The following is a 72,089-nucleotide window of genomic DNA, read 5'->3' as shown; positions in this document are numbered from 1 at the left end:
TCAGCTTTGTAGCCAGGTTCACAAAATCTGATCTAACATCCTCACTTCACACTTGAACAATATTCTACACACACACACACACACACACACACACACACACACACTATCAATTGGTCACCCAACATTTATTTAAACTCTTCCAGTGAAAGGCAACTCACTAACTCTCAGGGTAGACCGTTTCATTTGTTGACAGCTCTAATTGTTAGGAATTTTTCCTTATCTCAAGACTAAATAGTCACAATGGAGAAAGTGCTAGACTTGAAGTCAGGGAGACCTAAGTTCAAATCCTGATTCAGATACTTATTATCTGGGTGACCTTAGGCAAGTCATTTGTTCTTTCTCAGCCTCCGTTTCCTTATCCCTACAATGAGGGAGTTAGACTCAGTAGTAACCAAGGTCCATTCTTGCTCTAAATCTATGATCTTATGATGTTGCCTCACTGCAACCTCTCTCTTGAACCAGCCCTCTAGAGTCAAGCAAAACAAGTTTAATCCCTTTCTTGTTTGACTGTCTAATAAACAACTGGACAGCTGGCATGTCCCTCCTAAGTATTCTCTTCCCCCAGGCAAAATTTCTCTAATTCTTTTCAATGGAACCTCACAGGACATGGTCTCCAGTCCCCACAACATCCTGATTGTCCCCCCTCTCAGCTGTGTCCATGTCTTCCCTGAATTTTGGCACCAAGAGCTGAATCCAATAGTTTAGATTTATCTGATCAGGACAGAACACACTGGGACTATTATCTACTAATGGGTAGCATTGATATGGCACTTTACAGTTTGCAAAACACTTTATAAATATTATCTCACTTGATCCTCAAAACAACCCTGGGAGGTAACTGCTGTTATTATCCCTGTTTTATAGAAGAAGAAACTGAGGCAGAGAGAGGCTAACTGACTTGCACTGAGTGACCCAGTCAGCAAGTGCCCAAGGCAGTCTTCTTGAGTCCAAGTTTAGCACTCTATCCACTGTACCACATAGCTGCCTCATCTCCCTTGTGCTAGATGCTTTGTCTCTTTTTGCAGCCTAATATCACATTAGATATTGTCTGAGGTTATATTCCATGGATGTAATTACTGTAACTAACTTCCCACTTCCCATCCAGAGCTCTACTTGATTTGAACTACATGGAACACAATGCCCCAGTGCCAGCTACCCCTTGGTCCTCCCCTTTCCAGCTTCCTTTTGTGTGTTGCCTTCTCCCATTAGATTGCAAGCTCCATGAGGGAGGTCAGGAACTGTCCTTTTTCTTATTTGTATCCCCCTAGTACTAAGCACAGTGCCTGGAACCTAGTAGGCACTTAAATATGTATTGAATTGAAATAGAATAATAACCTTCAGATCTCTTTCACACAAACTGTCTCATGATTCCAGAATTACAGGGCCTGCCTCAACGTCCTTTCTTTCTCTGGGAGCTCCTCATGATGTTTGCTGCATGGTGAAATGTTAGTGATGGACAAGTCTCTCAACTGCTTGGTTGGGCTGACTCCATTTAAAAAGCAAGATTTCAGTTAGATGGGCCAATCCACTTGTGAGCTGTGTCAAGCAAGTCACTCCTCAGGGTTCACTGGGTTTGGCAGACTTCCGTGGATCCTAATTGCTAGACTGCTGGCAGCTTTTTCAACCTTTCAAAACTCCTGAAGTTGTCATCTGGTCAGTTCCATCTCCAATGACTTGTTCACGAAAAGATCAAAAGACAATAAACACTGAAGAGACAGAAGAACAACAATATCTTTATGTGTTCACAGCCATATGGTCCACAGTGATGGAGAGGGGCTCCCTTGCCCAGAATCTCAAAATTTTTCTTCCTTCTACCTCAAAAACCCATCATGGAGAGACAGAATTTCTGTTTTTGTTGTGCAGTCATTTCAGTCATGTCTGACTCTTAGTGACCTCATTTGATGTTTTCTTGGCAAAAGTACTAGAATGGTCTGCTATTTCCTTCTCCAGCTCATTTTACAGATAAGGAACTGAAGTGAATAAGGCTAAATCATTTGCCCAGGGTAACACAGTGTTTAAGACTAGATTTGAACCAGCAAAGAGGAGCTAAAATCTTTTGTATGCTCACTCAATTCTAGCTCAGCAACCAATTAAAAAGACTTTTTCCATCCCCACACAGTAAGCTGGTAGAAAACAGTCAGAATACCTGCGATGTTCTAAATTGGCAGGGAGAAAAGGCACCAGCCCCTTGATCACTCATTTCTGGAAGCAGGCTCACCCAGCCTCCATGTGGATTGGCAGCACACAGAGGATATGGTGCATGCTCTAAGGACTAGGTTTCATTGACCAATCCCCCCAGTTATAATTGGAATCAGGTAGTGTTTCCTTTTCTCCATCTCTTGTTATCATCTCATCCACTACAAGTAACAGTCCTAACCCACCTCCGGTCCTCCTATTGCCCCCCAACATAGCTACAAGGGACTTTTGGGCTGTTAGCATTCATCACCAGCCTGAGCTCATTTTTAAGCCTTGGCATTCCTGATGCTTCCTTCTGAACACTACCATGCTCCCGTATGCGTCGTCTGTTACCTGCTTCCATCTTTTGTACGCGGTGGGGTTTTTCTTTTTCATCTAAGCTGATGAGTTCCCTGAGCATCCACATTAGTCTTTTCAGACAGCTTCCCCTTTTCTTCTTGATAAGAATCATTTGTTTTTGTCAATAGAATTTAGTTCTTGAGATCCTGGCCACTAACCTCCCCTCCATCTCTGAGACTCTGACTTCCTATGTAGGATTTTTGGACCCAGGGATGCTCCCTCTCCTTCTTCTGATTCCCTGGAAATCCAGTCCCCCAAATAGTGATTCTGGCTGCAGAGCCCAGCTCCTCTCACTCCTTCCCTACCATGAGAGAATCACTTCCTCCCAAAGTTCCCATCATTTCTATCTCAGCGACCAGTTCTTTGTTGGCCAAGTACAGAATGATTAGAAAATACATTTAAATAAGAGTTTACAGTTTGCAAAGCACTTTACATGTATTATCTCATTGGAATCTTTCAACAATTCAACGACATAGGCAGCACAGAAAGAGGCAGTGTGGCATAATGGACAGGACATTGGACTGGAAATGAAGAAAATAGGAGTTCAGATCTCACTGCAGGTACTAACTATAGGGCGATGGGTGAAATAATAACAAGAATAATAGCTAGCATGTATAGAAGGCTTTAAGGTTTACACAGTATTTCACATATGTAATCTCATTTGATCCTCACAACAAGCTTGGGAGGTAGATGCTATTCTTATCCCCATCTTACAGATGAGGAAACTGAGGTTAGTGGAAGTTATGTGAACTGCCCAGGGTCATGCACCTAGAAAAGCCACTTAACCTGTCTGTGCCTCAGCTTCCTCAGCTGTAAAATAAAAAGGTTGGACTTGATGGTCTCAATCTTCTTTCTAGCTCTAAACCTATGATCCTGAGATCTCTATTTTTCAGGTGAAGAAACTGAGACTCAGAGAGGTTCAGTGACTCACCCCAGAGTTATATCACCAGTAAATTCCAGGGGAGATGCAAATTCAGCTCATTCCTGACTCCAAGACTAGCCTTCCTTTCAACATATCTCCCCTCCTTCCATGTGCTTAATCTCCCATTGGTTCCCTGCTATTTCTAAAGCTGTCCTTCTATTCCTAAAACAAATTTTCTGACTCTAAAGCCTTCCCTCCCACGTTACCACTGGTTAGGGACCCTTGCTACTTCTCACAGTTCTGAAGTGTTATATTCATAGGCTGTCCAGCAAAAATGTCCTTTCCCTGACTTATAATGACTAGTCATTATGGACAAACAGAAGGCACCGACGGAACCCTGGAACACTGGGTCTCCAAGACCATAGCCTACCATCAGCACTGCTAAACTATTACTACTGCCAACTGTGGGATTTTAGTCTAATGGTTTGGTCTGTTTTTCTACCTTTTATATAAACTATGGCTCCTACTACCTGTGTACTATTTTTCTTGATTTTTTATTTTATTTTTAATTTATGAAGTAAAACAATCATTTCCATAACACAGTAGAATAAAAAAAATTGCACATGAAACAGCAAATCTATTATGTACAACTTGCTAGTTACATTTGCCATTACATTTACCTTAAGTTTACCCTGTATCCTATAGTGCCAAAGTCAATGATTCCCTGGGGAATTAGAGGAATTAGGGAATCAGAGGTTAAGGCTGACTTGAAGGACACCTTGTAAGAAGTCAAAGAGATGTATAAAAAGAGAGCCAATCATCATTACAGGCATTGAGGCAGTCCTGGAGTATTGGATACCATGTTTGGCTATGTTTTCAATAGACCTTCCTGGAAACTAGTGAAAAGGAGGGGGGAAGAAGAAGGAACGAGCACTTTATGGAGCACCTATTTGGGGCTAGACAGTATGCTAAATGTCTTTTATAGATGTCTGGTTTGATCCTCACAACAACCCTGTGAGATAGGTGCTATTATTGTCCCCAATTTATGGATAAGGACACTGAGACAAACATAGGGTAGGTGACTTGCCCAGAGTCACACAGCTATTAAGTACCTGAGGCCAGATCTCAGGGTTTCCTGACTCCAGGCCAACTATTCTATCCACTGCACCACTAGCTATCTCTAATAGTACATCCCCATCACTCATATATTCGATCCTATGACCTACTTCCTGACTTGAATTACCCTTCTCACTCCTCATACCCAACACATTCCTCTGGTCTTTGCAATGACAGCTCATCTCCACCCTGACCTACACTCTTCAAGTCCTAGACGAACAATACTAATGGCAGATAAACAGAAAGAAAATACTTTGGAATATCCTTGGCTCATGAAGGCGATAAGGCTTCCTCCAATGGCTAGAGGATTGGCAAAGTTATAAGATATAATAAGAAAATATTGGAGTTAACATATAACATGTATGCTCCAGAACCAGAAGAAGCCTTTCTTAAGTAGAATCCCGCTAACCAATAACCTCAAGGTCTGCATTCTAGGGTTGAAATATGGTACATAAGTACACGTTCTATTGAATATAGTTAAGTTAGGAAGGTATACAGCAAACCACACTATTACCATTCCTATCCATGGACATTGTCAGAAAGGAAATGTGAAACAGGTTGAGCAAGACAAATAATTAACTCCTTGATCTGGTAGTTTTCCAATGCATCTCAACCCTACCAATCTTAGTACTCTATAAGCATTCAGCCTTCAAGCTGTCCTAGCTTTACATTTAAATTTGCTCCCCTTTGAATTTGAATTTCATCTGCTCTGCCCCAGACAGGGATTAGCCGGCTCCCAACTGGAGGTGTGTACCTAATCACTCATACATATTGACCTGGCTCAGATGGGATATGAGATCTTTTTGGATATGATTGACATTCAGCATGTTAACGACATGCTCTGAGATTCATGTTATCAAAAAAGAAAATGATAAGCACGTTGTATTCTTTCATCTGAATCGCTAACAAAAAAAATGAATACAGCTTGGTGCAGTCAAAAGAATGCTGGATTTGAAGTGAGAGGACTGGGTTTTGAATCCCAGCTCTGCCACCTCCTACCTGTGTGACCTTGGGCAACTCATTTTACCTCTCTTGGTCTCAGTTTCCTCCTCTGAAAAATGAGGTGATTGAATTAATGTAGTTGACCATGAAGGTCTTTCCCAGTTCTAATTCTATGATTATTATGTTGAACTAAATAGGAGAAAGTCCAAGTGTCCAATAGTGACCTGCTGGACCTGTTTAATGACCTATATCAAAGAAAAATGGAAATTGAATCTCGGGCCTCATATAACTAGATCCCTTTTTCTATTAATCTAGAGACTCATAAAGAAAACAATTAGCCCCATTTTATACACTTACACCAATGTAATTCTTATTGACATCAGCAATCCTGGCACATCAATCATTTGCCTCCAAGAAGACAAATGGCACCAGCAACTATATGTACAAACCGTGAGAGTGATAGTATGTGTCATGGCCACATTCAAAAAACCATTCAGGGCCCTATTATGAACATCAAGTTTTACCTGGCTTGAGCTAAGAATAAAGAAAGTAATGAACCACTAGAAGAGTTTGTGAGATATTGACTCTTCCAATACTTTGGGAGATGCCTTTGAACAACAAAAAATTATAGTGGGCACAATGGAATTGGAGAAGACTCTTCCCATTTGTATGCAGTGGCCTCTTAGTGAGCATAAGCAAAGAGGGAGCTGCTTCCTTACAAAAGGTTCTGTGTGAGCCAAAGAGGGAGAACAGAACCATGAAGACTTGAAGACAGCAGGGAGAGAGATGGGATTTGGTCTAAGACAGAGACATTATGCTGCACACAATCCTGAAGGGAGGCTTACCTACACTGAGACCACCCCACTCATATTCATCCTTTATAACTGAAGGAAAGAAGTTGGTGCTCGGCAGACACATCCAGACCTGGAGAAAGTCCTTTGCTGAAGGCCCCATTGCCAAAGATACAGGAATGTATCCCAAAGAATGTATTCCCATGCAGGAATGTCCCAAAGATGCAGAAGTGAAATGATGGTATTCTAAGGAGTGAGAAAAATTGGTGGAAAAAAGTACTGGAGTAAGAATCAACTAGGGAGTAACAAGACAGAGAGCCACAATATTGAGTGGCAAACCTGGATGTTGTCCTTCACTAGTATTGTGAGTCATGTTGACTGTGCAGCTCTGGGGTTGGAGAGACCAATTCTCAGCACTCATGGGAGTACTGTAAGTTTGCATGACTGTTTAGGTTCCATTCATTTCCCTGTGAGAAAGGGAGAGAAGTTGCTTCAATTTCTTTTTTTTTAACCTGAACAAGAATTCAGTCATTATTTATTTATTTAATATTTTTAGTTTTCAGCATTTTCACAAGAGTTTGAATTACAAATTTTCTCCCCATTTCTACCCTCCCCCCCTCCAAGATGGCATATATTCTGATTGTCCTTTTCCCCAGTCAACCCTCCCTTCTGTCACCCCACTCCTCCCCCATCCCTTTTTCCCTTACTTTCTTGTAGGGCAAGATAGATTTTTATGCCCCATTGCCTGCCACCATAGTTACATGCATATCTTATTTCCTAGTTGCATACAAAAACTTTTTTTTGAACATCTGTTTTTAAAACTTTGAGTTCCAAATTCCCTCCCCTCTTCCCTTCCCACCCACCCTCCCTAAGAAGGCAAGCAATTCAACATAGGCCACATGTGTATCATTATGCAAAAATCTTCCACAACACTCGTGTTGTGAAAGACTAGCTATGTTTTGCTCCTTCCTATCCAATCCCCCTTTATCCAGTTTTCTTCCTAGACCCTGTCCCTTCTCAAAAGCGTTTGCTTTTGATTACCTCTTCCCCCTATCTGCCCTCCCTTCTATCGTCGCCCCTTTTTTATCTTCTTCCTCCTTCTTTCCTGTGGGGTAAGATACCCAATTGAGTGTGCATGTTATTCCCTCCTCAGGTCAAATCTGATGAGAGCAAGATTCACTCATTCACCCTTAGCTGCCCCCTCTTCCCTCCCAACAGAACTGCTTTTTCTTGCCACTTTTATGGGAGATAATTTACCCCATTCTATCTCTCCCTTTCTCCCTCTCCCAATACATTCTTCTCTCATCTCCTAATGTGATTTTATTTTTTTTAGATATCATCCCTTCACATTCAACTCACCCTATGCCCTCTGTCTATATATATATATATATATATATATATATATATATATATATATATATATATATATATACACACATATATACATATATACATATATATATACATATATACATATACATATGTATATTTCCTTCAGCTACCCTAATACTGAGGTCTCATGAATTATGCACATCATCTTTCCATGTAGGAATGTAAACAAAACAGTTCAACTTTAGTAAGTCCCTTATGATTTCTCTTTCTTGATTACCTTTTCATGCTTCTCTTGATTCTTGTGTTTGAAAGTCAAATTTTCTATTCAGCTCTGGTCTTTTCACTGATAAAGCTTGAAAGTCCTCTATTTTATTGAAAATCCATATTTTGCCTTTGAGACTCAGTTTTGCTGGGTAGGTGATTCTTGATTTCAATCCTAGCTCCATTGACCTCCAGAATATCATATTCTGAGCCCTTCAATCCTTTAATGAAGAAGATGCTAGATCTTGTATTATTCTGATTGTGTTTCCACAATACTCAAATTGTTTCTTTCTGGCTGCTTGCAATATTTTCTCCTTGATCTGGGAGCTCTGGAATTTGGCAACAATATTCCTAGGAGTTTTCTTTTTGGGATCTTTTTCAGGAGGCAATTGGTGGATTCTTTCAATTTCTATTTTACCATCTGGCTCTAGAATATCAGGGCAGTTCTCCTTGATCATTTCTTGAAAAATGATATCTAGGCTCTCGTTTTGATCATGGCTTTCAAGTAGTCCAATAATTTTTAACTTATCTCTCCTAGATCTATTTTCCAGGTCAGTAGTTTTTTCAATGAGATATTTCACATTGTCTTCCATTTTTTCATTCCTTTGGTTCTGTTTCATAATATCTTGATTTCTCATAAAGTCACTAGCTTCCACTTGCTCCAGTCTAATTTTTCAGGTAGTATTTTCTTCAGTGGACTTTTGGATCTCCTTTTCCATTTGGCTAATTCTGTCTTTCAAGGCATTCTTCTCCTAACTGGCTTTTTTGGAGCTCTTTTACCATTTGAGTTAGTCTATTTTTTAAGATGTTGCTTTCTTCAGTATTTTTTGGGTCTCCTTTATCAAGTCATTGGCTTGTTTTTCATGGTTCTCTCACATAACTCTCATTTCTCTTCCCAATTTTTCCTCTACTTCTCTAACTTGCTTTTCCAAATCCTTTTTTGAGCTCTTCCACGGCCTGGGACCAGTTCATGTTTTTCTTGGAGGCTTTTGATATAGGTTCTTTGACTTTGTTGACTTCTTCTGGCTGTATGTTTTGGTCTTCTTTATCACCAAAGAAAGACTCCAAAGTCTGAGTCTGAATCGGACTCCATTTTCACTGCCTGGCCATGTTCCCAGCCAACTACTTGACCCTTGAGTTTTTTGTCAGGGTATGACTGCTTGTAGAGTAGAGAGTACTTTGTCCCAAGCTGTTGTTTTGAGAGCTATTTCTACACAGCAAGCTATGCCACGCCAGTGCTCCTCCTCCCCCAAGAACTGCCAACCCGGACTGTGACTCAGATCTTAAGCAGGCTCTGCACTTCTGCTCTGATCCACCACTTAATTCCTCCCACCAGGTGGGCCTGGGGCTGGAAGCAACTGCAGCTGTAGTTCTGTCCTCAGAGCTGCACCACCTCTGCTACCCCCGGGGGCAGTGGCCAAACTGCGAACTCCTTTCACTCTGTCCCTGCAGCTTTTCCCACTAACCTTCTCTGTTGTCTTTGGTGTTTGCGGGTTGAGAAGTCTGGTAAGTGCCACAGCTCAATGATTCAGGGCTTTAGGGCCTGTTTCACCCTGCCCCCCCTCTGGTTGGTCCGAGCACAGTCCACACTGGGCTCTGCTCTGCTCCCTTCCCAACTCCATGGGATAGACCTTACCCAGCGACCATCCAGGCTGTCCTGGACCGGAACCCTGCTTCCCTCTGCTATTCCGTGGGTTCTGCAGCTCTAGAATTTGTTCAGAGCCATTTTCTATAGGTTTTTGGAGGGACCTGGGGGGGGGGGTGGAGCTCATGCAAGTCTCTGCTTTCCAGCCACCATCTTGGCTCCGCCTCCCTTCAATTTCTTATTCAGTAATTATGTGGTTTGTTGTTGTTGTATAAATACATCTTTGTCTAAGCTTAATATTCATATTAGCCTGAGTGCTTTCAAGGGAGCTGAAGACCCTTTTAAGAATCAAAAAGATCCCACTACTAAGGGTCCCAGGGCTTTCCCAAGATAAGTGGGGGAAGATAGAACAGAAAGATCTTATGAGAGAAAACCCTGAAATCATTCCCTAGTTTCCATTTCAGGAGGGATTCTCCCACCATAGTTACATCGTCATCATCAACATTATCATGCTTCTTATATGTCTGTATGTATATATGTATGTATACATATATATACACATATACATGCATATAGAGAAAGAATTTTACAGTTATAAAGCTGTAGACATATATAATCCCAGCCTAAATGCTCCTCCCACAGAGACTATTGTGCCCTTCATATGGAAAAGAATCTTAAGGAAAGTGGAAGTCTAACTTTCTTCTGGAATCTTTTAATTGAAAGTCTATGATGGTAAAAAGAGAAAGGACTAAGAAAACTTCTTTCCTGAGAGAATGAAAGACTGAAGGAATTACTGATCATCTTTGAGAAAGACTGAAAAACCATTTCTTGACAGGACTGAGTTGAAATCTTATGCTTCGAATTCCTAAAGAGAATTCTTGACTTTAACTGAATGGAAGGATTGTGTTTCCAGACTTGAGAATTCATCAGTTAATTTGATGGTTAGTGGTGAATTTGACTGTGATGTTTTTCAGAGCCAATGGCTGACATTTTAAAATATATCTTAATTGTTTGTTATGCTGTTAATAAACTGTATGGCTAGTAAACATTGGTGTTTATGTAAGATTGTAAAAGCGGATTTAATATTGAGTCTTGGAGATATGAATGAAAGTTTATGGGAAAAAAAAGTTTCTGAAGTTTATTTAATAAACTGGAGTTGGTACTCAGAACTAATTCAAGAAAAAATTATACATTTCTATTAACTTGTAAGGAAATATCAAAACATATACTTTGATTTCCTTAGGTCTATGGTAGAAAATTAATAATGAAATAAACCAGTGACAAGCAAAGATAAAAGTATTCATACAAACCAGGCTATACATAGTACAGGAGTATCATCCCTAAAGAGGACCATCTCCAGTCATCCTGATATATATCTGGCTACTGGACCCAGATGGCTCTGGAGGAGAAAGTGAGGCTGGTGGCTTTGCACAGCCCTCCTTCATTTAAATCCAATTCACTTGCAAGTCATGGCATCACCACCCTGATGTCATGGTCCTCTTCGAGAACAAGGGACAAACAACAACATCCCTAAGACCTGTTACCCATTTGATGCTCACAGGGAGCCTGGGACATAAGTAATGCAAGAATTCTGTACAAGAATGAGGAAGCTTAAGAAGGTGTCAGCAGAGAGACTCTAATCCCACTCTTTGCTTCCAAGTCCAGAGCATTTTTTCATTCTATGGAGAGGTTTATTCATTCCTCTTAGCTCACATCAAAGGCCACCTGGTATTTGCTTTACTCTTGGGTCATTCATTTCTGCATTTGTTTCCAAAAAGTCCTAAATCATTCTAGAAATCAAGATGGGCCCTGCCATTCCCAAAAAGGGATACCAGTTTGCAGGGATGGCTTCTGCCAGTAGTTAGCTTTCAGCACATTGATCAATTAACCACCTGGAGCTGGTAATCGAGGTAGAATTTCATCCTAATGAGTGCCATTAGGATGCCCAGTGCCACCTAATGAGCCTATTTTCCTGTCCTGGCCAAAGGCCCATGATAACACTCTTGGCTGATGTGGCTATAACAAATTCTATTAAATGAAAAATTCTCTGTAATCATCTCTATTAATTCTATGTCACATTAATATGAATACGCCATCTGAATCCCATGTAATAGTCTCTGGCCATTTATCGGCCCAACTATTAGATGGCAATGTGATCCTTAGGGCAGTCATTACACACCGTGACCTATTTGTACAGCTGTGTGAAAGGGACCAGCCTTAATTAACTTAACTAAGAGATAGTATGGCATAGTAGGGAGACCTTGGATTTAACTCAGGAAGGTCTCCTGCTCAGAACACATGCCCTATATCCACTCTCTGATACTTAAAATTCCTCTCACACATGGACCCTGAAAAAAAACATCCATTTTCTGAGTATCCCAGGCCCTGCCTGTTTGTTATCTTCTGGAGCACAATGTACGCTGAACATTTTCTTTATTCCAAAATAAACACACAATATGGTGCATCTACTTTCTACATGAGATCTGAGCTGGGACAAGGGGTAGGCTGGGTAGGCATCCACCTACAGCACACAGAGAAAGGAAGACGAGAGTCACTTCTTAATGTGACTTTTTATGAATACATATTATTAATACCAGAGTATCTGACTTTCTGGGGCATAGAGGGATTTAGTTTATGATCAATATAGTCCCTCATGTTACTGTGGAACTGCCAAGGCACCAATAGACACACCTTGAATTCAGTTTATGTTTACCTTTGTCCCAGTTCTGCTGAAGCTAAAGGCTCTTGTTTTAATAGGTTTCAGAAAAACAAGGGAGAGTGGGTCGTAGTAGATAGAGAACTGGCTTTGATACCAGAAGGACCTGGGTTCAAATCCTGCCTTTGACATATATTGGCTGTGTGACCTTAGTCAAGTTATTTAACCTCTCGTCATTCTAGATAACTAAGACTACAAATTTCAAGGAAGGTGCTGACCAGCACCTGATGAAACTCCAGGTTCAGTTCCTATCCTTTTGATTAAACAAGTGTTTAAAATCTTAACAAGCTCTCCGCCTTGTGAAAGCAAGTTTCTACCCATAGGATATTTGCATCCAGAAGAAAGGAGCTCACTACCTTGCTGTTAATTGACTTTCTTTCCCACTAACCAGTCAACACATGTATGTATGCCTGCCACTAATCCTTGCTAATTAGTTCAAGGTTTTAGTTTACTGCAGAAACAGAAGGGTATGGACAGCATGACTCTACCTCCCTCCCCCAGCCAGATCCACACCACACATCCTGGCATGGTTTTGGTTGTGTGGGGGGCAGTTTGTCCTTCCTTCTCAAAGAGGACCATAATATCAGGAAAGTAATGCCATGACTTGCAAGTAAATTGGATTTAAGTGAGGCAGGGCTGTACAGAGTCACCAACCTTACTTTCTTCTCCAGAGCCATCTGGATCCAGTGGTGAGATATAGAGCAGGATGACTGGAGATGGCCCTGGATGCAGTGAGAGACCTTGGTTAAAGTCTTTCCAAGTTGTCACACACACAGCTAGATGGCTCAGTGGCTCTAGTGCCCTTCATGGAACTGTGAAGACTTGTCCTTCTGAGTTCTAAATCTGGCCTCAGACACCTATTAGCTGTGTGACTGTTTCAGGAACAAATCTAAGAGACTTGTTTTCGAGGTGGAAAGGAGGATGAGGGAATAAGAAAGGAAGGGAGGTAAGGAGGGGAAATTCCATCATTAAGTCTCCAAAAACAAACAAAAAAACCCAAACCAATTGTTTTCTGACCAAGTGTTTTTCTTCCTGTAATCATGACCCAACCAGCTGGTATATGTGTGAGCCTCCTAATCCAAGAAGGAGAGGACTAGAAAATGACAATGGAATGCCAAGGGGAAAGTGGGGAAATATGTTAATATTAGAAATTGTCGCTGTGCTTGTGAAGAGAAGCCCTAAGGATAGAATTGAGGAAAATGGAGAAAAAAAGTTGGGGGTGAAGGAGGATAAGCCCTCACAGACAACTCCCTGGAGTGATAAAAGTTTCTCAGCTAAATGATTGTTTTTCCAACTCTGCTTTGCTGGTCTAATCTGCGCAACAGGCTCTATGGTCTCTGGCTGTGGGGCAGTTCTGTAACCATGAATATGATCAAATCAACTTTACCATTGTTCCTGGATGGGGTGTGTCAGTTAACTCCCTTACAATCCCAGTGAAAGAGGAGGATTTCACACACCTCCAAGTCCCAATTAATGTAACTAACAAGATGCTTCATGCCTTGATACCTAGAGTAGGTAAGAACATCTCTTTGATTGCATCATAGAATCATTCTCATGTGCGAACCAGGTGTAAACAATTCTGAAACCAAACAATTCTGAGAGATGCTATTGAAGCAATCAATTCAAGATATAAACTAGGTACAAAGAGTGAAAGTATTCCATCCATTAGATGAATCAGATAATGAAATGTATGAAAACTGTTTGAAAAAATTAGACACATCCCTGGGCCTAGGTGTAGCAGAAAGGGGAGTTAAGCTTTGAAACCTCTTTGAGAAGGAGGAGCCAGACCTTTGTGCCTGTAACCAAAGGGGCAGGGAGTGAGCCCAGAAAGGTGTCATTTTCCCTCCCATTCACATGCCCACTAATGACCATATCATTAAAGATACTAGACAAGTAATCAACAATGCATCCAACCAGGATCTGAGAAAAAACAAATGAGACACACTAAAGAGAGGAAGATTCAGGGAGCATGACCTCTTCGAAGGGGAAGAAGTGATGCTTTGGTATTCTACAAGGATCCTGACATTCAGAGCCCATCAGGGGGCCACTCATACCTAAGAGGAACTTAACAATCTTCCATCCAACTGTGAGCTATGGGTCATCCTTTTCCACATGTACTTTCAAAGCTTAAACTCACTCTCCCTTTTGCCCTACATGTATGTATGGTAGTGAGGTGAGTAGGTAGTGAGATGGAAAAAGCACTGGGCTTGGAATCAGGAAGACTCATCTTCATGAGTTCAAATCCAGCCTCAGACACTTACTAGCTGTGTGACCCAAGTCAATTAAGTCTGTTTGCCTCAGTTTCCTCATCTGTAAAATGAGCTGGAGAAGGAAATGGCAAACTACTCCAGTATCTTTGCCAAGAAAACCCCAAATGGGATCATAAAGAGATGGACATGACTAAAATGACTGAACAACTTGTGAGGACGTGTGTCCATTTGGGAGCATGTTTTTATACCAATTCCCCTTACCATATCATCTAAAGGAAAACTAATTAACCCTGTTGGGCTAACTGATAGTGAGGAGCACACCAAATGGATCCTCATGATCCATGTGCTGGAACCTTCTCCCCACTCCCTCTGGGTTATTCCTGTAATACTAGATACAGCCTGGTAGGTCTAATGTCCCAGGTGGCAAACTTCACAGCTGAATTGTCAGCTTGGGTCCACCTATGTGGGACTGAGGCAGACCAGCAAGATCTGCTTTGGTCAGAAGAAAATGTCTCCATCCCTTCATATGACTGACCAATTCTACTACTCTTGGGGCTGCCCCATCTTCTGGGAGACAAATCAACCAATATGCATTTATCCAGCACAACAGTGAGAGGCACTGGGGACATAAAGGGAAAAATAATAAAAAATAAAAGTCCCCGAATTCAAGGAACTTGCATTCCATGGAAGGAAGCAACATGTGCATACACACACACACAAAAGTATGTATATGTATGTGTGTATATATGTGTATATGTGTGTATATATACATATATACAAAAAGAATATAGTATGTGTATATGTATATGTGAATATGTATATATATATATACTGAATATACATCTACATTCAAAATATGAATCAAGTAAATACAAGATAATGGGGGTAGGAGAACAGCAGCAAGGAAGATCAGGAAAGGCCTCATGTAGGAAGAAGGTGACAATATCCTTCAGGCGCCATCTTCTACAGAGCAGGAACTGTCTTCCTTTTCTATCTGAATCCCCACAGCCCAGCACATAGTAAGCTCTTATACTTTTTTTCTTTAATTCATTCATCTGAGCTGAGCTTCGAATAAAGGTAGGGATATTTAAGAGGTGGGGGGGGGTGAGAAAATAGGGCATTCCAGGCATGTGGGAATAGCCTGTGGAAAGTCCTGGAGACAGGAGATGGAAGGTCATATGAGAGGAACAGCAGAAAGATCACTTTGGCTGTACCAAGAAGCACATGAATAAGGAGTAATACAGAATGAGGACAGAAAGGGGTGTTAGACCCCAGTTGTGTCAGTCACTTTCTACAAACCTCTTCAAACTCCCTATGTGCCCTCACCACCAAAATAAAAGAAAAGAAAATCCACAGTAACTAAATCCTCAAAGGAAAATAATAAAATTAACAGCAGAGGAATCTATGAATTAACGGCAGAGAAATCTAATACTTTTGGATGTCCATCCCTGTTAAACCTTCATTCACTCATGGCTGGATTATAAGCCAACTTGAAGTCCTATGCAGGGCTTAACCATAAAGTAGAGACCCCTGTGGCTACAGTGACCCTGCCCAAACATGCTCCTCTCCACCACCCCCTGAAACAGGTGGTGGATGCAGATTCGGCCCAGTTCATGGGGTAAAGGAGGAGAGCAAAGAAGGAATTAGGTAGATCCCTGGGATGTAGTCCATCCTGCATCCATGGCAGTTCATCCTACTAATTGTCACCTTTGTCCTCCCATAAATTCTCCACAGAGGCTCTTCTCAACTGAGCCAGAATTTTCCTTGAAGTCTTTTCTATGTGGGTGCCAGACCAGCACTGGGTCTATCTACCTGTAACCCCTTGTTCTGGCTACGTGACTAACCTTTTTTAATCAAACAAATCTAGAGGTCATCCCTTATGTCATATTTTTTACCAAGCATTTTACAGGCTTAAAAAATGCAGGGTATTCCAAAAATCTTAGTACAATTCTGAGTTATCAAAGCTTAAAACTTCCCTAAGACTTTTGGGACACTCCGTATATTCTTAACATCCATTGACCAATACAAATAATGAAATACACAAACGAGAAAAATGAATGTCCATGATTATACAAGAAACAAATATGTGAAATCCTGCTTATTTCCAAGTCAATATCTGAACATCCCCTCAGCCTGGTTCTGGTGCCACTATTATCTTCATTAACATAGTTACATAAGGTTTATAGCTCCTCTTTATGAGGTGAGTACTTCAGTTTTTATGCCCAATTTACAGATGAGGAAATTAAGGATCAGAGAAGGGAAGTGTCTTGTCCATCGTCACCAAGTCATTGAGTGTCAAAAACATGTTTCAAACCCAAGTCGCTCTTAACTCCAGAAACTACAGATTTCCACCAGACCATACCCCTTCTGCTGCTGTTTGTGACAAGTCATCACTGCTAACATCCTGGGACCTACTTACAAACACCCCAAGTCTCTCCATTACCCTTTGGCTCCCCAGCAAATGTTAATTCTTCAGAGGTTGTCAGGTTCCAAAATTTAAAGCCATCTCGCGTTGCTGGAAGGAAATTGGCATTAAGAAGGAAAGTTTTTGTGCCAGATTGCAGTTTGAGACCGTTAAAAGCACCACGTAATTTTCTAAATGTTTGCTCTCTTCTTCCAATTCAGGTAAAAATTTTAAAACACCAAATATGGTACAAAAATGCTTCATGGGGACTAAAACCTTCCAATTACACAGTAAATGCAACAGATTTAGTAAATGCAGCTCCTTAAATATAAGAATTTTAGGTGACTTGTCAGGTGAATTGACTTTAGATGAATTGACTGCTTCTAGTCTGTCACTCAATCTAATTAAGCAATATTAAGTGCTTTCCATGTGCATGTTGCTAAGTTAAGGACTAAGGACATAAAAGTCAGAGAATCTCACAGTTGAAAGGAACTCAGGGGCCATCTAGTCTAATCCATGCCCATAGAAGATGCCCCCACTACTGTGCAACACGTACCAAAACACATAACAAAAAAGTCATTGTTCTTGTGGAACCTCCATCTGTTGGGAGCCACCATAGCTGCCTCTCCCACCTGCCCATCAATGCGGCCCATTGGCAGGATGTAGCACCTGAATCCTTGTGTTCTCACAACTAAAGAACATTATCTTGTAGGCTCAGAGGCACTGGACAAGACCAAGCCCTACCATGGAGCTGTGGCCAGCTCAGCTACCTCCATGCCCAAATGCAATGACAAGCTTCAGTTCACTTTTATGATATGGTGAATGGGATTTTCCAATGGCAACAGATAAAGCCAGGCTTGCAGCTTTTTTTAGTCTTTAGCACAGGTGACAGTGTCTGAGTAAATGTGCCCGGATGTGAGGCCAATATTAAGATGGAAATGGACTGAAATTCACATTTCATGGCAGAGAGCCACTGCTATCTATCCTAGGAGATGTGCCCAGAGACCTCCATTACCAATAAAGGCAACTTCCCAGATCTAGAGCCTGTCAGACTCCTGAAGGAACCCTGAACCTAGAACCCAGGAGTCAGGAGACTGGTGGCTCAGAGGTGAAGACAGCAGGGTCTTTCATGATACCCAGAAAAGATCCAGTTCTTACAAGTAAGAAACATCTGAGGGATATAATTCCGACTCTGTCATTAATTTGCTGTGTGATGTTGGAGAATTATCTTCCCCCCTCTGAGTTTTAGATCTTTCCTCTATAAAATGAGGGGGCTAGCTGAAAGCAGAACTGTATTACACCAGGAAGATTCCTGACTGTGCCCTGAACTAGATTAAAATGTCATTGGGAAATATTTAACAAAATAAATAAAAATATAACCCAACAGAGATAATGTTAATACATGGTTTTCTAAGTCACCGTACAGTCCATAGGGATCCTTACATCCAGTTTAGTAACCTCATGTCTATGTGAGTTTGATAGCACTGATGTAGATTACCCCCAGCCCTAACATTAATGATTCCGGGTCAGCTTCATGTTTCTCTCCTCCTCCATCCCTCAGCTTCCCTGGGTGTAATGAATGATCTGTACATAAACACTTAAGGACACTTTACATAATAAGGGCCTGACTTTGCATCAGAAAAACATGGGTTCAAATCCTGTCTCTGACACACATTGGCTGTGTGATGCTGAGTCAATCACTTAAAATCTCAGTACTTGAGGCAACTCTGTAAGACCTAAGTCAGATGTTCACTCTGCATCAATGGAGAGTTTCCTCTGTGCCAGTGAAAGCACAGATCTAGTCCCAAAGGGGTGGGGGTGGGGAGAAAACCACCGAACTTTGGCAGCAATGCTTTCAACCTGCCTGGAGGAGAGCCCCCATTAACCAGGAACATAGTGCACAGGTGAGGACCGGAATGCAGAGGCATAAAATGGAGATCAGTGGGGACCTCGAGGATTCCAGGCTATGCTAGGGTTGGAAGCACTGCCCCCAGAGTGAGATGGAAAGGAGCTAGGCACCAAAGGAGGGAGGCTGGAGCTCACAGATGCTTTTTGCAGAAGCATTACAAGATAAGGGCTGAGTTCCCAGGTTTGCCTCCTTGGGAAATGGTTCCAAAACATCTACAGTAGCCAGGCAACCTTCAACGGCAGGGGGAGGGCTAATTAGCTTCCAATGCAAGTGCGGGGATGATTGTGATTGCGTTAATTAAACCACAAGCCAGAAAAGCCCAGGATAGGAGAATGGAGCCTGCAAATCCTCTCTCAACTCTGGCTCTGCCTCTGCTATATTAAGCTGGGATCTTTAGATCCATGACCTAAAAATCATAGAACCTCAGAGTCAGAAAGGCTTTTAAGAATTCTCTACCAAGGACTTTTAACTTGAGGTCTATGAATATACACATAGACAGATATACATATACATATGTATATGTTATGTATATTAAATATATAAAACATATAAAAACCCAACATAGCCCAAATATATAAATAATATATAAAATATAAATGTGTATAACATGTACATTAAATATATAAATATATTTTATATAGGTATATGAAACATATAATATATATAAATATATTTATGCATAAATAAAATGTACAAATATATTATTTTTAATGACTGCATTTCGCCATAATTGGTTTCCTTTGTAATCCTATGTATTTTACTTAATTCATTGAAAAATACAGTTCTGAAAAGACTTCAGCAGACATGCCAAAGAGATCCATGATGCAGGTTAAGAAGGCCTGATCTAGTCCAAATTCCCCACCAGGGCAAGGATCCTCTTTATGACCTCCCTCACAGATCATCCAATCTTAGTTCAAAATTTTAGTGATGAGCAACTCACCAACTGGAGGCAATGAATTCCATGTTTGGAGAGCTTTTCCTTATGCAAAATTTGAAATTTGCTTCTCTCTGTAACTCTCGGCCCTCCCTAGAAGTCTAAGTTCTGCTTGTCGGGATGGGACCAAGTCAAAAAAAAAAGCTAACAGCTCTCCCACAAGACCCCTTCTTCAGGAATTTTGTCAGAAACGCAGGCAGCAGCTACAGGGCCATATTGGAAGGGATGAGTTACCCAGACTTCCCCAACATAGAAAAGAAACTCTTGCCAGAGACAATGCCTCTCTGTTCCCTCTCCCCTTTGCCTGCTCCTTCCAGGAGTTCAGTTTTGACACATAAGCCCATTTCATCTCTGCCGTTTTTCCAAACCTACCTCCTCTTAGCTGCTCGTTGGAAAAACCTTGGGAGAGTGGATCCCAATTTGTCTCTGATCCTCTCAGCCCCCGGCTCCAGTTCATTGATGTTTCATGAGATTTCCCACCCAACTTTCATCAAGCTTCAGATAAACGGAAACTAACCAATCAATCAGTCATTGGCCAATCTCTCCACTTCATTCCGCTCATCCCAGTGGCAGTTGCATGAGGTGAGGACTTTCCTGCCAGCTTGCTTGCCTGATCTCCATTTCACAGTCAGGAGAACCATGATATCTGAAGACAGCTATCATGCCCCATCCTCATAAGCCTTTTATTTACCAGGTAAAACATCATTACATCCTAAAATCATTGATTTAAAGCTGGAAGGAACCTCGGAGGCCATCTCATCTAACCCTCTCATTTTGCCGATGAGAAAAATTGAGGACTACAGAAATTAATCTCTTTTCCTTGTATATTCTCTCTGTGATCTCATCAGCTCCCATGAATTCAATTGTCTCCTCTAGGCAAAGGTCTCTTAGATCTATATAATCCAGCCCTCGTCTCTTTTTTGAGCTCTAGTCTCATGTCACCAACTACCTACTGGACTTTTGAAACTGGATATTCTACGTAGATCTCAAACTCAACATGTCTAAAACAGAACTCACTATCTTTCCCCACAAACCCAATCCTCTTCCCCTCTTTCAAATTTCCCTATTCCTGTAGTGCCAGCACCCTTCCGGTTGCTCAGGTTAGTAAACTCTATGTCATCCTCAATGCCCTACCTCTTCCTCCCCCACATACCTAATTAGTTACCTGTGTACCATCTTTTGCAACCACTCCTTTCTCTGCCCTCATATAGTCACCACCCTAGTTCAGGTCTTCAATGTCTTTCTCCTGGATTCTTATAATATTTACCCTAATTAGTCTCAACAGCATAACACAATGAATAGAGGACTGACACTGTGTTCAAATCGCACCTGACTTCCTGCCTCTGTGACTGACCTAGTTTCCTAGTCTCAAGTCTCTTGCCTCTTGAACCCATCCTTTGAAAAATTGCCAGATGACTTCCCTCAAGGACAGGTCTGACCATGTCACTTTTGTGTCCAAGAAGGAAAGAAGGCAGGGAGGATGGAAGGAAGGAAGGAAGGAAGAAAGAAAGGAAGGGAAGGAGGAAGGAAGGAAGGAAAGAAGGAAGGAAGGAAGGGAGGGAGGGAGGGAGGGAAATGGAAAGAATGAAGGAAGAAGAAAGGAAGGAAGGAAGGAAGGAAGGAAGGAAGGAAGGAAGGAAGGAAGGAAGGGAGGGAGGGAAGGAGGGAGGGAGGAAGGAAGGAAGGAAGAAAGGAAGGAAGGAAGGAAGGAAGGAAGGAAGGAAGGAAGGAAGGAAGGAAGGAAGGAAGGAAGAGAGGGAGGGAGGGAGGGAAGGAGGAAGGAGAGAGAAATAGTATGCTTCATTGAGTATTCAGACAACAATGGTTCTTTCTCTGGAGGCAGATAGCAGTTTTCATCATGAGTCCTTTGGGATTGTCTTGGATCCTTGTATTGCTGAAAATAGCTAAGTCATTCACAGTAGAACATCATACAGTATTGTTTCTGTGTACAGTGTTCTCCTGGTTCTGCTCACTTCATTTTGTATCAGTTCGTGTAGGTCTTTCCATGTTTTTTCTGAAATTATCCTGCTTGTCATTTCTTATAGCACAATCATATTCCGTCACAATCGTATCCCACAGCTTATTCAGCCATTCCCCCATTGATGGGCATCCCCTCAGTTTCCAATTCTCTGCCACCACTGAAAGAGCTCTCCACTTTTAAAGCCCATCACTACCCAGCTTTAGCCTGCTTCTCCAGCCTTATTGCTTCTTTTCCATCAAACATCAATCAGCAAGTATTTATTCAGAGAGTGCAGCTCTGATAGGTCGTTCACACAGCCCAAATGCCAAATGCACATCTACCTGAAAGACTATTTTACAGAGACCTCACACAAGGTGAGTGCTCCCACTGAGGTCAGAAGAAGCAGCATGAGGACACTCTCAAGGTCTCTCTGAAGCACTTTGTGATTGTGACACATGGGACTTCCCAGCATGGCATGCTCAGATCAAAGAAGATGCTGTGCTCTATGAACAAAGCAGAATCTCAGTGGCACAAAGGAAACATGAGATATGCAAATCTAGAGAAATCTCCAGCCCAGATATTCAAATGGACTATTTGCACCTGCCCTGTGATAGAGCCATCTGAGTGCATATTGGACTGATCAACCACAATTGAGCACGCCCCAACATCATGATGTCGTTCGTCCTCTTCCTGTGCAAAAGACAAAGAACGACAACTGCAACAGCCATTTATGCATTTTAAATGTAGTTCTGAGAAGGCTTCAGCAGACATGCCAAAGCCATCCATGACACCATCCCATGCATCCTTCCCACACTCTGCAGCCTAGCCAAGCCTGCCTTCTTCTCTTCCTCCCACACTAAATTCCAGCCTTTGCCAGGGTGTCCCAAAAGCCTGCTATGCTCTCCCTCCTCCCTTCTCCTTCTTAGAACCCCTAGACTTCTTCAAAACTCAGCTCAAGTACCTAGGGTTGCCCACATAAGACCTTTCCTGATTCTCCCTTTCCCACATACTAGTGTGTCCAGGAAACCAGAATTACCTTATGTGTATTGTGTATGTATCTCCCCTCATAAGCTGTAAGCTCTGGGAGGGCAGGGCTGTTTCACTTTTGTCTTCATATCCTCAGTGCCCTGCACAGTGCCTGGCACCTAGCGGGTGGTTAATAAATGCATGTTGAATATTTTATGCAGTGACTTACCCAAGGTCACACAGGTAGTAAACACCATTATCAAGATTCAAACCCAAATTCTTTGACTCCAAATCAGCTATCTTTCCCACTCTATCATGATGTTTCTCAGCTGTTCCTCATATGACAGTTTCAAATCTGCCCCATTGACTTAGTCACCATCCCCCAGACCAAGGATACTTATTCTTTTCTGTGTCATGGCAGCCTGCTAGAGCCTATAGATTCCTCCTGAGAATAATGTTTTTAAATGCATAAAATAATATACATAGTGGTGCAAAGAAAACCAATTACATGGAAATGTGTTATAAAAATTTTTAAACATGTTCACGGACCCAAGGTAAAGAACCTCTGTCCCAGACAATCTCCAACTTTGCCAGAAAAAAAGGGAAAAAGAAATTTACATGATAACTTTATTACTTATTTAAAGGGAATATAGTAAGTTGTACATAAGAGATTTGCAGTTTCATGTGTGATCATCTTTTTTGCTATACTATGTTGTGGAGATGCTTATTTTATTCCATAAGTTAAAATAAAATAATTTTTTAAAGTTCCAATAACTGTGACAAAGGTCAGCACAGGCACCTGTGGCTACCTCCTGCAATGAGAATCTGACTTCCTACGATGGGAGGTGACTTCCAGGCTGGCGTTAAGTCATGATCAAACAGGATTATAAAGGGTGGGACCTGCCAGGGAGAACCTAAAAGCAGAAATAGAAGGAGGTCTGACTTGTGTCAAAGGAAAAAAATCTTGTGGGAAAATGTCAAGGACATCCACCTCTACTTCCCAGAAAAATGGCCTGTCCGTCCTTCAGGGGGAACTACGCCCAGTGTGTCTAATAGTTGCTGAAAGATCCTTGATGTCAGACTCCCCTAAGAGCGCTTTGTAAAGGCCACAGGAAATCACACCCAGCAAGGATTACAATTAGCTCCTCCTGGGACATCTCTCCCTTCTGAGCACCAATGAATGGAAAGGTGAACAGCCGCTCAGGCTCCCCTCTGTTAACATGATTGCCTTGCTGGCCTTTTCCTATTTGGAAAGAGCAGCCCTGTCTCTCCCATACCAGAAGGTTCCACTCCACTCAAACGCTGCTTTCCCTTCCCCCAGGTGATATACCACGATCTCTGCTCCCTGATGTAGGCAAGGAATGTGCCCAGAGCAATGATGGAGATGACGGGGCTGGGCAAGCCTGAAGCAGGGGAAGGAAGCTTGACTCTTAAAGGTGGGCACTCCGGCTGCTGAGAGAATGCCACATCTGGAGTCCAAGAAACCAGATTCAAATCCTGACTGCCCCTTGCTCTGTGTGTGATATTGGGCAAGTTCCTTTCCTCTCTGGACCTCTGGGGAGACCCAAAGGGAGGGAATGGATTGGTATGGGCAGCTCCTATCACTCAAGGTTAGTTTGCCCTTCACATTTCCTCTAGAAATAGGTTTGAACACACAGCCACATGCACATACAGGAGGCAGGAGGCAGAAGGATCATTTCATGGGGGAAGTCTTTCAACCTGAGTTACTCAACAGTGCCCATGGGCAGAGGACAGAGTCACAGACTTATTTGCCAGGGGACTATTACTATCATTAACTTGGTCTGCTTCCCTCCCTGAGCCTTAGTTAACTCATCAGCAAAATGGGAACAAATGACACTGACAGATGTCAAGTGTCAGGAGCCATAAATCGCTACAGAAATGTGAGTTGGGTCAACTGCATCCATAACCACAAAGCATAATAAAGAAATTATCCATATTATTCTGGCAAAAGAAAAAAGGGCAATTGGTTTGTTTGTTTGCTTTGTCTAAACCCGTTATTGCTTTGACATAAGGAGCTCCCAGTGCGGAAAAGCCCTCTGTTCTGCAACTTAAAGCCTTAGGAAGCTGCCTCAGGGTCATCTCCAGTCATCTTGGTCTAGATTTGGCCACTGGATCCAGATGGCTCTGGAGAGGGTAGTGAGCCTGGTGACCTTGCACAGCCCTGCCTCACTTAAATCCAATTCACTTGCAAGTCATGGCATCTCGTCCCTGATGGCATAGTCCTCTTCCTGAATGAAGGACAAACAACAACAAAAGGAAGCTGCCTGGGGCACTAAAAGAAATGTGAGAAACGTCAGTTAACATGTGACAGACACAGATGCAGGTGTCCCTGACTCCGAGGCTGGCCTGCCACCCACTATGGCATGCTTGCCTCACAATTAACCATTAGGCCCCTTGATTCTGGTTCTTTGCAGTAAATGCGTTCATTGTCTTTAATGATCTGTTATAACTCATAGTATCATAAATTTGGAGCTAGAAAGGATCATGGAGATCATTCAGTCTCAGGGTCTTAACCTTTTTATGTGTCAAGGACCCTACCTGGCAGTCAGCCTGGGAAAGCCCATGGTCCCTTTGTCAGAATAATGTTCTTGACTCCCAGCATGTCTATATCCTCTATATCACACTGCTTCTCTCTATGATCCTATGTCTGTGAAAACCATTGTCTTTGGATGCAGTCATGAAGTCCTGAGTTCAAATCCTGCCCCTGACGTTTACTAGCGGTGTGACCACGGCTAAGTCACTTAACCCTCTGAGCTCAAGCGTCAGGTACGGTCCTATAATGGAGTTCTATAATACTTAGCTCAGAGAGTTATTTTGCGAGTCAAATGAGATGTTCCAGAAGACTAAGACTTTCGGGATACCCCTTATATAAAATAAACACGGGGGCAGTCCTCTGCGCAGAAGGACCTATTTACATGGGCATTAACAAACACAAAAGGAGGTATTTATAAAAGGCATGCAAAGCCCATATACTCACAGAGCAACCCATGTCACTGGGGCACATCCCTTAACTTTCCTGAAATTCAGTTTCCTTGCTGGTAAAATGAAGCGGCTAGGCCAGATGGCATCTTTGGTCCCATCTAGCTCTACATTAGTGATCCTCTAAGCCTTCGTTTCCCATTCCTCCTAGAGACAAATGGCTGGAATATCTATTCAAATACAACCAACCTCTAGCTTGAGCTCCTGACACATGTGCAAATGGGACCAAGCTGTTTCAGTGTCTGAGTTCCCTCTCAGTCCTTCCCAGACTGACTTCTCAGAAGACTGGACTAGCCTAGGTCCCCACAGCTCTAATGCCTCAGCCTGGGTTCCAATTTTGCTCAGTTGTTTCAGTCCTGTCTAACTCTTCATGACCCCATTTAGGGTTTTCTTGGTAAAAAATCCTGGCGTGCTTTGCCTTTTCCTTCTTCAGCTCATTTTACAGATGAGGAAACTGAGGTAAATAGGGTTAAGTGACTTGCCTGGGGTCACACAGCTAAGTAAGTGTCTGAAGCCAAATTTGAACTCAGGTCTTCCTGACTCCAGGTCCAGTGCTCTATCCACTGAGACACCTAGTTGCCTTGGGTTCCTACTTAGGAAATTCAAATTGTCTATTATAAATCTTCATTTAACAAATTGGCTCAGATCCCAATCCCATTTGAGATTTTCTTCTCTTTCTCACAACTTCAAGTGATCCAAAAAGGACGGTTCCCTCCTACATTGCTTAAATATGTTTATTGAACACAATCAAGAGTAAAAGGTACAGCAGTGTAGATCCCGAGTAGCCCCCAGCTGGCTGCTACTGAAGACGTGAAGTCTCACCTCTGCCCCTGCTCCAGTTAGAAGCTGTATTCTCTACTTCCCCACCCACTTGTGTGTCAAACCTCCTTTCTCTTACAGGAAGGGAAGGGAGGTCAACAGTCCCATAGGCCACCATACCAAACATGCTTGGTCTCACAGTCACAAGTGGGAGGGGAGAGAGGCAGAAAGAGCTCTTTGTCTTCACCACTGATCTATATCACCCCCATGAGTCTGTGAGAACATGAGAACAGTGACTTCCTTTTCCTTCTTGGTATGCCCAGCACTTTAGCACAGTGCCTGGCACATAGTAGGTATTTAATAAATGCTTATAGACTGACTGTCTCAGGAATCGATCATCCATCCACCCCACCTCCTGGCTGTTTGCTAAGCAGAAACGTGGGTCCAATGCTTCAGTAGGCTGGTCACTGGTCAAGTCCTATCTTTTCCACAGGAGCCAGCTACAGAGTTTCTCCCTGTTCTCCCTTTTTGCCACTTTTAATTGTCTTTTTAGTAGAGCTGGGGATTCGCTCTCAAAATATCCCCCTTCTGAAGGAGGGATATTTTGAGGGAGAGACCTGAGGTCATAAAATGATCTTATTTCAATTATCTATTTATCAATTATCTAAAATTATAAATTATCTAGAAGTGTGCTGGGCCAATTCACCACTTCACACACACACACACACACACACACACACACACACGGAAAATTAAAGGGAAGAACACTGAACTCCTGCGTCTTGTCAAAGGCTCTCACGGCCAATTCAAAAGGCGCTTTGCAAACCTTAAAAAGTTTGAAAGTTTTCTTAAAAAGAAAAACAGTTATCATCATCATTCCCAAGACTAGGAGAATCCCAGTTAGGCTGGAAACCTTGGGGTCATTATGTCTCTTTTCTCTCTCATGTTGCCCACATCTAATCACACTCTATTGATTCTACCTCTTCAGCATCTCTGGTATCTACCCTCTCCTCATCATTTGGACTGCGCCCATCCTAATTCAGGCTCTCAAAATCTCTCAACTGGACTATGGAAATAGCCTCCTAATAGCTCTCCCTAAAGACAGTCTTTTCCTCAATGATCTATCCTTTACACAGTTGCCAAAATAATCTTCCTAAGCCATAGATCTGACTGTGTCCCTTTCTTACCCAAAATCCTTCAGTGACTTAATGTTCCTTTTGGGATAAAATGCAAACTGTTTAACATGGCACGTAAAGCCCTCCATGGCTTGCCTCCAAATTACCTTTGCAGCTTTCTTTGGCACTGTCCCTATTCACACACTCTCTGCGCCAACTGGACTGTGAGTTATTCCCTGATCTTGTCCTGCCCTCTCTTAACTCCATGCATTTTTACAGGCTGTCTCCTATGCTGGGAACACATTCCTGCCTCATCTTTTCCTGTTGAAACCTTTGTCTTCTTTCAAGGTCCAATTCAGATATTCCCTGATTCCCATAACTGAAAGTCATCTCTCCTTGGAAATATCAATCCATCAATCAATGAGCATTTAGTAGAATTTACTAGGTATCAGGGGCTAGGGATATAAATGCCTGGATTTCTCCTTTGCCCTGGTCACACTTTATTTCAGAGGTAAGGAATCTACTATTCTTCTTTGGGCATATGCGATATCCTCCTATTAGACTCTAAGTTTCCTAAGGACAAGATCTATGCCATTTCTCATCCTTCTATCCCCAGTGCCTAGGAGTGAGTCTTATACAAAGTAGGCACTAAATAGTTATTGAATTAAATGGAACAAACCAGTCCTCTGGGCCTCAGTTTCTCCAACCATAAAATGAGGGGGATCGAGGCAGCTAGGTGGCGCAGTGAGTAGAGCTCCGGCCCTGGAGTCAGGAGAACCTGAGTTCAAATGCGGCCTCAGACACTTGACACACTACCTGTATGACCTTGGGCAAGTCACTTAACCCCAATTGCCCTGCCTTCCCCCCTCAAAAAAAATAAATAAAATAAAATGAGGGGTATGGATTCAATGGTCTCCAAGCGCCCTTGCAGCTCTATCATTCTATGCATGTATGATTTGGGGCTGGGAGGTGTCCTGTACATGCTTAATATAATAACACCAACTCTCCTATCTGTCACTTCCCAATCTCAGAATCTTTTCCAAACAGGATATTGCAGTCAGTAGCTTATTCTGAATTCCCCCACAACGGAACTTTCTTTCTCTCCATTAGTAAATGCGCTCAGATAAAATAAATAAGTTGCCTCTTTTGGACACAAAAAACCCAATGGTTTGTTGCTGGGTTGCTGAGCCCACTGATATGTTTGCACTTCATTGTTTGAAGTCCAGGGAGGCATCAGTCTCATTAACAGCTCCAGCTGTGATGGGAAAGAGAGAGAGACAGAGACAGAAGAATAGAGAAAGAGAAAGGAAGAGACAGAGACAGAAACAGAGAGAGAGAGAGAGAGAGAGAGAGAGAGAGAGAGAGAGAGAGAGATGAAGGGAGAGAGAGAGAGACGGAGGGAGAGAGAGAAAATGAGCACCTGAAAAGTGAACAACAGGGAATGATTGATGGGCAGAGTCTGGATCCAGAGAGATTCAGGAAACCCAGGTTCTAGCCCCAGCTAACCTTGGCCAAGTCACTTCCCAACTTGGCAAAAAAACAAAGGAGTTAATAGGAATGATCCTCAGAGAGCTGGGTCCAAATCCCGGCCCTGCCACTTAGTACCTGAGTGACCATGGACAAGTCATTTAGGTTTTCTGGGCCTCAGTTTCCTCAAATGAACAATTAGGGCATTGGACTAGATGAGCTCTAGGCTGTCTTTCAGCTGTTAATCTATGTCTGCATGATCCCACAGGGTCCCTTCCTAAAGGCCTTTCATGTTCTTTAATTTTATGGGACTCAGTGTTAGATGCAATGGCCCTAGGCTGGGAACAGTGAAGAAGGACTAATTAGCAAATGCTCAGGTAAATCCACACAGAAGCACCCAGAGGACCCAAAGTCAATAATTTCCTAAACAGGATGGGGATAGGAAAACATAAGGCAAGGCAACCAGAGATCAAAGGATAAGAAGAAAGCCTGAAAAGTAGAAAAGGGGTGTGTATGTGTGTGTGTGTGTGTGTGTGTGTGTGTGTGTGTGTGTGTGTGTTGGAAGAAGGAAGGGCTATGCTGATCAGGACCTGCTTTTGAAAAGATCTTGGGGCAGCTAGGTGGTGCAGTGAGTAGAGCACCAGCCATGGAGTCAGGAGGACCTGAGTTCAAATCCGGCCTCAGACACTTACTAACTGTGTGACCTTGGGCAAGTCACTTAACCCCAATTGCCCTGCCTTCCCCCCTCCAAAAAGATTTTTTAAAAAAATGAAAAGATTCATCCACCCAGCCTACCCTGCAAAATATCTCAGAATATTGGCTATGGGTCAGTGAAACCCATGGTCCTTTCTGCCCTGGAAGGATATCTTGGGGGTCCCCAAATTTCCTCCATTTTCTCACAGTCTGCCTCTTAATATGATGCCTAGAAAGCTTCTCCTCACCTCCATCCTCAGTATGAACCTACAGCCCCTCCCTGATTCCAGACCAGGCCCACACAGGCTCAACTCCATCTTTTTCCAGTAACTCTCAGAATAGACAAGGAAAGGATCTTAGCTAAATTAAATAAAGCAAGGAGGGATGGAAAAGCAGCAAGAGGGAGGTAGGGGGACAAAAGATCATGGATTTGGAGCTGGAAGCTCATTTTACTGATGAGCACCCTAAGGTTCAGAGGGACTAACCTGCCCTAAGCAAGTGCCGGAGCATCTTGTGCTATTAGCTGTAAGTGACATTTATTGTCAGAACTCAATTGAAATCCATTCAATAAGCATTTAGAGAAGCCAGCCAAGATGAGGAGTAGAAGGAAGCAGCAAAGCCCAGTTCCCTACTTTCCAAATGGGAACACACACACACACACACACACACACACACCTATTCCAACAAAGAGCTAGAGAAGGACCAAGCAAGTCCTGATTGGGAAACCCAAGTGAATAATTTTGCCATCCAACCATTATTGATTGGAATAAGGAGACAGACAGAAGTCAGTGGACACTGAGGATAGGGTTTATTGAAAGATGGTAGCTGTAGAGGAAGACTTGGAGGGAGAACGAATAGCTTGGCACAAAAGGAATGAAACCTTACCCAAGCAACCGACGACTTGAAAATCAGAATGGACTGAACCAAAGTTAATGACTCCATGAGACAACAAGAAATATCAACAAACACTTACTAAGTACCTACCTTGTGCCAAACTATGCCCAAGCGCTTAGGGATAGCAGTTTTCTCTCACTGGGTGCAGTTATGAACATAGAAGATACATTCCAGGGAGCACAGGCATAACACAACCTGGTTGCTTCCAATGAGAAAGAAATTCCAGCAGATCACAGAAATGTGAATGAAGGGAACGTTTCTTTCATACCAGAAACTGACCCCACAGGGGAAAGCTAGACCTAACCACACTGCCCCCTGCATCCAAATCCTGCCTTCTCCCCTTCTTTTCTACTCTCTGATAATTGGATTGTGATCTAGAGGTCAACAGAACAGCAGGGAAAACCTTTGGGGAATTCTCCTTACTTTTATGGGGTGGCTACTGTCAGCACAAATGAGGGAGAGAAGCTAAAACCCCTTTTAAGACTATAACCTTCAACTGGGCTTTCCCGTCCCCACAGCTCACCTGCCCTGCCTTCTCTTTGTGTAAATATCTGATTTCTCGAGCTTCCACTATAGATTTTTTTTATCACCTGTTCCATCTGGTTCTAGATGCTCTGCTTCCATGAGGATATTGTAAAGCAGAGAATGGGTGTAGGTGCTGTCATATAAAGTGGAAGAAGAAATTTCCCCTTGGGAGAGAAAGATATTTATGGAGGAATGGAAATGTGAATTTCTGCTGGACTGGACAACAGTAAGGATCCTGGCATGTAGAAGTTCAATGGAAGCAGAGACTTGCTGTTCTTTGGGGTATAGAGTTGGTACAGCATAGACCGTTATTTGGTGCAAAGAGTAATTGATGTTGGTTAGTAGAGTTCATATAAAGAAGGGACAAATAGAGTCTGGGATATTTGGGGTCATCTCATGCCAACACTTTGAGGGTGTAGAGGGGTGAAGCAAGGTTCTGTGGATCATTGTGTGGGTCTCCTGCATGTGCATATGTATGCATCCATGTGCCAGGATAGGAAGCAGTTATATAAGATCTAGACCTTCGGCTCCTTATCTTCATGGTATCACCTGAGCGTGTTCCCCATTCCCACCCTTAGAAAAGGGTGGTACAGAATTACTAGGTTTACACAGCAACTCACCTTGTCTCAAACCAGCTCATATCTCAATTTTCATTTCTGTCTGCTTTTATGGTTCCAGCATTTTCCTAAAGAAGCATAGTGAAAGGAATTCTGGGCTTGGAATCAGGAGGATGAATTAAAATCCCACTTTTTGCCTCAGTTTCCTCATCTGTAAACTGGGATAATAATGGTGCCTATTTTGCACAGTCATTGTGAGGATTGAAACATAATGTATAGAAAATATTTCCCAAACCTTAAAGTGCTATGTAAATGTGAGCTCCTGTTGTTTTCCAGCTTCCTTCCTTCTCATTGCCTACTCAGCCAATAATGACCCCCACTTCCTACCAGCACAATTTGAACCCAGTCAATACGCCCATTCTCACCCCAACCCTCCAGGCTAGTCCATCTCTCATTAAGCAAAGGGAGGAGAGGAACTTGACAGACCAACCAGCAATAACCTCATTGTATTTCCTTTTGACTCTCAGGTATGGTTTCTCACAATTGGGTGAGTTGGGCTGTGCTGGGCTGGTATCTCCTTGGTCTACCCAGCATAAAGCATATCTCTCCTAGCTGCTAGTTGTAATGACAGTCCCTCTCCTTGGGCACCTTGGCACCGGCAATGGCCAGGGCCTGGCACCAGGCAAGTGGTGATGTTCTGATAAAAGAGAGAAAGGGGTGGGTGGAGAAGGGAAAAAAGAGAAAGAGAGGTGGAGAGGGAGAGGGGGATATGGAGAGAGACAGAGAGTGGAGGAAAGAGGGAGAGAGGGGAGAGAGGGAGAGAGACAGAGGGGGATCGAGAGAGATATGGGGAGGGAGGGGAGAGAGAGAAAGAGAGAGAGAGAGAGAAACTCAGGACATCTCCAATCTTTTCAAGAGACCATGTCCTACTTCTCTGGAGTCTCTTCACTGGCTGGATGCTCACTCACCTTCTCGTACACCTTGTCATATACATGTCACTAGTTTTTACTCTGGGTGCAAGGGGGAAAGAGGAAACTAAGCCTTTTTGGCAGCCTGTGCTATTAGCTCTAATTGACATTTATTGCTCTCTCTGTCACTGGAAAACCCATTTAAGGTTTCTATTGCTCTCAGTACCACTTAAAAGTAAAAACCACTTAAGATTTCTAACAGAGTCATAATTATCTTGGTACCTCAAAACCAATCAGGATGCCCTCATTACCTCTACCCTCCTTCCAATGAGGAAAAAAAAAGTATTAATCAATGGGAGAGAATCATTTATCCTCAGCCTTACATACTGCACATTGAATATTTTGTCAAGGTCTTTTAAAAATCACTTTCTCTCCCCACATCTGGGTAAATTAGATGCTTTGTCTCTCCTGCAGTCATTGATTTCTGCATCTTGTTAAAGCGTGTTCTATGCTCCAAAGGAATTAATAATGAACTGGCTCAATTGAATCAATTCATCTACTGGTAGATATACCTGGGCAGCTGCTGGCTCAGTCCCCTCATTCTCTCCCACTTCATGTCCAGCTCACAGCTGACTTTGTAAATTCCATGCCAGTCTTGACGGTCTGGGCTTCTGCCTCAGCCTCTTCAGGAGGAGGGGGAGAGGGTAGAGGAGATTCATTTTCAGTCAGGTGTTTAATGAAGAGATGCAGCACCTTAGCTTGTGTGAATAGAAATCTGATTCTTGGAAGGAAGGAGGTGACAGGCCTGTTATCCTTGGCCTTGGTCAAACTACATCTGAAATTCTGGATCCAGTTCTAGCTGTGACATTTTTAGGAAGGATGACGAGGTAGAGCATGGTCACAGGAGGGCAATTGGGATGACAAAGTTTGTGCATTTGAGGATCACTTGAAGCGATTGAGGGTGTTTAACCTGGAGAAATAAAGATTCAAGAGGGAACATGGGGGAGGAGGGGAAAGAAAGAACTCAGGACTGCTGCCTTTGTGGTGAGGGTGAGGGTGAGGGTGAGACTAAAATCTAGGGGATACAGGATGAGACTTGGCCCCAGAATCAGTCAGTCTGCTTACCCATCATCTAATAAGTGATCACTGTGTGCCAGGCACTGTGCTAAAGTCTGGGGATATGAAAAAAGTCAAAAACCAGTCCCAGCCCTCAGAGAGCACACATTCTAATCAGGAAGGCATGTAAACAACTAACTCTATACAAGATTTATGCAAAGTAGATGAAGGTTATACAAAAAGGAAGGATGTGGAAACCCCAAAAAGCTTGTAGAAGGCAAGATTGGAGCTGAGTCTTTTTTTAGAGTAATGTATTTAAACTTAAACACTAAAATGTAAATACAAAATAAGAAAAGAGAAAAAAAGGATTGCCATATGCACAGCAGAATGTAAGAAAGTATTAAAAATATACAGCAATAAATTTCCATTTCAAGAAAGCCTATATAATAAATACTACACACTGTGTTCAGAGCTGCCCATCTTTTCTTTGCTTCCTTGTAAGTTTTTGTTGTTCTTTGCTATGCACTTTTTACTTTGTTCTTTTTTCCCCCTTCTTTTGCCCCCTCCTCCAAGAAGAATGTAATTAAGTGCAGATACACATACACACACACACACATATATGCAAACACACACATATAAACACATACATATACTTAGATATCTATAATCAGACTCATATAGACATATACATTCATATGCATCTATGTAAGATTGTACTATACTTATTTGTACTGTTTCTCTGAAGATGGATAACATCTTCCTTCATAAGTCCAAGTTTTTTTCATATTTTTCTAACCAACTCATCATTTCCTAAATCACAGCAACATTCCAATCTTATACTGTCTAGTTATTTTAAATAGTCTAAAATAATAATGATTAATATTGCTGACATATAGTGTAATTTCCCTATTTTTCCTCTTTTGGTTAAATCTATTTCCGCTTTAACTTTGTCTGAGATTGTGATTACTACCCTTTGTTTTTTCCCTAATAAATTCTACTCTTGATATTTATTTTATGTCTGTGTGTATCTCTTGTTTCTTGTCCCTCCTAACTCCTCTACTTTACTTCTACCTGCTACCTTGCCCTCCTATTACTTAACCTAACCCCCCCTCCAAAGATCCCTCCCTTATCCTCTCCCCCCTTTCCCCTTACCCTCTTGTTTCTTCTGAATTTAGAAGACTTTTATAGCCTTCCATATATGTATATATATATATATGTTATTCCCTCTTTATTCCATTCCCACTAATCTAGACACCCTTCTATAGCCCCCCTCCTTTATCCTCTTCCCCCTCCCTATCCCCTTAGCCTTTTACTTCTTTATGAATTTAGAAGAATTTTATACCCTTCTAGATATATGTATTGTTCCCTCTTTAACCCATTCCCAATGAGAGTAGGGTTCCAGAACTACTAGCCCTTCTCCTCCACTTAATTCCTCTGTGTCAATTCTTCCTCTTGCACCTCATTTGTATAAGATAACTACCTTTTACTTTTTAGAATCACATCATACTCAGATCTACCCAATTTTTCTTTTAAACTACCCAATTACTAATAACAATCTTTCTTAGACATATGTTTTACATTTCCTCATATAAAAAAATGAACAATCCCTCCTTATTGAGTACCTTGTAATTAGTCTTTGATGTATACCTTACATTTCTCTTGGATCTTATATGTCAAATTTTCTATTAAGTTCAAGATTTTTTACAACAAAATCCTGAAAGTCTGGAAATTCCTTGAAAGTCCATTTTTCATTCAGGATTATGCTTAATTTTGCTGGGCATGATATTTTCATCTGCATTCCTAGTTCTTTTGCTCTAAAATATGTAGTGTTCCAAGACCTTCAGTCTTTTAATGTCACTGCTGCTAGGCCTTGTGTGATTCTCATTGTGGCTCCACCATATTCGAATTGTTTTTATTCTTGCTGCTCATAGTATTTCCTCTTTAAATTGGGAGTTTCAGAATTTAACTATGATATTCCCTTAAGGTTTCCTCATAGGATCTCTTTCAGGTGGTGATTGGTGGATTTTTTCCATTTCTATTTTCCTCTCTTATTCTAACATTTCAGGATAATTTCTTTAATTATTTCTTGTATTATTGTATCAAGATTCTTTTTTGATCATAGCTTTCATGTAGTCTGATTATTCTTATGTTTTCTTGTCTTGAGCTGTTCTCCAGATCAGTTGTTTTTCTTGTGTTTCACATCTTTTCAATTTTTTTCATTCTTTATATTTTGTTTTATTATTTCTTGGTCTCTTATAACTTCACTGGCTTTCCCTTGCCCAATTCTAATATTCAAGGAGTCGCTTTCTTCCTTAAGATTCTGGGTCTCCTTTTCCAGTTGATTAACTTTATTTCATAATCATGATTCTTTTGGATTGTTCTTTTTAAAAAAAATTCCTCTATCTTTCTCATTTGATTTTTAAAGTCTTTTTAAAGTTCTTCTGTGAATTCTTTTTGGGCAGGTGACCATTTGACATTACTCTTCGGGGTAGAAGAGGCTTTTTTTGCTTCAGTATCCTCCTCTGAAGATGAATTCCTGTCTTCTCTATTCCCATAGTAACTTTCTATAGTTAGGTTCTTTCTCCTTTGCCTGCTCATTTTTTATTGGTAGGAGATTACTATTGTAATCACCACTAGTCCTGGGGTAGGGGAGATGGTGCCTCTGGCCTGAGATCCCCCTTCAGTTCTCCCTTTGGTCTGGAACCAAAACCGAGAACTCTGCCCTCCTGTAAGTGCCCACAGCCAGCAGCATCCCAGACCCACTGCTTTTGCACTTACCAGATGTTTGCTGATTCCTTCTGGCCAAGGGCCACATGTTGGGTAGCACAGCTGGGCCTGGCATCCCTTATCAACAAAGGTTCCCTCAATCTTCCCCCACTCAGATGCCCAACTCCTTACACTGTCTGAGGGGTGAAAATTCCTGTGACTGGGGCCAAGGCTACCTCCCAACCCAGCTATCTCACAGGGACCAAACCTCAATCATGGGATTTTTCTTTGGATCTTCTCTAATCGTCCCAGGAGGGCCACTGTTTTGCCCCAACTCTTGTTTATTTTTATCACTCTATATTTGCCCTGGGGCTCTATTTTGTCTTGTTTGTAGGGGAAATCTGTAGAGCTTGAAATTTTCTGACCTACTCCACCATCTTCCCAGAATCCTCTTTGAGCTGAGTTTTGAAGGAAGTCGAAGTAACTAAAGGGCAGAGGGTTGGGATGGGGGTAAGGGCTGAGAAAGAGCCCTTGAAAAGAAAAGAGGCAGGAGATGGAGACCTCCAGGTAGGTTCGTATACCTGAATTGTAGAGTACATGGAGGAGTCAGGTGTAAGAAATATCAAAAGGTAGGAATGTAAAACAGAAGACTTGGATCCTGAAAGCTACTGGGAAGTATTAAAGATAATTGAGCAGGGAGGATGACATGGTTAGAACTAGACTTTGGAAAAATCAACTTGGCAGACATGTGGAAGATATATGGAAGTGGGGAGAGACTTGAGGCAGGGAGCCCAACCATAATGTTGCTGCAGTAGTCCAGGTGTAAGATGGTAAAAGCCTGAACTTAGATTATGGCTGTCTTATTTTCTCTGTGGAGGGAAAGGGTCATCCACAAGAGAGGTTATGAAAGTATAAATGACAAAATTTGGCAATGGAGTGGATAAATGAGGTGAGTAAGAATGAGAATTTGAGGTTGAAAAAGAAGTGGTGAGCCTGAGTAGTTCAAGGGATGGTTGTGCCCTCAACAGTATTAATCAAAGTTTGGAAAGCAGGAGGTTAGGGGAGAAATATAATTAGTTCAGTTTTGAACATGTTGAGTTTGAGTTGCTTTCAAGGACAGATGTTCAAGCAAAAGTTGGAGAAACATAGTTCAGCAGAGAGACTAAGACTGGAAAAATAAATTTGAGAATCATCTGCATAGAGGTGATCATTGAACCTATGGGAGCTATCAAGATATCACCAATGAGAGTATAGAGTGAAAAGAGAAAGGGTCAGGACAGAGTCTTGGGAGACACCTATGGTCAGTGGGCATGACATGGTTGAACAGCCAGCAAATGAGACAGGAGATGTCAGAGATATAGGAGGAGATCCAGGAGAGCCCAATTTCACAAGAACTCAAGGAATATCTGAAAGGAGAAGGTAGTCAACAGATTCAAATGCTTCAGAGAGGTCAAAGAATTTTAGGATTGAGATTAAGCCATTAGATTTTCAGTTAAGAGATCATTGATAACTTTGGAGAGGAGCAGTTTCAGTTCAATGATAAGATCAGAAACTGGGTCGTAGGGGGTTTCAAAGAAGAAGAAAAGGCATCCAGTGTAGATTGCTTTCTCAGGGAGTTCAACCATGAAAGGGAGAAAAAACAATCAGAAATATGTGTCAAATAGTGAATTCCCTGTCACTGAAGGTATGTGAGAAGAGACGTTGTTTACTTGTTGGAGACATTATGAAGCAGGAGCACTTAACCTGAGATCCATGAACTTGATTTGTTTGGGTTTTTTAAAATTTTGATAACTGTAATTCAATATAATTGGTTTTCTTTGTAATCCTATGCATTTTATTCCATTAAAGATATTATCCTGAGAGTGGCTTCACCAGCCTGCCAAGGAAGTCTGTGACACAAACCAAAAAAAAATGTTTTTAATGGTAAGAAACTTCTGCTGTAGAGAGACACCCTGTATTAAGAAAAGGAGCTAGAAATTCCAAGATTCTACAACTCTATAGAGTAGGGAAGATGGGGAGTAAGATTGAGTTATCAATAGCAGAGACTTCATTAGAATGAGTTGGGGAACCAACACAGCCTCCTACAAGATGACAAGCAGCTTTCCCAGCATGCCGCCTAGCTTTTGTGGGGGCCGGAGGAGGGAAGAGGGACAGGCCCAGGATGGTTCATGCAAATGAACCCAATGCACCTGCACCAATCAGTCACTAAGAAAGCCTGAGAAGCTTGAGCAAACACAGGGGTGGCCCAGCTGCACCGTGCCCTGCCAGGCAATGAAGGGGCATGGGAACCCTGCCAGCCCAGCTGAGCTCTCCTGTTCCAGCAAGAGATATTGAACACCCAGCACTTTTTCCTCCAATCTGTTGAGGCCTGGACAAGATATTCTTCACTACCTCTTGTCTTTCATTTATCCCCACCACCCTGCCCAGGAGAGAGCTGGGACCTGAAATCACATCTCCTATCCAGTTCTCTGGGCCCTCCCTGGTATCTTTTTCAGGTGGGTGTCTCTTCTGGTACTTAGGAGGTAGAAGACACAAAATGACCTCTTCAATAACTGAACTATTTATTATTCATTCCCCAGAGGTGAGAAGAAGCTGAGCCTGGTATTATTTAATGAGTTCCACAGAAATAGGGCTTACATAATGTGAGCATTAAGCAGCATGGGCCATGGTAAAGCAAAAAGGAAGGGCATTCCTACATAAGAAGAGGATCACAGAAGTTAGGTGAACTTAAAGAAAGCTACATAAGCAAGAGAGGAGATGAGAAGAAAGGCAGCTGGTACCTTTATCCACCATGGAAGATGGGACAGCTGTGACCAGTGTAGAGACTGTCAGATCACCGACAAACTTTTTCCCTGACCAATAATTCAAGCAGCTAACAAAATTCCACTTTGTCCTTTTCCTCTCCCTTTTCATCCAAGAGGACAAATGTTTAAACCCAGGGTTTTCCGTTCTTTACAATTATTTATTTGCTGTTTTAATTAGCACCAGAACCAATCCATTTGATATAAAGGATTGATCCAAATTGCACATTTTTGACACTGTGTTTCTTTAATTGTGAACAGGGGGCTGCTAAAGAGATGAAAAGTGTTTGATGTTCATATACAGAGTCACAAAAAGGATTGAGATTTGAACCCTAACCCAGTGTGCCAGTGTTTCTCTTGGCTGGGACTAAACCAAATAAAAAGAGAATCTTGTGGGTTTTTTACATACTTTCCCAAAGGAAGAACTGAAATGGATGCTGAGTTTTCTACTCCCAGGCTATAAAGAATGAATATCATTTGCTGTCTGTGACAAGGCTGTGTTATTGAGTCATGTTTCCTTATGTATGTGTTCCCCCTTCCTCCTGAGAAGCTCTCTGTAGAGTTGAGGATGGTGACTAGGGAATGGAATAACCTAGTGAGAGGAGAAAATATATACTCCAAAGATGGGGCCCAGAGGAGGAGTGACTACCTCTCCCTTTCCATTTCACTTTCAACCTATGCCTGATAGAATATAAGCTCCTTGAGGACAGGAAATATTTTGCTTATCTCTTTATATTTTCAGTACTTAACATAGCACCTGGCATTTAGTAGGTACTTAATACATACTTGTTGATTTATTAATTGGTCAGTATAGGACCAAATAGGGAGATATTTGGTAATGGCATGGATATTTAGTGAGCTGTCCTTCGTACCAACTAGCTGAACATTCCCCCAGGATGGAAATCAGGAGACTGTGCCCAGGATCCTGGCTATATTGATCCCCATCCCTGTGGCCTTGTACAAGTCACAGACCATAGAATTACAGAGTTGGAAAGTGACACAGGAGATATCTTAGCTAACTGAAACCTGAAAAGAATTCCCACTAGATCACACCTGACAAGTGATCACCCAGGCTCTACTTGAAGACCTCCAGTAAAGAAGGCAACCCATTCCACTTTCAGATAGCCTTAGGAAGTTTTTACTGACATCAAGCTTAAATTTGGCTCCTTGCAACTTCTGCTCATTGATCCTGGTTCTGCCCTCTGGGACCAAAGGGACCACATGACAGCACTTCTAATACTCCCCTTAGACTTTTCTTCTCTAGGATAAACATCTCCAGTTCCTTCCCTCTATGGGTCCAGTTTAAGGTCTCTCTCAGCTCTAACATTCTCTGAATCCATATTTTGAAGCTGTCTAGACTTAGGCTAAATTTAAGTGCATTGGTGGCTAGCCAGTGACTGAAAATAGGGAATATTTCCCAATCCTCAGTATGATAGATGATTAATTGGACCCCTATTTTATTCCAATCAATATTAATCAGTTTTATATGATTCCATAAGGGTAATGATTATAAGTTCTATATATTGTGCCCCAGAGCTGTGAACTGCAGATTATAAGTTTACTTGCTTAATCATAGGAAACTTACTAGAGGACCTTCTCCCTTGTTTTGGCCTTGTTATGGTGACCAAGCCCAGCATGGCAGAGGTGACTCAATGACATGGAAAGTCTCCCAGTCATTTTTGTTTCTCCTCCATCCCTCATCATCCCTCTATTGCCCAACATGGGGAGATGACCACTTGGCCAGCAAGTGACCCTGTTGACTGGCCTATGGCCTGCCTATCTGCCAGCACATCAACCCATGTAGGTTTTTTGACATCTGTTTATCACCCCAGTCATGGATCTGCTCACTGACTCAGGAAGACCTCCTGAAAAGTCAAGGTAGGCCTGGCAAATCCTTCCCATCAGCTCATTTGTCAACCAATGGGATTCTGTACTTTGGGTTGACCCTTCTGGAGATCTCTCAAGTCAAGATCTATTGACCAATAATATTTTTAGTTTGAGTCATCTCTATCATCTTGGAATAAGCACTATAAAACTGAAGCCCTGGAGGAATGGGGAAGGGGGCATGGGGCATCTCAGATCATGAGGAAGATCTGAGGTCCACTTCATTGGAGGGGCCCAGGGACCCTTTAATAAAGTGCTATTGACTCAAAGCTCTGCCTCGGTTTCTTTTATTGTAGATAGGACAATATTGGAGCCCACCCCATCCAGCCCTAGGATCCCAGGGCTTCTCCTTTCCTTGAATACATGGTATTTTGTCTTTCTGGAAAAAAAAATCTTTCATTTGATTTTTAAAGATGACAGCTTTCTTTGATCCAATCAAGGGAAAGTTTAGAAAGAAATAGAAGAACAAACTGGGACTCCAAATACATTTCAGAGTTTTGGAAAACATGACAGATATACATAATTAACAGTCATAATATTGAGACAGGAGCCTGATCTTTACCTGTGCACAATAGAAATTAAACGTATCCACCCATTCACTCATTTAGGAGTCATGCCATTTGTCCTGTTCCTGTCTCCCTCTTATCCTCACTCACCTGGTAGCAACACCTACCAGAGCTTGTGCCCCCAGCCCCCAGTCCCCTATCCTGGGGGAGTTGATCAACTTGGAACTCAGCCCTGAGGCTGAACTGCCCTGATTGATAAGCGAATGAGTGGAAACTCTCCTAAACCATTCAATCTAACTTACTTAAGACCATGCTTCTTCTCCCCTTCCATCTGCCGTAATTGTAATGACAACAACAATAAACAGCAGCTAGCACTTATGTAATACTTTAAGGTTTGCAAAGCACTTTACAAATATCTCATTAGATCCTGATATCTACTGAGATAGGTGTTTTATCCCAATTTTATAGATGAGAAAAATGAGGATGACACAGATTATGTCACTTATTCATGGTCATACAGCTAATAAGGGTGATACAGCATACATCCCCACCTCCATGGAAGGGCAGAATTGTGATTTTGAAAGGTCTAGAGATCCCAGATACCTCAACTACAGCTGACTCACTACAGGAAGTTTGGGCATTGTAATGAATGTAGGGAAGAGCAGCACCATCTCTGGACTGGCCTGGCCTGGCTTGGCTTGGCTTGGCAGAAAACATGGACTTTGAGAGAGTTACTCAATCAGTGAATAGCTGAGGCGAAATATGAAATGCTGATTTATCAGCCCTACAAACTGCTTACTGTTCAATGTGTTAAGTCAACTTCCTAGCAGAGTGTTAACAGTAATTACAAGTGATTATTGCTACTTCTCTCAGTCAATCTGTAGTTATGAGTCTTTTATCTGTAGCATTTCTTTTGAGTAGAGAAAATAAATAGCTGTCCTATACCTGAAGGTTAAAAAAATAGATTACAAGTAGTATCACCTTTTAAAACAATCAAAAAGTTATGGAAGTGAAAACAAGCTTACTGAAAACTTGGGGTGAGGCCCAAATGAGTGCATTATCCCAAGAGCATCAATAGAGGAACCCAACAGGACAATTTATTTGCAGCAGAAGCAAAAAGCAGAGCCTCCACATTTGGAAAACTAACACCTCAGGTCCTGATATGAAGAAGTATAAATAGCCATAAGGAAAGTAAAACTGGGAAACAGAGCTGATCAAGACCAAGTATATAACAAAGAAACTTGTGCTCTAGGCAACAGAATCTTGAAAGCATTGAGACATTATTTCATAGGGTATCTTGGAGGGGAGGGAAAAAACATAAAATATCACTAATGATATTAATACTCCCAAAAAAGGTAAGTAAGAAAACATCCACAACTGGCAACTCTTATGTCCACTCCTTCATCATTATCATTATAGTATCTTTATGAGAATGGTATACATATATACATATATATATATATATATCATATCATATCATATCATGGATGTCCTTAATGAAAATATCAAAAGAGAATAGGCTTTTATAATTGACTTTCTACAGGAGACCACACCTTTACAATTATACAACTTAGGGAAAGGTACAGAAAATGCAAGATCCCACTATTTATTTTTTGTTTATTTTTAAAAAAAAGCATTTGGCTAGAGCACCAATCAGCCTTAAAGGCTCTTTTCCAACATGGAGCATCTCACAGTGTCTCAGCAGATAGGGTACTCATCGTGAAATCAGAAACACTTGAAATCGAATATGGCCCCAGATTCTTACTAACTATATGACCCTGGGCATGTCACTTAACCTCTGTTTACTTCAGTTTCTTCAACTATAAAATGGGGATAATTATAGCACCTACCTCACAGGGTTGTTATGAGGATCAAACAAGACAATATTTGTAAAGTGCTTGGCACAGTGCGTGGTACATGGTAGACAAGAGACCTTGATGATTGCAAGCAAAGACAACTCTTCAACAACTGGTTATTCATGTCAAGTGAGACATAAGGGAAGGAGAGGTGTGCTTGACAAAGGTGTTTACCACTGTCATGCTTTGGAAGAGTCTGAGTGAATGAATGAATGAATTAATGAATGAATGAAACATATTGTGTGTTTTGTATGTGCAAAGCACTATGCTAAGTGCCAGAGATACAAACAGAAAAATCCCTCTTCCCTCTCAAGAAGCTCACATTCTAATAGAGGAGACAACAACTATGGAAGGTTTTGGCTGCAGGCCAGATGGAAAGGTCCCATAGCCTTTAGGGTATAGCAGCAAAGCAGATAGTAAGGCCTCTCCATTAATGTCATTTCCACTGGTAAAAATGACATCAGTTCTGACACTGAACCTCTTGATGGTGGCAAGGACTTTGGTGGCAAGAAATTTCTTATCTGAGTATTCAGTACCTATGGCTATAATACCTACAGGGGCAGTTGCCAAGCTATGTCTCCACAGGGATTGCTTCCCAAAATGAAGACTGTAGGCAATGGGCTGGAAACATCATTATTCTGAAAACTCTTGGGTTTGGGGTCCTGACTGTCTCCATCAGGGAGAGAAGACGAGAAGAGAGGAGAGGAGAGGAGAGGAGGAGAGGGGAAGGGAGGAAAGAGGAGAGGAGGGAACGAGAAAGAAAAGAGGGGGAAAAGAAGGAAAAAGAAAGACAGAAGGGAGAAGAAAGGAGAGAAGGGAAGCCATCCCTCCAGCTCAAAGACACTAAGCCCACCTCAGGCTCCTTTGCCACTGTCCATAGTTCTGCTCTCCTCTGCCCTCTGCCCCGGGCACTTTCGGCCTTAGCCTCCTAGGCTGCCTGACTGGGAAGAGTTATTATTTCTGCTCTGTTAGAATGAGTCCTTTCCAAGGTCAGCCAGGTCTACATGCCATGGGGCTGGATTTGGATCTTTTCTCTTACACATCTTACCATTTTGGGTAAGTTATTTCAAAAAAGATTATTCAGAGTAGCAATGACATCCCTCTCTTCTTCCCATCATCCTACTAGTCTTTTCACTCATTTTTCTCTCTTACCTCATGTTCTTTCCTCCCCATCAAACTGAGAATAGCCAAACCTTCCTCCTAGCTGGGTTATGGCCAGTGATGTTCTTGGCCCCTCTTCTCCAACCCAAGGTGAGGGAAGCATGACCCTTTATAGGGTCCACACCTCCTGCTGCCCCACTCTTGGGCTGGAGCAAAGCTTCTCATTCTTTTTCATGGGTTTCTTCCTATTCCCATCATACCCTTCCCAAGGAACCTTGACACACATTTTTCCTGAGGCATTACTTAGCCCCTAGCACTAGTTAGCTTCTGGCAGTGAGAGGCAGAAGAGAAGGAAGGCCAGGAACAACCTGGCTGTCTCTACCAGAATTTGTGCAAGCACAGCAAACCATGATCCCAGTTGCACAATTATGAGTCAATGTTATTATTAGGACCCAGACCTGCTGGCCAAGTTTTTCATCTTCCCCTGGTCTTCCTTCCCCCAATCCTTCCCACTCCAATTCATCTTGAGTACAGCTGCCAAATTAATCTTCCTAATGCACAGAGCTAACTGTGTCACTGCCCTTGTCAGAAACTTTCAATGGCTCCCTATTGCTTCCTCAGTCTGTCATTTAAGAGCTTCTGTAATCTGGCCCTCATCTCCCTTTCTGCCTTTACTCCACATTACTCCTTTTCTCTTACTCTATCACCCAATTCAACTACACCACTAGATGGGGCTATAGATAGAGCACTGGGCCTAGAATTGAGTTCAAATTTGACCTCAGACACTTGCTAGCTGTGTGGCAAGTCACTTAGTCTCAGTCTGTATCAATTTCCTTAACCGTAAAATGGGAGTCACACTAGCTTCTAAGCCTCTAGATTTTTACCTCACGAGATTGTCATGAGGATCAAGCATTTAGCACAGTGCCTGGCACATAGTAGGCACTTTAAAGATGCTTATTCCCTTGCCTCCTTTCCTTCATCTTTCTTCCCTCCATCATTGACACAAACCATTCTCCATGATTGAAACATAGTCTCTCCTCATTTCCCCACCAGTTGAAATCCTTGTATTCCTTCAAGACCCACCTCAAAGTCTACCCCCCATATGAAGCTTTCCCTGATGCTGATAGACCAAAGTGGTCTACCACCTCCAATTTCTCACAGCACTCTGAATCTCTGCTCCTATCACATCTGCTCTATATCACATTAATTTGTGTATATGCCAATGTCAAGATATTAAGAGACACCATGTTTTCCAGAGCTATTGCCCAGCAAGCAAACTGTGCCCTGAGCTTGGCATAACCACAATCCTTTGCACTCACTCTCTGAATGATCTCACCCTCTGGCAAAATTATGTAATTATTGTATCACTTTGACCAGCACCAGGTGTTATCAGAGCTCAGACAAGCACCAGACAAGTACCCATATTTCTATGAATCAAATTTGTCTCCATGATGCTGTTCCCCCTCATCGTCAGGTCTACAGCTCACTGAGGAGCCATTGGTATAAGTATTGAGTTCTCTCCACACCGTCACGGGTCCCTCAACTAGGGATGGGGTCCCAGCACATGTGTCCTTACTTGTAAGCCTTTTCCCTCACTTCAAAATTAAACTTCTGTTTGATTCCTGATTCTCATGTCTCTAGCCAGCTTTGTTTGGCCCCAGCCACCCACAGGTTAGAGGTCAGTTTGGTTCAGGTGGCACCACACTCCTCCTAATAATCTGTAAGCTCTTCAAAGGCAGGAATGGTCATCTTTCATCTTTGAATCTCTAGTACCAAACACATTTCCTTGCACATAGTAGATGTTTAATATATTTATTGAATGAAATTCTGGAACTGTTGAATTCTTAGACTATGGTAGCCTGGGGACTGATGTTAACCTTTTCCAATCTCTTCTATTACCTTTACCCATGTTTCTTTACCATTCATCAGGGATAAGAAAACTTCATCCCTATGGCATGCTCTTCCTTACATGGTGTACTGGATGACGGGGTACAGTGTAATGAAAGGATAGGTGTAATGGTGGTACTCCCCAGGTTCCCTCCCCAATAACCAGGCTGCTGGGGCCCTCCACTGCTGCAAGGTTGTCTTTGGGGCTAAGAATGTGCAGAATCTTCCATCAGACCTCCTGTATCTACAACTGAAATAGCATCCCCAGCTAACAGTAAGAGGAACCCAAACCCCTTATCTTTCTGAAGGGTTTTTCAGTTTACAGAGGGCTCTAATATCCATTATCTCACTACATTTTTTGCAATAACCCTGGAAGGGACAGATAAAAGAAACACACACATGCACATGCGCGTGCGCGCGCACACACACACACACACACACACACACCCCTATAAGGTTGCCAGGGCAGGAATTTAGAGATTCCCATTATAGAGATGAGCAAACTGTGACTCAGAAACATTCAGCAACTTGCACAAGGTCACACAGTAAGTCAATGGCAAAGCAAGAATGAAAATAGAGGTCTTCAAATCTAGAATCCAGCGTCCCCCCAGTGAACTGAGCTATGCCTCTGAAGAATCCTGATCAGTCTGTTAAAGGGGAACAGACCTAGCAACCACCACTATCTACCTAATATCAGAAATTAAACATCGATCATTTCCTTTCGTGTGTGGACTTGTTGGATTGCAGCCAAGAAGGAGATAGTCTAGTCACTACTAAGGTCATCAGCTCCATCTTCCCCAAAGTAATGGCTGCATTTCAATGCCAAGAGATGAGCTAATATCCCATACAAAATATTCCAATGTCAAGCGAGGAAAATGCATAACCAGGACAAAGACCGAGAAAGAGGGACATAGTCTGCGTGGAGGATGAACGCTTCTATAGAGAAGAATGACTCTGTATTTATTAATATCCCCAAACGTGCATGCCCATGAATAGCACCTTCTCCCTTTCTCCTCCATCTTTTGTGTAGCAGGGTGATATATTGCAGCCCTTTCAAAACTCTGACACAGATGACATTGAGGCAAATGATGTACCTCAATAAGATTTCTCTGTTGCAATGGAGATGGCTGATATATACATTTTTCCCATCTAATTAAAATTCCAGGGTTTGAAGAACTGTTATCATGCTCTGTGCCAAAGACGAATGTTTGAATAGATGGGAAGATGGGAAGATTTGGATACAGCAGCCCACGCACAGAACAGCATTCTCTTCTCCTGAACAAAAAGAGAGAAGGGAATGGATAATTGTCATCTGAGTGATAATGGTTCAAGAAGGATCTGAAGCACCACTGCCACTACCACCACTGTTCTGTCCCCAGATTGGAGTTTACCATCCAGAATGCACAAAAGATGTCCTCTTGTGCACTTCCTCTGGACATCATTTTTGTTGTCGAGTTGTTTCAGTTATATCCAACTCTTCATGACCCCATTTTGGGGTTTTCTTGGCAAAGAGACTGGAGTAGCTCGCCATTTTCTTCTCCAGCTCATTTTACAGTTGAAGAAACCGAGGCAGAGTGAAATGACTTGCCCGGTGTTACACAGTAGCGAGTGTCTGCAGTTGGATTTGAACTCAAGAAGATGTCTTCCTGATTCCAAACCCAGTGGTCTATCCATTGCACCACCTAACTGTCCTAGGGCACCATTTTTAGTGACTTCCAAGTCTATGCTTCTACCATGCATTCTCTTCCTCTTTCTCTTCCAAACAACTTTTTACATGCGTTGTAATTATGTTCCCTTCTCTACTGGTGTTTAAGGGCTTTCACAACAAAGCTTTGAGAAGTCTGAGGAACTCAGAGGACTTCAACACACTTTCTAAGCCTCTGAGGTCCACACATTCTGCTGATGTTGGGATGTATCTAGTCTGAGATGAGGACTAGAATGGAGGAATGGGAGGGGGGAGAAAATAAGAAAAGAAACAGATGCTGGCAAGGAAACAGTCCTTTATTTATTACTAAGTGCCTGTGATGCACACAGTATTGTGTGGGGGATACAAAGATATACAAAATAGGATCACTTCTCTCAAGAAGCTTAAAATGTTAGAGATTAATAGTGGAATATGTCCAGAGAAGAGAACCAAGATGGTGAAAGGAATGGAGACCATGCCATATAACAATGGATTAAAAGAATAGGAATCACAAAGAAGAGAAATTTAATGGGATATGTCCAGTATTTCAACTATTTAAAGGGCTACCATATGAAAGAGGTATTAAGTTTGTTCTTTGTTTCTTTAGAGGATACCCTAAGAGTGCTGGACTAGGGGTCAAAGGTTCAAATCCCAAGTCTGCTACTTACTGGTTGGATGATACTTGAGCAAATCATATTTGTGAACCTCAGCTCCTTCATGTGTAAAGTAAGGATTTGGACTAGACCTCTAATTTCCCTTCCCATTTTTAATACTCTGTGATCCTTTGACCCAGAAAACATTGGAGAGTGGAAGGAGTTGGGGGGAAAAGTTTTTGACCATTCGTTGGCCACAAACATCCTTCTCTTACAGGTCTGGTGGGAGATATGCACCAACTATTTTCTATGTTTGACACTTAGTACAACTAGGCAGATAAATCTGATGCTTCAGCCTGGTCAGAATGGAGGGCTTCTTTGTGAAGGAGCCTAGAAAAGGAGACATCCAGGAGATGCTACCTGCACATCTGAGACAGAAAATGGGCACAGCACAGCAGTTATCTGTTAGTGGACTGTGCTATCAGCACCACCCGGGCCAATCTCTGAGACAAGGTGACAGACTCCAGGTTTGCCTTCGTGCTTCCCATTTAACTTCTCAATCCTAACCCCACCATAAGTAGCCAGGACCATAATTCTTATTCCTTCCCAACTCTTTAATCAAACTCTGCTTTTAAGAAAGATTTGGGTCCCCTCAGTGTCAAAGTGGTCTCTCTCCCAGGAAGATTTGTCTTCTGGCTCTCAAACTCAGCATGTCCTAAACAGAGTTCATTAGCTTTCCTCCAAAACCTACCCCTCTTCTAAATGTCCTTATTTTTCTCAAAGGCATCACCAGCCTTCCAGCCTCCCATGTTTGTAAACTATCTTAAACCCCTTGCCCTCTTCATTTGATCAGTTGTCCAATCTTGCCATTCTGTCTCTACAACATTTCTCCTATCTGATTCCCTCTGTCTATTAACACTGCTGCCATTTGGGGAGTACAGAAGGATGGGCACAGAGAACAGTTTGTCCTGCTTCGGGGTGGTTGCACAAGCTAAAGGAGCAGCTCACTCCCCAGTGAGCCAGACTCAAGCTTTAGTATATCCAATAACCTCTGAAGTCAGAGACCCAACTCTTGAGAGGGCATGGCAGTGAGGGGAAGGCAAGAACTCCAAAAAAGGGACTCTGGGGGATGCCACATAGCAAGGATTTTACAGAAGACTTTGAGGTGAGAGGACAGGATGATCAAGAGGACTGCCATAAGGACGGAGCACCCTCCCCAGATTGTTGATATTGGGACATAGCTCTGTTGTCATCACCTAGTTACAACTCTGCTTTTGCTACTATGCCACACAGACTCCCATGCTCTGAACTCTACTGTATCAACCTGTCCTACTGCCCTCTCATGTCTGTGCTGACATTTGTCTCAATGGGGACCAAGAAGCATTAACAATAACCAACCTAGGCTCTGAACCTCAGATACCCAAAACACATTAATGCGTCCTTGCCTTCAGAGCAGAGTCACTTGGCTTCATCATCATTTTATTCTCTTCTGGAAGGAGGAGAAGGAATAGAAGGACTAGGAGGAGGAGAATGAAGAAAGAAAGAAAGAAAGAAAGAAAGAAAGAAAGAAAGAAAGAAAGAAAGAAAGAAAGAAAGAAAGAAAGGAAAGAAAGAAAGACAGGAATGAAGGAAGGAAGGAAGGAAGAAAGGAAGGAAGAAAGAAAGAAAGAAAGAAAGAAAGAAAGAAAGAAAGAAAGAAAGAAAGAAAGAAAGAAAAGAAAAGAAAGAAAGACAGGAATGAAGGAAGGAAAGAATGAGAGAAAGAAAGAAGGAAAGGAAGGAAGGAAGGAAGGAAGGAAGGAAGGAAGGAAGGAAGGAAGGAACTTTGGGATGATTTATTTGACAACTGAAAAGCACTTCCTCACAAGAATCCTGAGTTAGGTAGCCCATTTTACAGATGGTGAAACTAAGACTTAGAGAGTCTAAGTGGCTTGGCCATGAATAGTGCCAGCACCATTCAAGGCTTGTCCCTCAGCCAGTTGTATCCTATTTTAATCTCATCTTAGCAGTATACCATGGACAAGCATGGTTCCCATCTCCCACATTTGTATGTTAAGGGTTTTCTGCATAAGGAGAAGAGCCCCATGTCCCTCAGCAACGTTTCCATCCATAGAGGGAAGATCAGGCTTTTCCATAAGAACTGTGAGTGGCATAGAAACTGCAGAGCTGAATCCAGCTAAGGTTAGAAAAAGAAACCAAAGCTTCCTAATTCCAGCTCTCCAGGAGACTCTAGCTTTTTGGCTTTCAGCCTTCCTTTGCCTATGTATCTTGGGGGCTTCAGGTTCCACCTCCCTCCCCATGCCCATCCAGCCTCATGGAGAACAAAGACATGTTTCCATTCTCTACCACTTTCAGCCTGGTTGTTGGTTTGTTTATTTTTCCCCCACTTGGCACCATCCGTCTATAAAAGGAAATGGAGGTACCCATACAGCTATCTCACATGTCAGTTGTGAGAAAAGTGTTTGTTTTGTAAACCTGAAAAGAGAACAAGAGCCTGTGTAGGCAATAATCTTAGATAATATCCATATTTAAATTCCTTAAATTCCATTAATTACAATTTTATAGTCTGCGATTTCATGGAGAAAAGGCCTCTAAGATCCCTTCCAGTTATCTGTCTAGCAAGGGCTTTAGAAATGGAAAAGCCATCATTTCGTAGAGACCTGAAGCCATCATCTTCTTTAGTTACCTATTTCCTATTGTCCTATTCCCAATTTATTTTCTATCCCTGAGAGATGGGTTTGCTTCTGGAATCTGGCCTTCCTCAGATTGGAGACCCAATTGAGTTGCCACTCACTTAAGTCCTTTGACAACTAGAATTAATAAAGCATCTGTCAAGTATGTGGCCCAGTTCTTAGGGCCGCCATGTCAAGGTCATTCATGCATAATATCTGGATCCTGGGAGACACAGCAAGCTATCTGTCTAACCCATCAAGTCCTAGCTTTTCACAGCAGCCACCAACACTGAATCTAGGACTATTTGCCTCATTATCAAGATTCTCCACATTTCTAATGCTCATCCCCTTCTTCCCAGTGGAGAACTGAGAAACTGCTAGCTGAGCAAGAAAGTCATTATCGGTTAGGGGGATGACTCCCTGCTTCTGCAAGTGAAGAGTTTAGCCAGAAGTCATCCCAGCACAAAGGACTCTCTTGCTAAAGAAGACAAAGCTGAAGGCAACAGGCCAGGGGCACTCTGATTCCAAGCTGGCCTGAAGCCCCAAGCTGTGTCTTTACATTGAGAATGTTTTGACTCTAAGGATGGTGAATCACAAAATGGAAAATTCTGCTAAAGGTATATTTATAAGGTTAGAATTAGAATTATCAGAGTCTCAAGGAAGGGCCAGACTCAAGGAGTTGGTTCACTGGGGCTACATGATGGAAGGCTGCCACGGCTTGGGGCTGGTCAAAGGCAGAAGAGGGTCATAAGCAGAGACCATCAGACAGCTTTCAGCAAGGCAGTGAGGAAACAGATTACCAGAAGCAAACATGGAACAGATGAGATGGGCATTGAGAGTCAGAAGCCCTTCATGGGAGGACAGCAATCAGATCAGAGGAAAGGAGAAAAACCAAAACCTGAGGGGCAGCAGATCAGATGCAAGCGTGGGGCAAACTCCAGCTGGGGGTCAGAGATATGGCACTGCTTGGCATCATTTTGCCTTTAAGCCTGCTCTCCAGCTTTCTCTTTTACAATAGGGTCTCCACACAGCTGTTCAACTCTCTTAATTAGGAGAGCTGAGTAGGAGGAGGAGAGAGGGGGCTGGCCCACAATGGGGAAATTCAGCAGTACTTTCAAGCATCCCAAATTGCTCCTGGCTACAACAGCCCACATCTTTAACACCAGCATTCTCCTGGTGATGATACAAGGCAGCGAGTCAAGGACCACCATCACCTCAAGAAAACACGAAGACTGGATATGAAAGCCATCCAGCAAAGACAGTGGGACAGTCACACAGGAAGCACAAGAGATAATGGATGGATACTAACAAATATCACAAAGAGCATCTATAGAGTGCTTTAAGGTTTGTTCCATGCTTCATGTTTGTTAATTCACTTGGGCCTCACAGCAAGTCTGTGAAGTAGGGGCTGTAATTATCCTCATTTTACAGATGAAGAAAATGAGGCTGAAAGAGTTTAAGTGACCTGCCCAAAGTCATCCCAGCCACTAATTTCTGACAAAGGATTAGAAATCAATCCCTCCAGCATTTTATCCACCATGCCACCTTGTGGCCAGCTTGAATTCTGCATTGGCATGAATTAAAGGTAGCAAGAAAGACCCCCAGGACATTGGACAGATCAACCCCGGAGAATCTGTAGCAGGGTGTAGGCAAAGACAGCACACGATGAGAAGGCATGGGGTGGGGGGAGGGGTCATGATCTTCACTGATGAAGGGATCAGGCAATCTGGAAGGGCAGAGGCTTACACACAATAATAGCTAGCACTATGGCACTTTAAGGTTTGCAAAGCACTGTGCATGTGTTATCTCATTTGATTCTCCAACAACTACGTGAAAGGCTGTGAGCATCCCCACTTTACAGATGAGGAAACTGAGGCTGGAAATAGGCATTCTCACAGCCAAAGGCAATAGGAGAGATTGTGAAAAAGCAAACGAATTGCTAGAAGAATTGGGGAGAAGGTAAGAGGCAGCAGTCCACACTGGTGAGTTCGCAGATCTAGCAAAGTAAAATTGTTGTTGTTGTTGGGTTGTGTCAGTTGTGTCTGAGTCTTCGTGACCCCGTTTCTTGGCAAAGATACTGGAATGGTTTCCTTCTCCAGTTCATTTTACAGATGGGGAAAGTGAGGCAAACAGGGTTAAGTGACTTGCCCAGGGTCACACAGATAGTAAGTGTCTAGAGTCAGAATTTAACTCAGTTTCATCCCTGTTGACTAACAGTGGCTCTAGAGTCCATGGAGTCAAATCTAGTTCTGACATTTACTTATTCTCTGTTTAGCCTTGGGTAAGTCACTTCACTTTCTTGTGCCTCAGCTTCCCAATCTGTATAATTAGGGACTTGGACTAGATGGCCTTCAAGGTCCCTTCCAGCCCTAAATCCGGGTTCTTACAACTTAACAAGATTTCTCCTGATTCCTCTAACTGTTACTACTTTCTCCCTCCTCAAATTATATCTATATATTGTACCTCCCAGGAAAATGTAACCCACTTGAGAGCCGGGATTCTTTTTCTCATTTTTGCCTTGTATTTCCCTATGACTAGCCCAGAGCCTTGTAACACCAACTGCTTGTGGGATACCCCAACCTGGCTATCCCATAGACATCTCAAATTCAAAATGTCCAAAATGAAACTCATTATCTTTGCCCTCAAATCTCGACCTCTTTCTAAATTACTATTTCTGTTAGGAGCACCACCATTCTCCCCAGCCACCCAGTTGACAACTTCAAAGTCATTTTCAACTGTTCCTTCTCTCTCATTCTTCATATCCAATTAGATGCCGAATCGTGATGATTCCATCTCTCCCATTCTTCCCCTTCTCTCTTATGTATCATCTTCACCCTACTTCAGACCTTCATTATTTCTGGCCCGGATTATTACAAGAACTTCCCTGTGGTCATCTCCCTATGGATACTCCTCACACACCCACCCCACCCCTGCTCCAGTCTATCATTTAGCCTTCTCTCCTCCCACGCCCCACCATGAAATTGCCCTCCAATTGCTTTACATGCCTTCAATAATAGCTTGTCTGTGCACGTCTTGCTTAAACACATAAACACGAATGCAAACTCCTTGAGGGCAGGGACTGTTTTGTTTTTATCTTTGTATCTCCTGGACCTAGCACCTGGTACATCTTACTACATGTTTAATGAACTGAATAAAGAGTTTTGAAATATGTACAGGCTCCACATAGCTGAGACATACTGCTGCCCTCTGGTGGCAATAAAAGTAAATCAGTTTCACTTGTGAGAGGTCAAATCCTTTGAGGCTGGAGCACCGATTGACACAAATTCTGGTGAGATCCGATGCACGCTTCTTCTGGCCTAGAAGATTCCCCAGAACAAATGATTCTAGCTCAGCCTCCTCCTTGCACCTGTTGGGATGCACCAAACAATGACAGTCTTTCCCTGAAATAAGGAAGCTGAATTAGTGCTTGACTGGTTTCACAAAGCATTTAAAGACCATTCGCCTTAGATTGATTGCGTTTTGAGTCCTCTTGCCAAGAGGCACTAGCTCCTCAGCTCCAGACTCTGTAAGTCCTGTCTGTCTAAAAATGCAGCAGGCACTTAGGAGGTCTCCTCTACCCAGCCTCCAGCCCCAGGGGGATCTCAGGGTGATTGTAGGGGGCTTGTTGTTGTGAGACTCTGACCAGGCATACACAATGATGGGAGCAGCCATTGAGTGGTGGCCTGGTTTGTACAAGCAGGCCACGTTGTGTCAAAAAATCTCAGCCTCCAAAACAAAGCTGGGTAAGAAAGGAGTGGGATCAGGTGGAAATATCCTGAAGGCACAGGGAACAGAGTGTCGGGACAAAAAGAGCTTAGTTCTCACAGCCAGCTGATGAGCACTACCAGCTTCCCAAATCAAAGACAGATGCACAAAGCAGAATTAGACAAATTTAAAAGTTGGGTTTTTGTAAGCCACCAAAGTACAATTTAGCAGCTTCTTTTCTAAACCTTAAAGTACAGATATGGCACAGTGAATTGGGAATCAAAGGACCTGGGTTTGAATCTTAGCTCTGCTAGTTAGTACCAGTCACCTCTGGGATTCACTTTTCTCATCTGGAGGTTAAAATGAGGTTAGCCTGGCTAACTTTTGAGGTGCCTTCCAGCTCTAAATTTGTGATCATATTGGTGGCTCTTGTCAAAGATAAAGCTCTAAGAACCAAAGGGAGGAGGGGGAGTGGTACAAGAGAAACACCTAGATTTGCCAAAATGTTCCTGAGTACACAGAGACCTCTCCCTGACAGACCAGACTAGGAATAACTAGAGGCTTGGCAGGTTCCTGATCCAGGCTCAGGTCTGAGAGGATCTTTGCAACCCCTACAACACTTAGGCCAGTGCCTTGTCATAGAAGGCATTCAATAAGTGCTTGCCTAAAGAATAAATAAATAGAAAGAAGCTAGGTATGGTCAATAACCTGTCTGGACAGGTAAATGGAATGTCTGCATTCTGTAACAAACAACAGGTGGAATTCCACATAGGTCAGAATGCAAGCAGTACAATAGTGAGCAGCAATGGGTGTCTTGGCAGGCTGACAAAGCATGGTATCAGGGAGTTCTGGTGCAGACAGTGGGCAGAGGTCCAAGCAAGCAAGGTGGTCAAATGCAGGATATGGCAGAAAGCAATGGGGATCTGATGACAGAGACTACAGACTGGACCAGAGCATCATTCCTAAGGAGGTCTTATAGGGGAAGACAAGGCAGGGTACCAGGATGGACACAGGGTGTGAGTCAGGGTAGGGATTCAGACACAGGGAAACCAGATGTCCAGAGGAGGGCAGCTCAAATGGTGAGGGAGGGGGGTCTTAAAATCATCATAGGGAGAGAAGGAGGAGGAGAAGACAAAGAAGGAAGAGGAGGAGGAGGAGAGAAGAAGAAGACAATTAGAGGGGAGGGGAGAGATCACCAAGCATTTATTACACACCTATTGTGTTCCAGATACTATGCTGGACATTGGGGATACAAATACAATGAAATAAGGAATCCCTATTCCCAAGGAACTGATATTCAAATGAGGAAGACAACAATTGCAGAATGTAACCTGGGTCCCAAGTTCATTTGCATAAGTCACCTCATTGGGAGAGACCATTTACTCCAGGTCTAAGGGGCTTGAGTCCTGGGTTTTACATATATACAGAATAAATATAAAGAGAATAAACACAAAGACAGCTAGGTGGAGAAACGGATAAAGTGCCTGGCCTAGAGTCAGGAAGACTCAAGAGTTCCAATCTGGCCTTGGATATTTACTAGCTGTGTGAGCCGGTGCAAATCATGAGTCCATGGTTCTAACTTGTCAAGATCTTTGGAAGTCCTGTCTTTGTCATCCCACATGTTAGCTCTCCTCTCCAGCTTAATGCCATCTGAAAATTTGATTAATATATTCCCCATCACTTTCAAACCATCAGCAACAACCAAGTAAGAATTCTTCACTGGCCCTGACAAACAACTATTCAGCACATGGAGAAGAGAAGTGGGCATCAGGAATAAAGAGGGATCCTGAGACCAGGCCAAGCCACTATGAGGGGCCATCTTCACATACCACGTCCCTCCTTCTTCAGTGCCCCTCAGGGTCAGAGCTGTGACTAAGAGTTTTGCCCAGAGAAAGCAACATAAAACATGCCTGGAGGTGACCATGGTGACCCAAAATCAACTTGTAATTTGTGACGTGAAAATAATACAAAAATAATTATGACAAATTCAGTCACATGTAGGAGTGGAGATGAGTTACTCTGGTAGTTTAGAAATAGACGAGTATGATTAAAATGGTAGCGCCATGGTGGATAGAGTGCAGGAACTGGAGTCAAGAAGACTCATCGTCCTGAGTTCAAATCTGGCCTCGGACACTTACTAGCTGTGTGACCCTGGATAAATCATTTAACCCTCTTTGCCTCAGTTTTCTCATCTGTAAAATGAGCTGGAGAAGGAATGGCAAATCACCCCAGTATCTTTACCAAGAAAACCCCAAATGGGGTCATGGGAAGCCAGATACAACTCAACAAGAGCAACAATTGGTAGTTTCAGTGCCTGGTAGCCCCCCTCTGATTACACCTATCCTGGGGGAGAGAGGTGACATATTTTGTGATGCCTTTTTCTCTATTAAAGCTGTCCCCAATGTTCATTTTGAACCAGATCTCTCTTGTATCAACATCCAGGTGGAGGCAGATACAGGATTGATTTTCCCCCCCTCTCCACTCCACTTCCTCTCCCTTGGGGACCACTCTCCCCTTCTCATGATTCTATATGGAAGGCCAGCACTTAATAAGCAACACTCTCAATAAACAGCCAGTAAGGGAAGCTCTGCTCGTTAGACTCCAATTTGGAAAGCAGTGGGTCCTATAACTAAAGGGTCATCACAGTGCCTTTAGCATAGCATATGGAGTCTCCAGGGTGACACATTCCCCACAGGGAAAACAGGAAAGTCTCAAGCTGCCCACTGAGGTCACTTGCCCAATTAAATTAGAAACTGACTTAACAGAACCATTTTTCCCTGTGTTAACTCCGACTCCGTGTCATTTTAAAGCTTGGGAGCTTTTTTTCTTCAGTGAGAAAAAGGGAGCCAACAACCCTGTAACCTTGCCCTTCCCTCCCTTGCTGCCCACAGGTTAGTGACAAGCCCAGAAAGAGTATAAGAGGCTTTCATGGTATTTTAGGATTCCATTTAACCGGAGGACACTGGGATGATCAGATCAAAATGACTTACTCCTGGCTTTTGCTAGAACTTTCAAAATATTTCCTTGACTGCTCTAAGCAGGCACCTAATATAATGGAAAGAGAACTGGACTTAAAAGTAGGACACTTGGAGCCAAACTCTTGTTCTGTCATTAGAGTGGAAGCCCCTTGAGGGCAGAAATGATGTGTAGCATGTTTGCTCTGGCTCCCTGTCCCAGAGACAGGCTGGCTACATCTTCCCTCCAGGTTCTAGGGTACCCTAAGAGGTTCATGGAGTGTCTCTCTTCTCTGCCATTGCGTCAAGTCCCCACCATCTGTTAGGGGCACCCTAGTTCCATTTAACAACTGAACAACAAATAATTTTATAAGTGGATATTTATTTCAAAGATATAGCAAGAACAAAGGCACAATTATTTTCCCAGTACCTCCAGGGTACTTTATGGAAGAGTAGGCTTATAAAGCAGTTCCTACATAGCATTGGTCCCACCAAGTTCTCAACCAAAAGCAGCATGACTGCCAGATGAGTATATAGAGAGATCTAGATAAATACACAAACTGTGGGTAGTCTGAGATAGTTTCTCTGTCCAAGGGTCACTCTCAGACCCTCATTGACCACCTACTCTTCTGAAGGGTATATAAACTATGAGTTCCACCACCGTGATTGTCTTTGGTCTAAGAGAGACAGCCAAATGACCATCCTTTTATTAATAACCTGTTGGTCTTATTAATAAAATGATTAAATTACCCAGAAACTATGTCTCTCAAATGTTTTTAAACATCACAGGTGTCTGACCAATCTCTAAGGACGCCACAGCACCGGCTTCAGCTACCTTCATGCCCATTGGAACAAATTGTTCTCATCCACCCATTTCTCAGGGAAGTCTTCACATGCTTGGGATAGACAGCCCCCTAACTCACAAACAGGTTTGAGGTTTGTCAGTTACCTTCAACTTGGTTTGGCCAATCTGCTGAGATGGTTTTACTGGGGTGTGGCCACTGTGCATGCTACAGCTTCTTGGAGCCACAGGTGAGAGTTGGGGGGCAGATGGATGCCAAAGGTGAATAAGTAACCCTCACACCAGAGGGGCTGCTCCTCCTAGAATACCCCATACAGCCCTCTACGCATGTATACTATTCATATAAATACTAAATATGTGTACATACTATATATATTACATATTTTACATAGTATATAGTATATACATGCATATAGCATATACTATATGTAGTATATTGAGTATATATATCCATATATACAACATGAAATATTTATGAATAATATAATATATATATATATTTTTAATATATTTTGTTGTTCAGTCATTTTTCAATTATATCTGGTTCTCCATGACCCCATTTGGGGTTTTCTTGGCAAAGATGCTGGAGTAGTTTGCCATTTCCTTCTCTAGATCATTTTACAGCTGAGGAAACTGAAGCAGAGTTAAGTGACTTGCCCAGGGTCACACAGCTAGTAAGTATCTAAGGTCAGATTTGAACTGAAGAAGAGGAGTCTTCCTGACTCCGGGCCTGGCACTCTATCCACTGCACCATCTAGCTGGCCTGTTTTGAGGATTACTCTCAGACAAAATGGAAGCAGAAAGTGGGGAAGGCGGGGGGAGGTGAGGGAGAAGAAGACCAATTCTCCTAAAGAAAAGGGAGGACAAGATGAATTCTTATGGCTCTCCTAAAGCAAGTAGAGCCCTGCCTCAAGAAGACAAACCTCTTCTACCATGTTCCTGTCCTTTGATCCTCACATTCTCATCCATGCTGAGATGCCCATCCACATGAAGAGGACCACTGACATCATGAGATGATGTCTTGACTTGTGCGTGAAGTGGATTTAAGTGAGGCAGACTTGCACAATGTTGCTGGCCTCAGTCTCTCTTCCAGAGTCATTGAAGTCCAGTGGCAAAAACAAAAGTAAGGATGACTGGTGATGGTGCAAGAATGCAGCAGATGACTTTGGTGTCTTTGATCTCTGACCAAGCCCTAAAGGCTCCACCGTGCCTGCTTCAACAGCCAAGGCTGTTGGAACAAATTGTTCTCATCCACCCATTATGGCAGGGCATTCCAACAGGTACCCAAGGGAAAGCTATTTAGGTGTTGACAATTACCAGGCATCAGGCTTTTTAAAATGTCAGTGAGGGTACTGGAAAATGCACAAAGTGCAATCAGTCAACAAGCATTTATTAAGCACTTAGTGAATGGGTGGCCGGGCACTATGCTAAGCATTGGTCACTGATGGCCTGGCTATCCCCCAGCCTTTCTAGGGAGGTCATGCCATAAGTGGAAGACCCTACCCACCATGGCCTATATTCCTGTTGAGGTTGTCAGAAGCCAAGCCTCACATTTTTTTTAAATGACACAGGTCCCAGGAAGTTATTCTAGACTACAAAACATTGCCTGCCTACAAAACAGGTTAGCAGAGGAAAGATTGAATGGAGAAGCTTACACAGGCTGAATGAAACTAGTTTCTGGTCCTTTAGGCTAAGATTGAAGCCTCCCTATTAGGAAAGCTAATGACAGTGGGGAGCCCTCCATTATACTTCAGAGCTCCAGAAGGAATTGAACTTTGGATTTTGCCTCTTTGCTTTGAAATTCCTATTTAATCAGGAGCTGAGATTGGCCTGGAGCACATGGTTTAGAGCTAATATGCTTTCTGGCAAAATATGCATGATCTAAGTTTTTCATACCTCATTTTAATAGAACCCTTAAAAGTCAGTTGAGGAGTTGAGTGGTGCAGTGAATAGAGTGCCAGGCCTAGAGTTAGAAAGACCTGAATTCTAATCCTGCCTAGAAGTTTACTAGCTGTGTGACCCTGGGCAAGTCACTTCACCCTTTTGCCTCAGTTTCCTCATCTGCAAAATGAGCTGGAAAAGGAAATGGCAAATCACTCCAGTATCTTGGCCAAGAAAGCCCCAAATGGGGTCACGGAGAGTTGGATATGACTGAAAAAACTGAAGAGCAAAAGTCTCAATTGTAAGACCTAAGAGGGGATCTGGTTCAATTCTCTCCTTCGTGCAGGAATCCCTCTACAGTAGGCCCATTCCATGGTTATTCAGCCTCTACTTAATTATAGTGACCTTACTATCCCCCATGGCAACCCATTATTGGGGGGCACGGGGGAAGGAGAATGAGCATTTATTAAGTGGGACAGTGGGCTTGGAGTCAGAAAAACTCATCTTCCCGAATTCAAATCCGGCCTCAGGTACTAACTGTGTGACCCTGGGCGAGTCACTTGACCCTGTTTGCCTCAGTTTCCTCATCTGAAAAATGAGCTAGAGAAGGAAATGGCAGCCCACTCCAGTATCTTTGTCAAGAAAACCCTAGATGGGGCCACAAAGAGTTGGATACAACTAAAATATGACCAAACAACAACAAGAATGTTCCAGGCACTGTGCTAAATGCTTTACGAATATCATCTCATTCGATCCTCACAGCAACCCTGGAAGGTGGATGCTATTATGATCTCCATTTTATAATTGAGGCAGACAAAGGTTAAGTAACTCTCCCAGGGTCACACAGCTAGCAAGTGTCCGAGGCTACATTTGAACTCAAGTCTTCCTGACTCCAGACCCAATGCACCATCCAGCGGCCTTGGATTTCGTTGATTAGGAGTTCTTCCTTATGTGAAAGTGAAATCTGGTGCCATTGCTCCTAGGTCTGACCTCTTCGACATAACAATCTTTAGAATACTTGAAGGCAGCAATCATATCTCCCTAGCAGACTTTTTTTCCTTCTCCAGACTAAACTTCCCTACTTACTTCAACCAGTCCTCATGGCAAGGACTCCAGTCCTACCATCTTCATCATCCTCTTCCGATTCCTTCAGTTTTGTCAATGTCTTCATCAAAACACAGCGCTGAACAAGATTATCTAGGTTGTCCTGACACTTATTCTGAAGACTATGGTTCCATTTTTGTTGAGTCATTTAAGTCACGTCTGATTCTTCATGACCCCATTTGGGGTTTTCTTGGCAAAGATACTAGAGAAGCTTGCCATTTTCTTCTCCAACTCGTTTGATAAATGAGGAAATGAGGCAAACAGGGTTAAGTGATTTCCCCAGGGTTATACAGCTGGTAAGTATCTGAGGCCAGATTTGAACTCAGGACAATGAATCTTCCTGACTTCAGGACCAGTATTCTATCTATGGTAGCACCTTGTTGCTCTATGATTCCATTAATATGAGTAAATATTGCTTTAACTTCCATGGTTCCCATGGCACACCACTGATCTTATAGTTCATTAAAAGTTCTAAGTCCTTTTCATCTGAATTAGTGCTAAACCAGGCCTCCCACATCTCGTATTTGTGTAATTGACTTTTTGAACATTAGGGCAAAACTTTCCATTTATCCCTATTAAACCTCATCTTAGTTGGCATAAAACTCTACCTTGTTGAGGTCTTTGTAGAACCTGATTCTCTCATACAACATGTTAAATATTCTCAAATTTATGTCCCCCATAAACTGATAATAACTAACATCCCCCAAGCCACTCCTCTAGAGACCTCCTTCTAGGCTTGCATCAGGCCATTAGTCATCACCCTTTGGTCTAGTCATTTAACCAGTTACAAAATCACCCAACTTTACTAGTGCCCACCATGGGTCCACCTCCGCTGTCTACATAATGTACTTCGGGAGAAGCTTTGGTAAATGCCTTACAGAAATACAAGTTTATCATGCCTATGACGTCTCCCCGCACTACAAATCTAGTAATGGTAAAAAAAAAAAAAAATGAAATAAAGTTAGGCCTGTTCTTGATGAATCAAATCCTAGTATTCTCATTGCTTCCCTTTCCAGATGCTCATAAACCATCCCCTTAATAATGCATTCTAGAATTTTGTCAGGACCCAAAGTGAATCTCACTAACCTGGAGTTGGAAGAATATACCTGCTTCCCCTTTGGAGGGAGAATCAGGCCCATGTTTGCCTGTAGGACCTTTTATGATCCCCCCAATTTTTTAAGAGGCCACCATATTGGTCACCAATCACAATCATCATTTTTTTAATATCTTCAGTTGTTCTGGCCTGCCTACTTAAACTCATTGAGGGCGGCAAGGCTCCATCTTGCTCCTCATTTATGGTAGGTTTCCACTCCCAGATAGCTCTTATTTTGTTAAATATTCTTTCCCTGCTAAAGTCTCCTAATCACTAACAAATTGCATTGAGGGAAATAAATGGGGAGCTTCCTGATTGAATTTATGAAAGCGGATTTGTTAAAGCAACTCCCCTCAAGGAAGAAAAAGATTAAGCCTGACCTCTTCTCAGAGACTCTATCTTTTGGCAGGAGGCAGATGAGTAGGCCTGTTTAGGCCCTTGCCCTGCCCCCAAGCCAAATATGAGAAAGGTCCTTGTAGCTAATGGTGCAACCGGTTTCTCTAAGGCATTGAATTTCACACAGAGGTATTCCTCCATCTGACTCAACACAGGCTATTGAACAAGATGTGTCACAGGCAGAATTTGAACCTAGAGTCTCTGACTCCAGATCTAGTATTCTTTTCATTCTCACTCTCTCTCTCTCTCTCTCTCTCTCTCTCTCTCTCTCTCTCTCTCTCTCTCTCTCTTTCTCTCTCTCTCTCTCTCTCTCTCTTTTTCCCTCCCCTCCCCCTTCACCCACATCCCAGGATTCTTGTCTCTTGGGTACACAGAAGCACATCTTAGCAATGAGGAGGTACTGCACACTGCTTGGGATAGAAGTCACACGTGGGTGACATCTCCCTCCACCTGGTGCACTGCAAGCTTTGATAATATGCAATGAACAAAACACACACTCATATATGCAAACAAACCCCAGATTATGTTATCCCTACCATCAGCAAGTGTGCGGTGTTAGAAACAGCATGCCCTCTGCCACTCACAGTTCTTGAAAACCACCCTTCACAACAGGCTGTTAACATTCCAAAGAATGAACCCTTATGCCTGGGATGGGGTGAAAGCATGACCCAGAGTCCTTTGCTGATGGGGTACCACAGCCCTCCTGACCCTTTACGAGTATAGAGGGAATAGCTGGGACACTTTCCTAAGCCCTCAGAAAGGAGTGTGGTTTAGCCATTCTTTACATCTTCATTCTCAAATTGAGGATTTACAAGCAAATGAAGCTATTCTACAAGAGGCCAGCTTGTTGGCTTGTTTCATTAAAATAAAATAAAAATAAATTTCTACAGCTTTGGGTATATAAAGTACAATTTGTTTTAACTATGTGGAGGGCCCTTAGACAAATGATCTAAAAGGTCCTGCTTATTGTTCTCAAATCCTGTACATTACCCTCTGTGAGCCCCGCTTCCACTCTTCAAGGAATAAACTCTAACCCTCTCATCCTTCCCTAGTATTTGACTCTGGTTCATAGGAAGATCATACATTGCAGCGGAAAGACACTTAATCTGGAGTCAAAAGGCCTGGGTTCAAGTCTCATGCAGCATGACATCCTAACCTGTGTTACCTTCAACCTCTCTGCACCCCAATTTCCTTTTTTGTAGATTGAAGATTGGACTAGACAGCCTCTGATATCCCTTTCAGCTCTATATTTATGATATAAGCTGGACTGGTCCTGGACCAGTGGGCCCATCTTTGAGCTGCTCTTTGCTTAAGCACATCATGGGTTCTCACATGACAAATTCTAATGAATAAAAGACTGTGCTAGATTTGAAGTTGGGGAAGACCCAGGTTCAAATCCTGACTCAGAAACTTCCTCTCTGTATGGACATGAATGAACTTAACTCCTCAACCCCAGTTCCTCCAGCTATAAAATGGAGCTAATCCTACCCAGCAGCCTCTGGGCCACTTCAGGACCTTAGTCTCAATAAAAGAACAAAGGAGGAAGCATTCAGGGAAGGCAGCATTCTTGCCTCTGCTCACTAGTTGTTTTGACATTTTAGAGATAAGCGGTAAGCTTCTTTTTTCTTTCCAAAGAGCAAAGGAATAAATAGAAAAACTAGTTCATGTCAAATAGTCCCAGGTGACTGACTGCCTGAAAGGGTTGATATTGCCTCTGACTGTCCGACCCAATGATGCCTGTCATGGCACACCCTCTCTGGGAACGGGATGACAGATTCCTCTAGTCCATTCCCAGGTCAGGAGACAGGGGGTCGATTCTAGGGGTCAGGAGAGGCTCTAAAAATGTCAAGACTGTTCTGTCTACTTCATGAAAAAGGAAAGGCTTTCAGAGTTCTACAGCAGGAAACCAGTCCTCTTTGCATACAACTTTCCAGTCCTGGGCTCTTGGACCACCAGCATTGGTTGTGGACTTAGGGTATGGCTTCCAGCTAATGCAGTTGGAAGATTAGGAGTTCTAGTCTTGAATACCGTTCCAGCCTCCTTTATGAACATGGTAGCAGGATCTTGTGGAAAGCTAACATGAGTTTAAGAGATCTATGTTCAAATGTTTCACCCTGACACTGGCTTCGTGTCTTTGTTACTGTTGTTCAATCATGTCTGACTCTTTGTCACCCCATTTGGGGTTTCACTGGCAAAGATGCTGGAGTGGTTTGCCATTTCCTTTTTCAGCATATTTTGCAGATGAGTAAAAGTGACTTGCCCAGGGTCACACAGCTGGTAAATATTTGAGGTCAGATTTGAACTCATGAAAAGGAATCTTCCTGATTCTAAGCCCAGCACTCTACCTACTGCACCACCTTAGCAGCTTGACTTTGTTCTTGTGGTTGAGTCATTTCAGTCATGTCCAACTCTCTGTGATCCATTTGGGGTTTTCTTGGCAGAGATACTACTTTCCTTTTGCAGCTCATTTTACAGATGAGGAAACTGAGGCAAACAGGGTGAAGTGACTTGTCCAGGGTCACACAGCTAGTAAGTATCATTGGGAAGGTTAAAAAATGAGAAAGCTTATAATAAATACAAAGCCCCACCCTGTAGCTCCAATGTCAATGAAAAAGTATATTAAGGTGATGGCATCAAGCTGCAAACTGAGAAATATGTGTTCTGCCATGGCCAACATGGGGATTTGTTTCGCTGAACTACACCTAGTCCAAAAACAAGGTTTTTATTTTTCAGTGAGATAGGAGGAGGTGGGAAAGAGAAAACAAATGCTTGATAATTTTTAAAAAGTTAATTTTTTAAATAGGCAGCTTGCCCACTTAATCACGGGAAGATAGTTGCAAGTTTGACAGAGAACTAAGGGTGTCAGTGATGAAGAGAATGGTTGACAAGAAGAATTTTCCAGCAACTCTCCAGAATGTGATATGTTTGTGCTTCTGGGGGTGCGAGGTGACAGCTTTGTATGTTTAAAATGCCATTTGTCTTGAGTATTTATAGGACCCAAAAGGGCTGGAGGAATCCCTCTCTGTTCTCAAGGTTAACAAGAAGAAGAGCTTTAAAGGCAAAAGAAAAAAAAAGGAGGGAAATGATTTCGAAAGGCAAGAAGGAGATCCTAGCTGGAATGAGGAAGATGAAGGGAGTAAGACACTGGGAAGAAAAGAGGGAGCCACGGGAAGAGAGGAGATGGAGATGAGAATGGGGAATTCCAAGACCTTGGAATCTGAGGGTTCCATTCATTCTTGAACTGAGAATTTACAAGCCATTGTAGCTGTTTGCTTCTGCAAGAGGGTGATAGTAATCTCTAATATGGGACCACCCCATGGGTGGCTGAGTTAGAATAGGAACGAAGGTCAAGGGAGTGGTTGAGGTTGAATCATGAGGCCCCAAGATTTAAAAACAAAACGGTGTGAATGCTTAAATTATCGAGAGAGGGTGGAGGATGGAAATGAGAGCAAGACAAGTCAAGGACTGAATTCTCTGAGAAAGGAGAGAGAGTGATGGTAGGTGAAAGCAGCTAGGTGGTGCCATAGTTCACAGAGCACTGGGCTTGGAGTCAGGAAGATATATCTTCTTGAGTTCAAATCCAGCCACAGACACTTAGCTGTGTGACTCTGAGCAAGTCACTTCACCCTGTTTGCCTCAGTTTCCTAATCTGTAAAATGAGCTGGAAAAGGAAATGGCAAACCAGTCCAGTATCTCTGCTAAGAAAACCCCAGATGGGGTCACGAGGAGTCAGACACAGCTGAACAACAACATTCTAATCAAGGCGAAAGCAACTTGGAATTGGCCAATATAGAGACAGAGGAAGTGACTCTCAAAGATAGATTGCTGAGTGAAGGCAGCCCAGAGAGCACCAAATTCTAAATCATATTATTAAAGATATAGTTTGTAAGCACTCAGAAAGGGAAGCAGGGATCGATAACTCAGCACAGGTTTATCAAGGACAAGTCACACTAGACTAAATCTCATTTCCTTTCTTGACAGATTTACTAGGTCAATAGATCAGGGGGATTCCAGAGATAGAGGACACATGGATTATGACAAAGTAATGATAATAAATGATAATAATAGCTAGCACTTCTACACCGCTTTAAGGTTTACAAAGCACTTTTAAAATAGTCTCATTCAATCTCCACAGCCCTGGAGGTAGGGGTTTTTATTATCCCCATTTCACAGATGGGGAAACTGAAGCAGACAGAGGTTAAGTGAGCCGTCCAGCATCAAACCACATTCGAATTCGGGTCTTCCTGACTCCAGACCCAGAATCCTATTCACTGTGGTTCCTAGCTGCCTCCAAGTATTCATTCAATAGAATGTCTCATGGCATTTTGGTGGACAAAATACTGGGCTAGGTGATGAATATGGTTAAGCGGATTCAGATTAGGCCAAATGATTGGACCCATAGAATAGGAATCAGTCGTATCTGACTCTTTGTGACCCCATTTGTGGTTTTCTTGACAAAGATACTGGAGTGGTTTTCCATCTCCTTCTTCAGCTCATTTCACAGAAGAGGAAACTGAGGCAAACAGGGTTAAGTGACTTGCCCAGGGTCACCCAGCCACTAAGTGTCTGAGGCCAGATCTGAACTCAGGAAGATGTCGGTATTCCTGACACCAGGTCCAGCACTCTGTGCACCATAGCGCTGCCTAGCTGCTGTAAAATAGGGATTTGTCGTATCACCAAAAAGGAAATCTCCAGTATAGTACATCAAAGATCTGTCTTTGGTCTTGCTCTATTGAACATTTTTATCAACAACTTGCAGATTTCTATTTGATGTAAGGAAAGCCATCCTAACCATGACAGCTGCCCCCGATTAGCATGGGCTGCCTTCCAAAGCAGTGAGCTCCCCATCACTGGAGGCCTTTAAGTGGAGGCAGTAAAGGGGATTCCCGGGCAGGGTTAGACTCCAAGCCTGCTAAGGCTCCTCCTGACTCAGAGATTCTATCAAGGCACCTGCCCTCAAAGGGCAGAATTTATCTTCTTAAATGAAGTCCTAACGTCCAGCTCAGTAATTTCACTGGGGTAAGCAAACTCGGACTCCCAGGGCAGACCAGCAACTGTTCTGAAATGTGGTCTTAGAGGGCAGCCCTGGATCTGAGACCTTAAGTGAATTGTCCAGGGTCACAGAGCCAGCATAACTCAGAGGTAGGAACTAAAGCCAAGCCTTCCTGATTCAAGGCTGGTGGTGATACCTCTCCCTCACAGGACTCACAAACTGCAGGGCTCCAAGAAGCTTCAAACCTTCAGGACTCAGTTTCCTTAACTGTATAGTGGGGAAGATAGGACCAGATGGCCTCTGAGTCCCTTCCCAGTTCTGGATCTATGATGCTACGACCTCTAAGTTCTGCAAAGGGCGGATGGTGTGGTACAGTGAGAAAGACTCTGGCTCCGGAATCAGCAGACCTGGGTTCAAATCCTGCCACTGATGTTTATTACCTGTTTAACCTTGAGCAAGTCACTCAGCATTTCTAGACCTTGGTCTTTTCATCTGCAAAATGAATGGGAGGGACTGATCCTAACAACAACCCTGGGAGTTAGATGCTATTATTATCATCTCCATTTTGCAGTTAAGGAAACTGAGGCAGACAGAGGTAGAGCGCCCTGTTCAGCATCACATGGCTAGTTAGTGTCTGGGGTTGGATTTGAACTCAGGTCTTTCTGCCTCCAGGTCCAGCACTGTCCTTACTGTGCCATCTCGTCACCTCTAATAGTGACTAAGGCAAGATTTGAACACAGGGCTTCCCAGTTCCCAACCCAGCACTCTTTCCACTGCACCACCTGGCTACCTAAGAAGAAACAAGGAAGGAAGCAGATGCCCAGCCCACTGCCAGTTCTGGACTGGCTGACCAAGGACACCGACTGGCCCCAGGTGAAAAGAAGAGCCGAGGAGGCAGCAGCCGGCCCAGAGCTCTCTCAGCCTCAGCCTCAGCCTCTGCCGCTTTCCTGAGCTGGGGCAGGGCTCTGACCTGGAATCACCCTGAAATGTAATCCATTTCTCCTCTCAGTCCCTCCCTGCTTACTCTGGCCCACTAGTTTTCTGAATACAAAGGAACGCTCAGGGTCAAGCTGAGAAGCTCAATCGCGTCCCCAGATCCATCATTCCTCCCCATGTTTGGAATCTGGGTGGATCTGAGAAGGCTAGACACTGCAGCCCCATCAACCCTACACTCCCAGCTTTGAAGCTAGGGATGGTCCCCCATGGGACAAATCCATCTGCCAGGGCCCGTAGCCACATGGCAATGATTCAAACACAAGCTGAGGGTGACATCCAGTGGAAAGATGGATTGAAATTTTCTCTGTCTGAATTTTTCTTCCCATTTAATGTGCCTCAAGAAACAGCATCTACCTCCATGCCTTACTGATCATGGGTAATCCCGAATGTGAAGTCCCCTGTTTAAATTTCACATTGAAGATTCTGACCTTGGCATCAGAAAGCAAAAAAAGACTTTGCTGAAAAGGAATATCAGTCCATCCAGGCACCCACATCTTCTGCCCACATTTTTCGCAGTCATTTGACAGAATGCAGGATTTAGGGTCCAGAGTTATGAAAACTTAAGTTCAAATTCAGTCTTAGACACTTACTAACTGCGTGACCCTGGGCAAATCACTTAACTGCTGCATGCCTCAGTTTCCTCAACTGTAAAACAGGGATAATAATGGCACTTATCTTTCAGAGTGGTTATGAGACTCAAATGAGACTAGCGGAATGCTTAACACGGTGCCTGGCACATAGGTGGCGCTTAATAAATGTTTATCGACTTTGGCAATTTGTTAACTCCTATGGAGTTCTCAGGGAGGAAAAATTTAATGAATAAAACAAAATTTAATGAATTTAATAAATTTAATGAATAAAACAAAATACAAAGGAAACTAAAGGTTAGTGAAAATACATGTTTTTTTTTCCCATTCAAGTTCACCATTAGGCTAGGGCATATTATCATCGCCATAGTGGGTTCACACTGGGATATCCTCTACGAGCCCTGATTCCCTTTTTCCAGTGGCAATTCCCTCCTTGGAACCCCCAGTCTGTGAAGGAGCCCGGGCCAGCCTGCCTTCATTCCTCTTTTGGCCCTGTTCTTCACTTTTTCTGGACTTTAAAATCATGCCTCTATGCCAGGTACCTTCCTTTTTTCAGTTCTCTTTGATGTGTCCTTTTTCCCCATTAGAATATAAGCTCCTAGAGGGCAGGCATTGTCTTTCTTTTTGCGTGTGTTCGTATCCCCATGCCTTAGCACAGTGTGCAACATACAGTGAGTGCATAATAAATGTTCATTTTCTTCCTTCTTTCTGACCCTCTGAAATCTCTTTATGGACCCCAGATAAAGAATCCCTGCTCTAAGATTATGAGTTGTAGAGAAGATGCCAACCTTTTTTGGTAGAGGACATTTCCTCCTCCTGGAGCTCCCCATTCTAATTAAATTTCATTTAAAGTTCCTATCTCTATTTTATAGATAAAGAAACTGAGTTTTGGAGAAGCTAAATGTTCTGCCTGTGGTCAACCAGTTGGGATTCAAACCCAGATCTTTCTGGTTCGGTGACTGGCTTTCTATTGCTTCATTCTGTCTCTCAGTTGAGTTGAACCACAGAGAGATAAGTTGACTCAAATTAAATTGAAGGATTCTTCTCTATTCGGTACATTGAAAAATCCATTTTTCCTCTTCAAAAAATAATATCGCTAATGTTCTGAAAAGCCCTTCTTGACTCCTTCCTTAAGTGAAGTGGAGAGTTTCTGCAGATTTATTTTTAGATGGCACACAGTCCTTGCTGCTGCTTTCCCATTGATCTTCCCATAATATGGAGCCCACTGGAGAGGGGCTGGATGTGGCCTTGAAAGGTTCAGTGATTTTCTTAGTCTCCAAGGGGAAGGCAATGGAGAAGCCCAGTTCTCTGACTCCCAAGCTGCCTCCTTACCTCTGCCCTCTTCTTTCAACTTTGGCCTGTCAAATTGGCCTTGGGAGCAAGTCTCAAGCCAGCTTGACATTAGGCCCCACCAACCTCCCTTCTTCCTCCTCAGACCCCAAGGAATAGACCCAAATTCCCCTTCAAGCCTAGGCAACATGCCTGGATTCCCCCTCAGTCCCAGCCAACAAGTCAGAATTGAGCTATTCTAATAGACATAGATACATCTTGAAATGCTGTCAAAAATAATAATAATAACTCACAGCTACATGATAATTTAAAGTTTGGGGATTACTTTCTATACAAGGGCGGCTAAGGTGCTGCAGTGGATAGAGCACCAGGCCTGGAATCAGGAAGACTCATCAACCTGAATTCAAATCTGGCCTCAGATGCTTACTAGCTATGTGACCCTAAACAAGTCACTTACCCCTCTATGCCTCAGTTTCCTCATCCGTAAAATGAACTGGAGAAGGAAATGGCAAACCACTCCAGTATCTTTGCCAAGAAAACTCCAAATGGGGTCACAAAGAGTCAGATACAACTGAAATGACTAAACAATAACAAAATACTTATATGCATTAGCTCAATTTATCCTTACTATAGCCCTGGGAGGTAGATGTTATTTATTATCATACCCCAGGAGAGCCAAGAGACTCAGACAGGTTAAATATATTGCTCAGGGTCACTCAGCTTATAAGTGTCTGGGGCCGGCTGTGAACCTGGAAGTGGTCTTGACCCTAAGTCCAGTGTACCATCCACCATGCCGCACTTCCTCCGCTCTTTTCCTCCCCAACCATGCGTATCTTTCTTTCTCACCGTAATTCACTTCTGCTAACACCACATTTTCCTCAAAACAGTTTTCTATATCTGTGAGGACAGAACTCATTTCTTTAATCTCTTTCTGAAAGAAGATTGTTCAAAGAGCACAGACCACAGCTCGGTGAGAAAGTGCTTTGGTCATGTGTGAAGACTTTTTAGCATGAAAGAAAAAGACATTTTTGAAGATTCAAAGGCATATAAAAGCACATTTCATCTTTATCTTCCCTTTTCACATGTCTTTTTAATAGAAAA

This window comes from Trichosurus vulpecula, chromosome 6 (genome assembly GCF_011100635.1).
Source record: "Trichosurus vulpecula isolate mTriVul1 chromosome 6, mTriVul1.pri, whole genome shotgun sequence".
NCBI lineage: Eukaryota > Metazoa > Chordata > Mammalia > Diprotodontia > Phalangeridae > Trichosurus > Trichosurus vulpecula.
The sequence above is the reverse complement of the archived record's forward strand: the minus strand, read 5'-3'. Positions refer to the sequence as shown.